The sequence below is a fragment of the Sparus aurata genome, chromosome 10, assembly GCF_900880675.1.
Source record: "Sparus aurata chromosome 10, fSpaAur1.1, whole genome shotgun sequence".
NCBI lineage: Eukaryota > Metazoa > Chordata > Actinopteri > Spariformes > Sparidae > Sparus > Sparus aurata.
In genome coordinates this window covers 4,162,461-4,223,408 of record NC_044196.1, presented here as the reverse complement: position 1 = coordinate 4,223,408, position 60,948 = coordinate 4,162,461, and the positions used below count along the sequence as shown (strand labels likewise).

The 60,948-nt window shown below is 42.2% G+C and overlaps 9 protein-coding genes across 17 annotated transcripts in view; 5 read left to right on the top strand and 4 right to left on the bottom strand.

Annotated features, from left to right (window-relative positions):
• Positions 1-1,171: 1,171 nt before the first annotated feature.
• LOC115590060 (uncharacterized) lies at positions 1,172-2,301 on the bottom strand. Its single transcript, XM_030431320.1, has 2 exons — positions 2,002-2,301; positions 1,172-1,760 (listed from the first exon to the last, which is right to left on the bottom strand). The coding sequence occupies exons 1-2, from the start codon at positions 2,294-2,296 to the stop codon at positions 1,405-1,407; spliced, it is 651 nt and encodes a 216-aa protein (XP_030287180.1). The 5' UTR covers positions 2,297-2,301; the 3' UTR covers positions 1,172-1,404.
• Positions 2,302-7,349: 5,048 nt separating this feature from the next.
• LOC115589971 (complement factor I-like) lies at positions 7,350-15,541 on the top strand. Its single transcript, XM_030431184.1, has 17 exons — positions 7,350-7,556; positions 8,589-8,701; positions 9,367-9,523; positions 9,793-9,856; positions 9,949-10,114; positions 10,664-10,845; positions 11,807-11,914; positions 11,992-12,114; positions 12,341-12,376; positions 12,595-12,615; positions 13,234-13,376; positions 13,526-13,629; positions 13,876-13,980; positions 14,079-14,254; positions 14,912-15,016; positions 15,109-15,257; positions 15,361-15,541. The coding sequence occupies exons 1-17, from the start codon at positions 7,497-7,499 to the stop codon at positions 15,427-15,429; spliced, it is 1,881 nt and encodes a 626-aa protein (XP_030287044.1). The 5' UTR covers positions 7,350-7,496; the 3' UTR covers positions 15,430-15,541.
• A 292-nt stretch (positions 15,542-15,833) lies between these two features.
• LOC115590025 (calcium uniporter protein, mitochondrial-like) lies at positions 15,834-25,758 on the bottom strand. 2 transcript variants are annotated; one of them, XM_030431267.1, is made up of 15 exons: positions 25,662-25,758; positions 24,670-24,842; positions 24,546-24,599; positions 24,075-24,293; positions 23,318-23,485; positions 23,186-23,226; positions 20,909-22,715; positions 19,796-19,856; positions 18,979-19,146; positions 18,730-18,834; positions 18,480-18,637; positions 16,543-16,649; positions 16,364-16,460; positions 16,124-16,240; positions 15,834-16,035 (listed from the first exon to the last, which is right to left on the bottom strand). In XM_030431267.1, exons 7-15 carry the CDS (start codon positions 20,978-20,980, stop codon positions 15,970-15,972), a joined length of 951 nt encoding a protein of 316 aa, XP_030287127.1. In that variant the 5' UTR covers positions 20,981-22,715; positions 23,186-23,226; positions 23,318-23,485; positions 24,075-24,293; positions 24,546-24,599; positions 24,670-24,842; positions 25,662-25,758; the 3' UTR covers positions 15,834-15,969. The 2 variants fall into 2 exon arrangements, with proteins under 2 accessions (XP_030287127.1, XP_030287126.1); XM_030431266.1 differs by having other exon boundaries at positions 24,546-24,842.
• A 2,615-nt stretch (positions 25,759-28,373) lies between these two features.
• LOC115590035 (dickkopf-related protein 2-like) lies at positions 28,374-31,120 on the top strand. Its single transcript, XM_030431285.1, has 5 exons — positions 28,374-28,520; positions 29,000-29,181; positions 29,284-29,440; positions 29,789-29,917; positions 30,025-31,120. The coding sequence occupies exons 2-5, from the start codon at positions 29,011-29,013 to the stop codon at positions 30,432-30,434; spliced, it is 867 nt and encodes a 288-aa protein (XP_030287145.1). The 5' UTR covers positions 28,374-28,520; positions 29,000-29,010; the 3' UTR covers positions 30,435-31,120.
• A 3,072-nt stretch (positions 31,121-34,192) lies between these two features.
• LOC115590058 (GTPase IMAP family member GIMD1) lies at positions 34,193-35,851 on the top strand. Its single transcript, XM_030431318.1, has 4 exons — positions 34,193-34,237; positions 34,576-34,714; positions 34,956-35,218; positions 35,303-35,851. Exons 2-4 carry the CDS (start codon positions 34,594-34,596, stop codon positions 35,573-35,575), a joined length of 657 nt encoding a protein of 218 aa, XP_030287178.1. The 5' UTR covers positions 34,193-34,237; positions 34,576-34,593; the 3' UTR covers positions 35,576-35,851.
• Positions 35,804-41,718, bottom strand: LOC115590382 (aminoacyl tRNA synthase complex-interacting multifunctional protein 1-like). Its single transcript, XM_030431737.1, has 8 exons — positions 41,697-41,718; positions 41,317-41,452; positions 38,048-38,142; positions 37,671-37,784; positions 37,221-37,394; positions 36,940-37,139; positions 36,578-36,749; positions 35,804-36,207 (listed from the first exon to the last, which is right to left on the bottom strand). Exons 1-8 carry the CDS (start codon positions 41,716-41,718, stop codon positions 36,041-36,043), a joined length of 1,080 nt encoding a protein of 359 aa, XP_030287597.1. The 3' UTR covers positions 35,804-36,040.
• A 3,244-nt stretch (positions 41,719-44,962) lies between these two features.
• LOC115590009 (phosphatidylcholine:ceramide cholinephosphotransferase 2-like) lies at positions 44,963-52,524 on the top strand. 3 transcript variants are annotated; one of them, XM_030431245.1, is made up of 7 exons: positions 44,963-45,102; positions 48,358-49,154; positions 49,538-49,655; positions 49,742-49,799; positions 49,889-49,984; positions 50,123-50,289; positions 50,443-52,524. In XM_030431245.1, the coding sequence occupies exons 2-7, from the start codon at positions 48,622-48,624 to the stop codon at positions 50,614-50,616; spliced, it is 1,146 nt and encodes a 381-aa protein (XP_030287105.1). In that variant the 5' UTR covers positions 44,963-45,102; positions 48,358-48,621; the 3' UTR covers positions 50,617-52,524. The 3 variants fall into 3 exon arrangements, with proteins under 3 accessions (XP_030287105.1, XP_030287106.1, XP_030287107.1); XM_030431246.1 differs by having other exon boundaries at positions 45,102-45,193; XM_030431247.1 differs by lacking the exon at positions 44,963-45,102 and adding an exon at positions 45,180-45,295.
• A 366-nt stretch (positions 52,525-52,890) lies between these two features.
• On the bottom strand, positions 52,891-57,304 carry LOC115590068 (transcription factor 7-like). Its single transcript, XM_030431333.1, has 8 exons — positions 57,179-57,304; positions 56,633-56,663; positions 56,465-56,553; positions 55,802-55,956; positions 53,973-54,099; positions 53,414-53,521; positions 53,270-53,319; positions 52,891-53,036 (listed from the first exon to the last, which is right to left on the bottom strand). The coding sequence occupies exons 1-8, from the start codon at positions 57,200-57,202 to the stop codon at positions 53,015-53,017; spliced, it is 606 nt and encodes a 201-aa protein (XP_030287193.1). The 5' UTR covers positions 57,203-57,304; the 3' UTR covers positions 52,891-53,014.
• A 1,736-nt stretch (positions 57,305-59,040) lies between these two features.
• Positions 59,041-60,948, top strand: part of LOC115589958 (zinc finger protein 835-like) — a 5,595-nt gene continuing 3,687 nt past the window's right edge. The window contains exons 1-5 of one of the 6 annotated variants that reach the window (XM_030431151.1): positions 59,041-59,335; positions 59,912-59,977; positions 60,418-60,483; positions 60,627-60,728; positions 60,799-60,916. In XM_030431151.1, the coding sequence (XP_030287011.1) occupies positions 59,110-59,335; positions 59,912-59,977; positions 60,418-60,483; positions 60,627-60,728; positions 60,799-60,916 (578 nt within the window). In that variant the 5' untranslated portion in view covers positions 59,041-59,109. Of the gene's footprint in view, positions 59,336-59,911; positions 59,978-60,405; positions 60,484-60,626; positions 60,729-60,798; positions 60,917-60,948 lie in introns of all 6 variants that reach the window. The other 5 variants (XM_030431153.1, XM_030431152.1, XM_030431150.1 and 2 more) reach the window with 5 other exon arrangements.

Sequence of the window (60,948 nt, the reverse complement as noted above, 5' to 3'; positions counted from 1 at the left end):
ATGTATAACCCATTTGATTAACCAAAATCTTTTAGGTTATTAACTGCCACTTTGAGGTACTTGCTGATCCCGCTATCAATTGAAGTTCAAAGTGCTCAGTAGAAAGTCAGAGAATTTCAGTTAAGCAGTTGAATATCCCGTATTCAGTGCATTGTAGCCAAGCTGTTGATGACAATTTAAGTGTTCCTCGTGTTAATCACAGCGTGCCACCGGCCCTGTGATACAAAGAAGTTTATATCTGGCTGTTACTGCCTCACATTTCAGCCTGAGTAAGAAGTAGAGCAAGAGATAGAGCCACAGTGTGCTGCCAGCCCTGTGAGACAGAAGTTTTGTACTTTAGCTGTTACTACCACGTGTTTCAGACCAAGTCAACTTTAAGAGACAATCCTCTGATTGTTACTACCCTGCATTCCAGTGAGTGCATGTTTAAGGTTTGGTAAACAAAGTTATGCTGTAAACTGTGTTTGTCTTTATTGGCCCCAATCTGTGCCACAGCAACACAATAGCCAACCAAACTGATCGTTGTTTAGACAACTTGCTTAACAATGGAGAGCCCCTGTGTAGAGCGATTTATTTTTTCTCTGCAGTGAAGAGATAGAGATCCTACTTAAGGACAGTTGTGATGCGCAGACAGCATCCACAGGCCAGTTGTTAAGATGTTTGCTTCTGATCTTTCACAGGCAAACCAGCCTTGTTGTTCAGAGCAAAACAACCCTAGAACAGGAGGTAGATCTCCTTAGAGTACATAATTCTAGTCTCCTCCATGACATTCAGATGGCTACTAAGAAAGCCATGCACTATTTAGATGACCTGCACTCAGCAGCAGAGGTGGGTAGAGTAGCCAAATATTGTACTCAAGTAAAAGTACTGGTACTTCAGGATAATATTACTCAAGTAAAAGTAAAAAGTAGTCATCCAAATAATTACTTGAGTAAGAGTAAAAAAGTACTTGGTGAAAAAACTACTCAAGTACTGAGTAACTGTTGAGTAACATCTGATTTATTTGTTAATGACCATTCAATCAGACAAAATTACAGAGAGTAGAGTGTGTTTATCCCATCAATAAAATAAAATAAATAACTTAAATTAATGAATAATAAAATAAAATAAATAACTTAAATTAATAAATAATAAAATAATACCTTAGAAATAAAATAATCTTTAGGTAAATTCATATACCACAATAAAAATAAACTCATTGAAATAATAAAGCACATAAAAAAATTCAATATTTACAACACAAATTTCCAAACCTCTCTACTTTTTCACCTGGCTCAGCAGGCAGAACTAGAATAAGACAGCTCATAAACTCTGTGCATGTGGCTCAGCATAAGGCAGAACAAGGCCATAAACTCTCCTACGTTTGTGACAAAACATGCAGAAACAAACATTTTCGCCTCATAATCACTCAGTGATGTGACTATTGATCTTCAACAGCAGTTGGCTCTCAAGGTTCCTGCAGTGAAGCTGTGATCGTTTCGCAGTGAACAGGAGTCCTGCATGGCTAAAAAGTCTCTCACAGGCTGCAGACGCAGGAAGACCTGTGTTAACTTTGATCGACAGCTTCTTGATGTGAGGAAAGGTGTGGAGTAGATCTATACCTGCAGTGGACAGACTTGAAAGATACCGCTCCAGCTCGCCTACTTGAGATTTTCCTGACTCCATGGATGCAAAAAAGTCATCTTCATCGGAGGGGTTGCTGTTTGTACTTGCGTCAACATCCAAGTCGGTTTCGAGGTGATTTCTTATGTAGTCAAGGCCTGTGGCAAGATAAATAATTTTCAAAATAATTACAGTGGGTCTGCACATTATTCTTACCCTTCTACTGTATAGCCTGTCATGTTGCTGATGCTTGACAACAAAAGCTACCTGAGCATCTCACTATTGCCACACTGTGGTTTGTCACTGACACACTATAGCCCTTAATTACAGTAACATTATACAGATTTATATATTAATGTCTACTGGTTCACATTTGAATTATTACACAAGTATATTAACCAGCATTTAAGATGTTCTCATCTGTGGTCCAGGATGTTCTGAATCTTGGTAGGAGTATTGCCGCTGCAATCAGCTCAGGCTCTTTCATGACGTCTCCAAAACGTTTCTCGATCCCTCTCTGCAGGGCATGAACAAGAGGTGTACACATTTTGCAAGATGACTCTAGCCTCTTCAGCTTGTCCCGCAACTGAAGAGGCAGCAGGAGGCCCATATGTACAGATGATTCCCCTTGGAGGATATTAAGGGCCATGGCAACAGGCTTCATCACAGCAGCATACTCGACCAAAAATCCCATTTCAGCTGGATTGAACCTATAAAAGATGTAATGACAAAAAAATACTTAAAGACATTAATGGTGCAATGTATTTATTGTGCATTGTCGATGTTAAATACACAAATAAATAAAAATTGAATAAAATTTGTCAAATTATTTCATTCACATAGGCCTAATCCACAATCAGCAAGGCTTACTTATTTTTATTGTTTAAAAATAAAATATGAATTTTGTCAACTTACATCTTCATCTTTAATGCTGTGCAGACATTGCGAATTGCTTGTTCTCCTTGCTCTCGGTGGATGCGCACAATCCTTTCGACAGCAAGAAACAGGGAGCTCCAGCGTGTCTGATTGGGTCGGAGGAACTGCAGCTTGCATTCACGTTCTACTGTTTCATGAGCCATGGTTGACCTGCCAGTTTTATTCCAAAGAGCATGACATTTTGCAAAAGCAGACCTAGACAGCTTCTTGTACGTTTCGTTGGCAGCCCCTCCAGCAGCAGTGGCATCAACTGTGGATATAAGATTGAGGAGATGGCATGCACACTTATGGTGCCTTGGAAGTTGGTACTCAAGGCCTGTGTTGTCATCCAGAATAGCAGACACATCTTGATAATCCACCTCTGACTCACTCTCATCTTCTGTTGCATCATCAAGGGTGGAGTCACTCTCCTCTTGTACATTGGTGGCCTCCTCCTCTTTCTCCATGCCATATAATCGAAAGGCCTTCAAAAAGTTTGAGCCACTGTCTGTTGTCGTCCTGGTCAATTTCGTCTAATGCGGCAGCAAGGATGTCAAACGTGTGCGAGCCTTTGAGACGTCTACAAGCCAATGCAGCAGAGTGCCTCTCCAGTGAGTTGTTGTCTATCCAGTGACAGGTGACACCTAAGTAGCTACGTTGTCTGGCAGACCAGCAGTCTGTTGTGGTAGCAACATAGTTCACAGCACTCAGCTTTTTGATGATTATGCTCTTCTTGTGTTTTGCAGCTTCCTGTATTCTTGTGCATAACGTTTTCCTGTCATTACTGTATGAGGTTGCAAGGTTTCTATCATAGTCTTGAAGGATGGTGTCTCAACCACAGAAAATGGTTGGTTGGCCTCACACACAAAATTTAGCACCAGCTTGTCAAGCGTTGCTTGTGTTACCCGCTGTGGGGCAGTGAAGGCTGTTATTTTTGCATTTTTCACAGGAGTATCACTGGAAGAGGAGGACTTGCGTTTTCTGTGGGCCTCTAGTAAGTCTGTGTACTTGGAGAGTTTGTTGGGGTGAATCCTCTGTGGATAAAAACATATCTATGAGGCTACAGGCAGATCAAGCTCAGCACAGAATAGACTCATGTAACCTAACAAGACAAACATTCGCCTGTCCACAGCAAAAAAGCAAAACAAAACTAAACAAAACAAAAAACGAATTAAGGTCATAGGTTACTTACCGCAACATGTTTCCTCAAGTTAGACGTTGAGTTTTTGAATGCTGAAATATCCGTTTGTTTTGGGAGACACAGAAGACACCGCATGATGTAACTGCTGTTTCGCACTGTCTGTAAACTAAACATGCTGTTCATATGAGGCCAGGGGTGTTCCTCCTCTTCCTCGTCTGCATTGCCAACCGTTGATTGTGCCATTTTTCTTGCCAGCAAAAGACGGCGGATATCGACCGCAGTAACCGCAAGGCTAACTCATCCCGCCGCTGAGTATGGTCACGTGACGAGACAGCGCTGCTAGGGCTACGTTTCATTGGTTAAACACAGTCACGCGGTAGATCTTTGAGCGGAAGTCTGCCTCTGACAAAATAATAGTAGAGATACTGGACCGCTTAAAGCTTAATAATCTCTGATAAAAGTAATGAGCTCAGTATATCATTATGTAGCGGAGTAAGAGTACTGTTTCTTCCTCATAAATCTACTCAAGTAAAAGTAAAAAGTATAGTGATTTAAAACTACTCCTAGAAGTATTTTTTTTTCAAAAACTTACTCAAGTAAATGAAACGGAGTAAATGTAACTCGTTACTACCCACCTCTGCTCAGCAGAGTTAGATCTTTGTTCACACCAAGAGGTGTTGTTAAGGCTTAGGTCAGGATGTCTCTCCCCACCACAGTCGTTCAGCCAATGTGATTGTGGTTACTCTGATTCACACTCCTCCCTTGATGGAAGGTTAACTCCCTCTCCAATCATAAAATGTGAACAATTCTCAACTGACCCCAGGTCCTTGGGAATGAATTCAATTCCTAAACCTCCACTGAGAGAATGAGATAACAGTAACATGACTTCCAATCTTCCTGAAACAGACAGTGAGGTCATAGGTAGTTAATTCCCCAGAAGATATTCTACCCACTGTTCCCAGTCTCTGATGCATGACACCTTTACCAGTGCTGATCCCTCTGAAAGGGGGACCAGATCAGTCCAGGAGTGCCCTGCCTCCTCTCTGCACCTCTGTGAGAGTGATAATAGCTGACCTGCCTGTGTCTCTCAGCGAGACAGAACTGCAGCATGTGATGTCAATGTCCATAGAAACGCTAGCTTAAAGCGCCTCCGCCTTGAAGAGCTTGAGCAACAGGAATAGTTGCAGCCATCCAAGTTAAGAACTGTTGTTGCAAGCATCCCAGAGATTCATTTATGTAGGCGTAATCTTATCAGCAGGGGATTGTGATTTTGGTCGGTCCATCGACATTCATGTTTCCCAGAAGATGAACCCTAATCTCTTCTGGGATCTTCTCCACTGACAGTGAGGTTGTCATTTTTTGATCAGAAATTCATAAAGAATGAAAGTAAACCTTTCATACATAGTTTTTATGTCTCTCTCTTCCAGGTTGGTCATTTCTTTGAGTGGAGTGGAGTCGATATCACACTGGCTGGTCTGCTGTGACTAAGTTTAATTCCTGACAAGACTCTCAATCAACCAACCACATCAGGATTAAACTAATATTTAATCTTGTCTACAGCTGAAACTGTAATTCTAAATTTCGTTACTTTCAGTTATATATTTGCATTAGAAAATAAAGTAAAAGTATTGTTTCATAATTCTGGAACTAATGAAATACTGTTGGACTCTTCCTTGTTACTGAGTTGACACTTGTTGTAGCTGTTAGCAGTATTCATAGAAGAGTTACGACAAACTAACAATGTCATCAGACAATGTTGACAAACATAGTTAGCAGCTCAAATCTATTGATCGTATTGATCAAGTGTGTAGCGACTTGGTTTGCATTATGTGTTTGTGGTTGTGTGTAATATACTAAAGCCCTGGCTGAGACGTCTGCTCGGCTCACAGATTAGTACACATTGATTTTGTAATACTCTTTTATTGGAACAGTGTTGGACATTAGCTTATTTGTTCTTCCATCCATCTATTTATTCTGTCCAGGGTCACATGTCCCAGCATGCAAAGCTGATTTCCCGGCAGAAGTGTTGACTTGTTATATTATTCATTGCGTTCATATATTGTAAAAGGACCTGTGTTTTAAAACGATAAATACATTGAAACTTGAAGCTGACTAGATTTCTGCCATGACTGATTTTAAATTCACACCTGATTTTCCTACTGTGACAAAACTCTGAAAAAATGTAACTCACAATCAGGTGTCCAAAAGGCAACAAACTCCCCCGATCGTGTTCAAACCTTCAGACCTTTAGACCTTCAGCACTGCGCCGTCGTCCAGCCCAGATGTTTATGTTTGTGTGGTTACTGGAATCTGGCTTTTCCCACATGTACCTATACAGAATCAGAATCAGAATCAGAAATCCTTTGATGTCCTGCAGACGGGGAAATTTGTTTGTCTCAGCAGCAACAGAATATTGCAAGAACAAAAACCAATAGCAAAAATAAACAACAAAATTAAAAAGGGAAGGAATATAATAGAGATATATACATTCCTACATGATATAGAGCAAAATGAACAGCAATTTTATACATAGATTTTAAATACAAATAATAAATATGGGTGTTAAGGAAATTGACCAGATGGTGCAAAAACAGAAGTGAGTTTTGTACGTACTTATTGCACAGTGCAGAGTGCAGGGTGAGGTCTACATGGAGCAGTGCTGGTTGTACAGTCTGACAGCAGCAGGAAGGAGCTGCGATACCTCTCCTTCATACACTGAGGGTGTATCAGTCTGTTGCTGAAGGAGCTGCCCAGTGCTGAGATAGTAACCTGCAGGGGGTGGGACTGCTGCACCAGCAGAGATGACAGCTTGTCCATCATCCTGCTCTCTCCCACCACCTGCACTGGGTCAAGAGGACATCCCAGGATGGAGCTGGCCTTCTTGATAAGTTTATCCAGTCTCCTCCTGTCTGCTGCTGAGATGCTGCTGCTCCAGCAGACTACTCCATAGAAAATGGCTGATGCCACCACAGAGTCATAGAAAGAGGTCAGGAGGTCCCCCCTGCACTCCAAAGAACCTGAGCTTCCTCAGCAGATACAGTCTGCTCTGACCTTTCTTTTATGTAGCTGCAGTGTGATCAGTCCAGTCCAGTTTATTGTTCAGGTGAATTTCCAGGTACTTGTAAGATGTCACCATCTCAATGTCCGTTCCCAGGATGTTCACCTGTGTGCAGGGTTGTTTGTGTCTGTGGAAATCCACCACCAGCTCTTTGGTCTTCCCGGCGTTGAGCTGGAGGTGGTTCCGCTGGCACCAGTCCACAAAGTCCTTAATAAGTTCTCTGTAGGCTCGGTCGGTTATTGAAGTAATCGAGGATCCAGGATGTGAGGTGTTGGTTCACCCCTGCGAGCTCCAGCTTGTCCCCCAGGAGTGCAGGCTGAATGGTGTTAAAGGCACTGGAGAAATCAAAGAACATGATCCTCACAGTGCTTCCAGACTTCTCCAGGTGAGACAGTGATCTGTCCAGGAGGAAGATGATGGCGTCGTCCACTTCGATTCCAGGTTGGTATGCAAACTGGAGAGGGTCCATAAAAGTACCCACCAGAGGGCGGAGATTGTCGAGGACCAGCCACTTCAGGGTCTTCATCAGGTATATACGTGTGTGTGTGTGTGTGAGCATTCACATTGACAGGACAAGCTAATGATTTATCAATGTCATCATCAGTGGATAGATATCAGACCGCCAGTAACCGTCAGTCAGAGTTACTGTCTCTCTGGCTGCAGCTGTTTCAAAGTTAGTTTATTTTTGAGTCATTTTGTCTTCCGGCAACCTGTAACGGCTTTTTAGCGCACAATAGGAAAAGAGGTGTCGAGGAAACCTAACTGTTTGCATTTGTCAGGATGAGATCAGCGGGAGTTTCTCTTTTTTTGCTGTTTCTTCTCATTGCTTACTCTGAAATGGTGAGTTAAGTCTTTTTATCTTCAGAGTAACAAAAAAATTCTCTTTCTGTGTTTTATCACTTATATTGAGTATGTATATATATGTATATATATATATATATATATATATATATATATATATATATATATATATATATATACAGCCATGTATCTCTGTTCTACAGGAGAAAGGTCATATGTAGAATAGTTTTGTACTGCATTGTTAAATTTTAGCTCTGCTGTTAAATTTGTTAAGCATTTTGTGTTGGTGTGATCAGCGTTCTATACCTGCAACATGCTCCATTTATGTCTCTCTATTTCTGACCCTCGCTATCGGTAATTTCTACCGTTCATCTCCTGTCTCAATATAAGTAGACCAAAATACTAACAATACAATTTTCAAGTGAGTTATTTAGATCCAAATGCTGGGGAATAGAACTGGCCTGTGAGGTGAACTAAGGGAAGTTCAAACTCAATTTAGCGCTGCATGATCAAACTGTTTCCACATTTATTGTGACAGGAGTTCATTTCACCCCAAAACAAAACATTTTCTAATTACTCATTATTAAATCATCCATTTGCATCTTTTAGTTTTTATGAGTAGCAAAAAGGAATCCAGCCATCATTTCATTGCATAGCCCTGTGTTATATAATGATAAATACATTGAATCTTATAAGCTTGAACAGTCAGATATGTAAGAGTGGGTCGACTCAAGCAAACACTGGGGCCAACACAGGAGTGACGTCATTTCTGTTTTGGTCTGCAGTGAAATCTCACACAGCAGTAATGAGTTATAGTAAAACGGACAAATACAAACTTGCAGGAAATAACAGTATAGACATTAAGAAGAGAAAAAATAATGTTTCAATTAATACTTGCATTTTATTTTTCTGTCATGAAGTAATTTATCAAAAGAACTAAGATTACTAAAGTACTAAAGAGATATAAAGTTGTTAATCATCTGTGTGGAACTTTAACAGGAGACAGCCAGAGTTATAGATGATGAGATAAACCATGTTCCTTTCTATCCTCTTCTATTCATTTTTAATCAGGAAACCACGCCAACAACCCAGCCCACCACCATGGTCAACAGCTCTGCTCCAACAATCCCTGGAACAAATGAGACAGACAAGTTTTTTGGTCCACAGGAGTGTTGGGACAAGAAGTAGGTGTACATTAATTGGATGGGCTTTTGGCTGTTTCTATGGTCTGTTATGTTTGTATTTCCCTATTTGTATATTCCCTTCCATTCTTTTTTACTTACAATTGCCACTGGTCTTTTGGTAACCAACAATTTTCCAACCTCGTTTGACATAAACAATGAAATAGGTTTCTGTTCACTACAATCTGACAACTAAGATAGTGAAGATGGTACTGTTCATTCCCTGGGCAGTAAACTGAATATTTCTAACCAACCAGTAGTATCCCTATTACAACTTTCTTTTTCTCAGTTGACATAGAAACTCTGGTTGTGTTTGCAATGAGCAGTTAACTTTTGACATGCCAGTCAAAGGAAGTTTAATTAAGATTAAGAGTAGTTGTATTTAGGGGGTTATGACAAACTACTGACTTTAAACCACTAGATGGTCGATAAAACTATGGCAACCCCTGTGTTTACTTTGTCATTTAAGGAACTCAAAAATCCAAATAAGCATAAAGATCTTGTCAAGAAGAAACTGCTGCAAAAGGTTAAATGCTAAGAAGTTTCCACCTCAATTGATCCAAAGAAGACGTCTAAGTCTTACAGTCTCTACAGTTCATGTATTTTCTTTGCTCATCTTAATGATCTGTGTGAGTTATTAGTGTGATCTGTCTTTTCACATTTATCAGGCTTACTCGAGCATCATGTGATCTGGTGTTTTGTCCTCCATGGGAGCGTTGCATTAGAGGACATTGCTCCTGTAAAACACCCTACCTGTGTCCTGCTGTTGTGAATGGGGTCCCAGTTTGTGGGCGGGACAATAGAAACTACCGCTCCTTCTGCCAGGTAACATGTGAATGAGGTTGGGTATCAAGAGCAGGTCTTGACTTGGAACCAGTTACAGAAACAGGAATTAGGAATATGTTGTAGATTTAAAGTTTTCTGAGCTGCTGCAGAAAGATGTAGGACCTTCTGATCTCCCATCAAGAGACTTCTAGACCTGGCTGATTTCAATAGTAAAACCTTATCATTAGAGTACAATAGTAAATGTCAGTGGTTTGGGATATTAAGAGTGCAACAAGAAGGTATTAAATTTATTCAAATCTATTTTCTAGGTGATGGCTGTCTCGTGTCGGACCAGGAAACCTGTCATGTCCCACTTTGGGTTAAATTGTGGAGGTTCGCTCTCTCGGACACATTTAGTGCCCTGTTTTGTAACTGTCTTATCCCCTCATGTAGTTAATGTTACTTTTATCCCTCTCCCATTACAGATAATCAACCAAAGTTTAATACTTCAATTGACCCAGAAACAAGAGTGGTGAAGGTCTTCGTTCCTGATGCTAGAAGCCCCAATGGTGGGGAGGAGTTACTGGTGTGTGGGAAGACTTGGAACATGGCGGCTGCTAACGTGGCCTGCAAGGAGAAGGGGACCCCACTGTGAGAGAAGATATATTGACCTAATGCATGTTTAAAACATGGTGTACAAGCATGTACAACAAACATACTCAATCAATTCAAAGGAATAGTTTGTTTGTTTTTAAGTGGAGTCATATGAAATATCTATAGGCAAATTTTAACCACCTAAAGCAAGACCCACCTAACGAAATCTATATTAGTTCAAGTGTACGTTATGTAGAGAAAATTCACACCACTTTACATCGCCGTCAGACCACCCTTTCTTTTGGCACTATACCTTTTCTCAACCAGAGAACCTCTGTATCCCTACCCATTATCTGCCAGCGGCAAAATACAGTGCGAGGCCCAGTTGCGCTAATGCGTAGGGATGTGGAAAAAATTCTGTTAAAATTTGCTTTGCTTTGCGTCTGGACTCTGGTAGGGAACAGACCGACTATAGATGTATACTTTATATGACCCCACTTCAAAAAAACTTCCTTAAGCAGAGTGCATTTTTTTTTGTTTTGTACAGTATACCTTCAATTTGATGTGTGTGTGTGTGTGTGTGTGTGTGTGTGTGTGTACCGACAGTGGTGCAATGGCTGCTCATCGCATTGAACACAACAACCCGACAGCCACAAATTTCCCAAGCAGCTGTGTTAACGTCCGTTGCCAAGGCTATGAGACTTCTCTTGCTGAGTGTGTAATCTACGACAAGGTCAGGATTGCCACTAAGAACCTCGCTACAGCAACCTGTTATGAGGCACCAAGTGGTTAGTATTAAGTGATTCTGCTCTATTCTTTTCTAGTAATGACTTTAACTTTGGTCTTTAGATTCACAGAAGGGAACAATGGCTCCCACGAACAACAAGGTGACTCTCAGTACCACTAATATAATGTCCTATACACCTGAACAGAATGTGGACCAGATTGGAAAATCCCTTTTCTTATCTGTACAAGGGTAAAGAGCTATTTCATTGAAAGACATAACAAACCCAGCAAAGTTCAAAATCTTTTGTGATAAATTTTGTTGATCATCGTAGTCCCGCCTGTAACGACTGTCTCGAACAATGAATCATTTGTAACAGTCAAGTTCTCTTATCACTGCCAGCAGTCTCTGAATATAGTCCAGCCCTGCCCCTCCTTCTACCTTCTGTCTAAGGGTCCAGATACCAAACCGTCATCAAAAAACTAATGCAACAAAGGCTGACTGCTGCTGCAACAAATTAAATTGTCCAAAAAGCCACCAATAAGAGTCCACTCGTGCCAGTGTTGTGGGACACACTGAAACAAGGACGCTCACCAATGTCCCCAACATACACTGATGGCCTGCCATCAGCCTCAACTGTCAGAGGCCTTAAGAACACATCCAACAGTCCAGCCATCAAGCCCAATTCCAGTCAAGGGGTTCACTTGGTATCCAAAAATCCTTTCCCAAACAGAGGCCTCAATCCATGTTGCCCGGTTGCCAGACTTCTGAAAGTTAGAAGCAGCCCAGTTTACCCCGGGTCCATCACTGAGCCCAATCTGGCCCAAGAGTTTGTAAGTGAAGCAGATTTTAGCCCACAGTGGCCCAAGCCACAACCACATCTGGCAACCTATCTGTGATTGGCCAAGCTGAGCTGGCTACCTGAGTGCACTAACCCCTCCACTATGAATGGGTACATCTTGAGAACTTCTATATTTTGCTCTACTCTTCTCCAGAATTGTGACTTTATTTTTCTGTATTTGCAGACACAGCGTGTGGCTTCACATGTGTAAATGGCAAGTGTGTGTCTCTGGAGCAGACTTGTGATGGAGTCGATGATTGTGGTGACGGCAGTGATGAGATGTGCTGCAAAGGTAAACCAAACACGCATGCATAAACAGATTTGATACCATTGTGTGTCCTGTGTTTCACAATATAATGTGTTCATCAGCATGCAGGAAAGGAGCTTTCCTCTGCAAGACCGGTGTGTGTGTACCTAAAGATGCACTACATGACAAACAGATCGACTGTCTGGACGGCAAGGATGAATCACCAAAACACACTTTGGACAACAGTAAGTTAGACCGACGCTTTGAAACCAGTTTACCCCAACAGCATTTACTTCCATTCAGTTTAACACCAACTTTTATAAGGATTTCTGTGCTCTGTATGAATTCAGTTTCTTTCCCCAGATGTCATTTGGAAGCAAAATCTGTGCAGTCGTGTCTTCAAAGGCAGACAGAAAGGCTGACAGTAAAAATAACTACATTTTAAGTTTGTTATATTTCCATTTTCAACAGTGCGAGAGCCAGTTCCTCAACAACTCAGAAACTCAGGTATGTTTGTTAGTGGGTTCAACCTCTAAAAGTAAATTCCCAGATGCTGAACCCAATCCAGCCCACCAGAATAGAAATGAACTGTGGCCCAGATTTAGGCCAGTTCTGGTTTATTCGATGTGGTATGTGGACGGGCCATATCTGGGCAACAACATTTTCTTTGGCCATGTTATTTTCGCCACCAATAATGACATTGTTTTTTTTTTTCATTATTTCAGACTACATCTCCTCGAAAGATGGTATGTGGGTTCACTTAAAGCATAGTATAATCAGAAAAAAACACACACACAAAAAAAACTCCATGCAGCCTAAGATTCCAAAATAATTTGAAAAAAACATTAATTATGACCTTTGTTAAGCTGAAATCTTCACTGTCAGCTAAAGATATTTTCCCCTGCAACTTTTTGTGTCACAATTTTTGTTAACTGTTCTTTTGACAGCAATGATTTTGGAATTACACATTCACTTGTCACGTGGGTGAAATGGTTTAGTGTCCACTTTTGGCAATCTAGAATACTAGTTTTTGTAGTGTTCCAGTCAAATTACTTGAAACTGCTGTAAGTAACTTTAACTTTTTCTTGTTGCTGGCACCACTTTGTGGACCGATGTAAAACTTTGTTTTAGTTGTATAACACCTTAAGAAAGTTTTGCATCTTATCCAGTGCAGATCATTTAGAGTCTGAATTATAAGTAAACAGAAATATCAAATCTTCTCACTCACGGCCTTGTTAATGATGTAAATCATATAGAGGCATCAGTAATAAATTCACTATGTCATAACCAGTTTGAAGTTCCATGTCAGGTCTCATCGCCAAATCCCCTAAATCTCATCAACAGTTCTGTGCATGTGTGTGTAGAAACGGCCAAAACCAGAGAGCATCTGGAGTCCAGGTTAGAGTGTGGGATCCCTAATATGGACATCGTGGATGATGAGGTATTTGAAGAGCGAGGACGGAGCAGCCGAACCAAGAGAGTGGTCGGGGGAATCCCATCAAAACCAGTCAGTTAAGTTGTTACGACTATCATCATCATCATCATTTATTATATCACTCAGCAAAGACAGTTCAGGTGTCAAAGGCAGAAGGACAGAACATGTTGGGAGAGCTCTGGTTTCTGTGATTCCCCTGAACACACCATTCCTGTTTCCAGACTCAGATCCAGTGGCAAATCGCTCTAGGGGACAAAGGAAAGATCGACTGTGGAGGAGCTTATATCGGTGGGTGTTGGGTTCTCACTGCGGCTCACTGCGTCAGGTAGGTAATAATCAAACACATTATAGTTTTTTATTTTTTTATTAGTCAAAAAGAAGTGCTGAGGTGGACAAACAACCTACAAAAACTACATAAACTCACATAAATTTCCTCGTTAGACCTTTTAAAACTATTTCAAACTACATGCTATGGTTGGCATAGAACCTCCTAGCTGGTCAGATCAGCTGTCAGTGAAAGCTTGGTGGTGATGGTGAGTAACAATAGTCTGTCACTCGTGTCTCTTTACAGGCCCAACCCATCTGCATTCATGGTGTATTTTTCTATGTGGAAGAAGTCCAGCGCTCAGGGGACGACTGACATCGTTCTTGTTAAAAACATCCAGATCCACCCAAAGTATCTAACCATCCATATATCGGTCTGAGTGATAAAACCTCCATCATGTCACATGAGCGTCAGAAAGAAGTGACTACAGAATGTCAACTGTGCTGCAGGTACAACGCCAGCAGTTATGAGAACGACATCGCTCTGGTGCAGCTGGAGAAGCTTCCCTTCAGTGACAAGTGTTTGGAGGACAACCCGGCCGTCAGAGCCGTCTGTGTTCCCTGGTCCACCGAGCTCTTTAGAACCAACCACACCTGCAGCATCTCTGGATGGGGAAGAACTGCAGGTATGTTCATTCAACACAAAGTTGGTGGCAGTTTGGTGGGCTCTCTGCATCTGCCGCGTGTTTGGCTTGCAAATGATATCTGAGACTCGCTGTACTTCAATGGTAACTTTTGTCCTATCGACCGAACCATCTGGCACTGTTTTGACAGTGAATTTGCAGTTCATTGGTCCTTTCTCCTCACTGTCCTTTTCAGTCCACCGTGTTTTTCCTGAACGCCAACCTTGCTTCTTCTTCTTCTGATTCCCTTTCTTTTTCTTCTGCCACCCTCTGGATCAAGACTACAGGTGCCATCGATGGCCATACATCAAACAATGCGCATTTAAATTTTTTTTTATACAGAGCATTCATCGGGCGTGAAAAAAAATTAACGGCATTAAGAGGATGTTGCGTTATTTACACATTAACGTGTTAACTTTGACAGCCCTAATATTTACACATGTTTAACATATGTCGACCATTTATTGGACCAACTAATCAAAACTTCAAACTTGTTTTTATAATCAGAACATGTTTTGGATAATCTGATTGCCAATAAATAAAATTCATTTTAAAATGTGATGTTGTGTGTAATTTGCAAAGAAGCTAGTTACTAAAGTTAACAAATAAATATAATTAACTAAAAAAAGGATGTAAACATATTGACAACTGTGTCCTCAGAGGGAAAAAGATCTCGGGTGCTGCTGTGGGCCAACGTTTCCCTCATCGACAACTGTGGGAACTTCTACGGACATCGATTCAACAAGGACAGCATGCTGTGTGCAGGTGGGTGTGTGCTGTATGTGGTTCATGAGCAACAAGTACAGTATATACTGATGTGTGTGCGTGTGTGTGTGTGTGTGTGTGTGTGTGTGCAGGTGACCTGGAAGGTAAGGTGGACTCCTGTCAGGGGGACGATGGAGGTCCTCTGGTCTGCGAGGATGAACTTGGTGTTTCTTACCTGTGGGGCATCGTCAGCTGGGGAGAGAAGTGTGGTCAGCCAGGGTTCCCTGGAGTTTATACACAGGTCATATATACTCTACTATCTATTTATATATTAACTTATAGTCACTGAGTCAGTGAAAACGCGACAGTATTATGATTAAACTCTGATGTGTGCTCTCTTTCAGGTAGCTCATTACTTTGAGTGGATCAGACTTCACACCGGTTGGCCCGCTGTCACCAAGTTCAACTCCTGATGAGCCGAACACACACATGGACTTTGAGTTTTTAAGAGCTGAAATGTTTTATTAAAATATCACGTTGTGTCCAATACTAATTCAATAAAACATGTTTTCTTTGACACCTGAAGCCGTCCCATTATCTGGTGTCTCTTCAGCTGAGGGTCAGTTTCAATATTTAATTATCAACATTATGTATATTTGACGAGGGAAGATAAGACACTACAAAATAATTCACAACCACGTGAAGCCCTCACAGAGTTTATAATGATGTCATTGGCTGCTGGTCGTGTAAAAACATTAATGGTATTTGTCTCTTTAAATTGTATGTTCAGTTGTGGACTCTTGTAATGTTTAAAAATACTTTTAGTTTTGACATGTTCCTGACAAACAGAAGATACAGAGATGATACAGAGATGATGCAGAGATGAGAACTTGGAAAGGTTTTTTATTTCTTTAGACAGACGGCCGTTAAAGAGGCCAAAAACATTTTTAAAAAAACAATAAAAAATGTGCAAAAATTACATTTAGTGTCACAAAAAGGAATGAACGTAGATCTCAGGTGGTTCTCTGATCCACCGGCAGCCGAATGACGCTCCTCAACCTCCTGAGCTCGTCGTCCACCTGTGAAAACACAAAACCACCTGATTTAATGAACGTCACGGTGTTGTGACTGTTCTCTAAACTTTAGTTGAGGTGTTTCTGTGTTCACCTGTGCCAGCTCGTCTTTCAGCTCGTTGTATTTCTGAACGTTGAATTTCTGTCGCAACGCTTTCTTGTGGAAGAAATGAAGAAACTGACGATCCCTCACGTCCGGAAAGATTAAATCCTACACACACATAAATCCTTGTTTTAATCACTGTAAAGACTTTACATAACTCACACATCACGAGTGAGGACCACACAAGACTCTCTACAGACCGTTTAATCACAGAAACATCGACACACCCACCTGTTTGGTAAGGATGTAGTAGGCGAAGAAGATCATGCTGGAGGTGCAGGAGATGAAGAAGGTGACCGGCTCCATGACGTCCCAGGCAAACACATACCTGCCAACACATCGACACACTTAGACCACAGGACACCTGAGTGTATTGAACTGTGTGTTTCAGTTTTGTGTGTGTTCATTACCAGGTGAGGTAACCCAGGAAGCCTCCCTGCAGAGACAGGTAAGCGAGCCCCACCCACCCCAGGACTGACGCCCTTTTATCCGCATCCATCGCCATCTTGATTCTCACCTGCACAAAAAGACAAAAATATTCATCTTTGAGTTTGTTGTTGTTGCTAAAAAAAGATAAGGCTACAGTGAACAGCTTCTATCAGCTGTATCTTGACAGCTAATCATGCTAAGATTAGCTTCATGAGCAGGTTAGAAACATCTCTGGAGAACTCGTCATGTTTCCTGCTGACACAGTTTAGGATAAGAAATCTGAAAAAGAGGATTTAAGTGTCCAATTGATGTCTGTATATATCTGTATGAACCCACCAGAGACAAGCAACCAATCAGAGACAAGCAGCCAACCAGAGACAAGCAGCCAACCAGAGACAAACAACCAACCAGAGACAAGCAACCAACCAGAGACAAACAGCCAACCACAGACAAGCAGACAACCAGAGACAAACAGCCAACCAGAGACAAGCAACCAACCAGAGACAAGCAGCCAATCAGAGACAAACAGCCAACCAGAGACAAGCAACCAACCAGAGACAAACAGCCAACCAGAGACAAGCAACCAACCAGAGACAAACAGCCAACCACAGACAAGCAGACAACCACAGATAAACAGCCAACCAGAGACAAGCAGCCAACCAGAGACAAGCAGCCAACCAGAGACAAGCAGCCAACCAGAGACAAGCAACCAACCAGAGACAAGCAGCCAACCAGAGACAAGCAACCAACCAGAGACAAACAGCCAACCACAGACAAGCAGACAACCAGAGACAAGCAGCCAACCAGAGACAAGCAGCCAACCAGAGACAAGCAACCAACCAGAGACAGGCAGCCAACCAGAGACAAGCAGCCAACTACAGATAAACGGCCAACCACAGACAAGCGGCCAACCAGAGACAAGCAGCCAACCAGAGACAAGCAGCCGACCAGAGACAAGCAACCAACCAGAGACAAACAGCCAACCAGAGACAAGCAACCAACCAGAGACAAACAGCCAACCACAGACAAGCAGCCAACCACAGATAAACAGCCAACCAGAGACAAGCAGCCAACCAGAGACAAGCAGCCAACCAGAGACAAGCAACCAACCAGAGACAAGCAACCAACCAGAGACAAACAGCCAACCACAGACAAGCAGACAACCAGAGACAAGCAGCCAACCACAGACAAGCAGCCAACCAGAGACAAGCAGCCAACCAGAGACAAGCAACCAACCAGAGACAAGCAGCCAATCAGAGACAAGCAGCCAACCAGAGACAACCAACCAACCAGAGACAAACAGCCAACCAGAGACAAGCAACCAACCAGAGACAAACAGCCAACCACAGACAAGCAGACAACCAGAGACAAGCAGCCAACCAGAGACAAGCAGCCAACCAGAGACAAGCAACCAACCAGAGACAAGCAGCCAACCAGAGACAAGCAGCCAACTACAGATAAACGGCCAACCACAGACAAGCGGCCAACCAGAGACAAGCAGCCAACCAGAGACAAGCAGCCAACTAGAGACAAGCAACCAACCAGAGACAAACAGCCAACCAGAGACAAGCAACCAACCAGAGACAAGCAGCCAACCAGAGACAAGCAACCAACCAGAGACAGGCAGCCAACCACAGACAAGCGGCCAACCAGAGACAGGCAGCCAACCAGAGACAAGCAGCCAACCAGATACAAGCAGCCAACCAGAGACAAGCAGCCAACCAGATACAAGCAGGCAACCAGAGACAAGCAGCCAACCAGAGACAAGCAGCCAACCAGATACAAGCAGCCAACCAGAGACAAGCAGCCAACATTTTACTCTAGTAAGAGAAGTCTACAAATACTCCATTACAGTTAAAGGTAGTGTATTTAACACACTGTTCATGTGTATAGCCAGAGGTGTGTGGACGCCTCGTACCGTCTCCAGCGGCTCCAGCTGCTGTCTCAGCTGCTCCTGTCTCATCATCAGCTCGGTGTGTTTGAGGTGCTGCTGCTGAGGAAGACTCAGCGCCGAGTGCAGAAGGTGGACCATGTACTTCATGTCATCCAGACCCAACACGTGTTCGTGAGACGAGCCTGACGGACGCAGAAATACATGTCAGTGACGGAATGTTCCTTTCGATCTATCAATGATAGATGTACTGAATATAAATATAAAGTTGTTGTACCTTGTCCCAGAGACACAACGTTGTGTGTGACGTCATTGATGACCAGCTGGAAGTCTTTACTTAAAACAGTTTCCATGAAGGTGCATGAAGAGATTCTCTGTCCGTCTGAGAACAAAGACAAAGTTTAAAACAAGTTTAATATTTTCACACATTGTCCTTCTCTAAAAGACAGACTAGACCGGGTTTCAGGGTTAAGGTCAGACAGAATATGGTTCCAGTTCTGGTTTGGGTTGTATTCTTGTGTGGTACCTTCATTGAGCAGGGTGGCGGTGTGCACCCCGGGGTCTTTGGCTGTGATGTCACTCAGGAGGTCGCCCACTGTGGTCAACATGGGCGTCAGAGTGAAGCGACACTGCTGACCTGAAGGGAGGCGCACCGAGAGGACCGGGCGACCGAGGCTGTAACGAATAGACACATCTGAGAGAGAGAGAGAGAGAGAGAAGAAGAACAGGTAAGATATCTCTGTAAACCATTTGTCCTGTAAAATGTAATGGTTTGTCTCGTACTTTGTTTGAAGACAGAAAGAAGTTCATGTAGAACATTTGCTGAATTTAGAAGAAGGTCCAAATAATGCAGAATGAGTCAGAGACAGAGTTTCACAGAGTTTATAAAGTGTCTCCAACTCAACAACTCACTAAACTGACACATTTGTTAAGGGAGTCTGGGGACTTTCTCCACGGGGACAAAGAAGTAGCCTATATTGTTCCTGTTTAGTGTCTTTGTAACATGTGACATGTTTAGATCAATAACATGTTTCTTCTTTCATAAATGGAGTGTAAATAGTGAAATCAGTGTAAACAGTGTGTTCAAACAGCTGATCAATGTTGGCAGGTAAGACTTTAGCACTTTAGACACAGAAGCAGACAGGCTGGTACAGACATGCTGCCACAAACTGACACTTTTTACAAGGAGACAAACAACTTCAGCTGAAAGATTTAATGCTGAATTTACAACAAGGACACAATGAGTTACAATCTGTCAGAAACACAGTTTCACTACGTTATAAAGATAGTTTTAATTGTTTGTTTTGTAAAGGGAGTCTGGTGATGTTGATCAAACGGTTCACCTTTAGATGGAGGTCGACTGCTGTAACTGGACACGACACAGGTGGACCAGACTGAACCTGACTGAGAGAGAAAAATACATTATTATTGTGTCAGTGAAAGCACAGTTGTTTAGTTTTAATGCCTGAAGCTCATCAACCGAACCTGAAACCACAGAGCTGACAGACGCTCACATGAATCATCTGTGGTGAAGAGGTGTGGTCGAGAGATAGAGACACACAGACAAAGAGAGTGTTGTGCAGATACATGTCATAACAGATCACACACACACACACACACCCACACACACACACACACACACACACACACACACACACACACACACACACACACACACTCTTACTGGCAGTAGTACTGGTTGTAACAGAACTAGAACTATGGAAGAATAAAACTGCCCAAATAAACCCAACTTACATAAATAAATGTTTAGATGCATCAATTATTAGCTGTAACAAACAATGATAATATAAATAAAAATGCAGACAAATGTATATTTCTGTGATAATTTCTCTTCTGTATTTACTTTTTCCCTTTGTAAAACTAAATAAATGACATTAACAATAAGATGAATTAACAACTTTGTAACAATCTAATTTCTATTATTGTATTTATGTATTATCTTGCAAAATGGAAAATAATCTGTCAATATATATGTAAAGAATCACATTTTAAATGAATAATATTTCAGCGTGGATAAACAGCTAAATATATACAGAAGAAAAAAATAAAATGTCATTTGTTTATTGATCCTCTGAGTTAGTTCTTTCGTTTTTTTTATTCTGGCAGTTTCAGTCCTCCATATAAACTGACATGTTGTCAGTGGCTGTTGTGTAAAGTACTAAGAAGAAGTTGCATCACGTAGTATTAGTACATAGTCAGCAGTAGTTGTGTAAAAATGTTAGTAATTGATGGATTATTATGGATGTTGTGGTTTAAAGTTCTGAAACAATTCAAGCAAACATGTTGAAGAATCTGTTTTCAAACAGACGTGGATGTAAACTGTGATGGAAGCAGCTCCTGTGTTGTCTCTCATAGCTCTTCTCACCTCTACTTTATACATTTAATGAGCTCCAGAGGTCTAAAACTTGATAAACTCTCAAACATGTTAAACTCACCGTGTAGATTCGGAGTCTGGCAGGTGGAGAGCAGCAAAAACTGAACCTGCAGAGAAATCTGGAGGCAAACATGACGAGGCGGTTGGACTGACGGAGAGACGAGCTGAAGCTTCTTTTAGGGAGGAATGTGTGAAATGTTTGTGAGGCGAGTAGAAACGGGTTTGATGGCAGGAAGAGGGGCTGAGGCGTTAACCCTCTGCTGACTGACTGAGAGCTCAGGTTTCAGCCGAAAACAGTTTGTTCTCAGGCAGGAAGTCCTTCACCACACAGGAAGCGAGTGATTCACACGAGCCGTGGAGTGTCTCAGAACAAGTTGCAGAATATCAAAGACAAAATGCTGAAGGAAAATAAAAACAAGTTTTATTCTTTCATCTGCACATCACACATGATAGATTATATGTCTGTAGTTCTTCTGTGTTTGTTTTTGGACTAAATCCTGCAACATTTTGTTCAAAGATGTAAAAACAAAGGTGCATTTCCTGTTTCCTGTTCGTTTCCTGCTGATGTAATTCATCACACTGAACTAAATACAGAAGTAGAACCGTAACATTCAGGTTCTCTGGAAAAAACAAAACCTGATTTAAAATACCATCCACATTTTAAACAATAACTAAAAATGCAGCTCTTCTCAATGCTTGTCTTTTGTATTAATAAGCCACATCCACTTTAATCAATCATTGCCAAATTCATGTACTAACTGAGTCATGAGTCAACTTAATGATGTCTATGTACTGTGTTGCAGACATAGCTACTGAAGTTAGCATGCTAACCAGCTAGCCCCAGCCGGTCCTGGTCCAAAACGCCTGTGCTTACGGCTCAAACACAAAGACTTCTCTTGTACTCTGAGCTCCGAGTTCGGAACACTAGATGCACTGCTAACTGAGCTAACTAGCTAGATGCAGATATATCTTTGATTTTAAGACTATGGGCAACTCAGATGCACACAGCAGTGCTAAATGCTAATGTCAGCATGCTAAAATGCTGATGTGAAGCAAAGTTAATGTTTACCATGTTTGGATACTAACCGTTATTGAATAGCATCCATTTAATACTCGTTGAAACATTTCACTCAAAACCTCAAAAAATGTTGACCTCATGGTGGCACTAGAGGAAAGGCTACAGGTAAAGTCATTAAATTCTGGGGGATCCATCCTGAGGGGAGCATGAATGTCTGAACCAGATTTCATGACAATCCATTGATTGGTTGTGGAGATATTACAGTCTGAAGTTCAACAGATCTATCATCACTACTATCACCTCATATTCAACATTTTTTTAAATGTTCAAAGATATGAAAATGTTTCAGTTTTGTTTCGTCATGGTATAAAAACCCACACAGATACATTCATTATGACAGATATTACTATAAACATATACCATATCACACACAGAGTACAATAGAAGTCTAATGCAGTGAAATCTAATAATCATCTTGTCTTAATCAAAGTATGTTGACAAGTCCAAAGTCCAAACCAGACATATTGATTGATTTTATTCACAATCCACATTTTAAAATGAACCAGGCAGACTGAAAGCTCCAAAATGTGGCTTTCTTTTGCCCGAGGTTCAAGAAGTATCTGATGTGTACTTTTCCACATAAACACTGCTTTTCATAGATTTGTTACTATTGAAGAGGGTACAAACTGATCTTGGACTCATGCTGTGATTCTTTAGAATCATTCATTGTCTTTCTTTTTAAATCTCTTACAGAAGCTGAAACAGAAAAGGGACTCTCAGGGGATTGTCAGAGTCAGCAGTGTGGACTCTTACGATCAGCAGACAGCAGCTTCACTCCTGATCCCTGCAGCTGCAGAAAATACAGAAAATCATTAGCGTGGACAGCATAGAGCTGTAAATAATATGCTGCAATAATATAGATAGATCAAGAGCATATTAGAAAAGTTGGCAGTTTTGAATAATGATAGTGTCTCAAATTTAGGCTTCAACCCATGTCTACAAAGCAACAAATCAGAATGTGACATGAAATGATGCAAACACTGGTATGTGCCATCTTTGATTATTGTTTATGGAATATGTACTTATGTTGTTTTTTTTCTAAAATCAATATTTGTTTCTGTATTGTCAAATGTCTCCAGCAGCATTTACTGTGTACAAAGTACAGAGCGGTCTCCAGACAGCTATTACTGGATTACTTTAATACTGAAGATAACTTAGAAATATGATGATTTTATAGTCCTAAGTGTCTTTTTTTTAAGAATCTCTAAGTGGATTTATGGACAAGTGGACAGGGTAAAGGACTGAGAGCTTCATACTCACATCTTGGAAAGCTGTTAACCGCATTCGAGGTTTATTCCACCCTGTAACAATGAGCACAACAAGAAATTATCACAAGAAACATCTACATGATCTGTCACCTTTGACCATGGTGATAAAAACTTGACCACTGACCTGAGAGTCTCCAGTCTAACGTATGGACTCTCCAGTGCAGCAGACAGCAGCTTCCCTCCTGAGTCCAGTGGCTCGTTGTGACGGAGGTCCAGCTCTCTCAGATGGGACGGGTTGGATTTCAGAGTCAAGTCATGACAGTGAGTCTTGTGAAGTCAACCACAGGAAAGCCTGCAGATTTAATGGATAATTTGGGATTGAGTGTTAGTGCAGCAATGTATTTTGTTAAGACCTCAAATAATCAGGTTAATTCCTAAAGTAGCAGAAAGAAAGCAAGACTTTACCTAAAGTCTGGATTGCACAGTTACAGAGCTATTTTTCTCATACCTATATCTTTACTTGACGTCTACACTAAAGGTCTCAGTATGCTTCAAACACAGAGCTCGTCGATAGTCCAACAGTATCTGAATCAACCTTTCCAACTGCATAACCAAAGGGAAATGTTGGTCAGTTGTTCAGGTTCCCCTCAGGATGAACCAATGACTGTGACAATCCACCTAGCGCCACCATCAGGTCAAAATGTAAAATGCACAAATACCTTAAAAACTACTCACATTCTCATCAGCCTCTGCTCTACTTTGTATTCTACTAATTAGCTGATGTTAGCAACACTTATTCATGGTTTGAATCTTTTTCTGATTTGAGACAGTTTTACAATAACTTCCAGTGAAACGTGAGAGGAGAGGACGTGGTTCATGGTTCATCTGAAGCATACTGAGACCTTAAAGTTCTGTTTTGTAATAATCATACAGCATCTTACTTTGTACTCGAGGGTTCAGCTTCACCGCAGCCGTCACTCGTCATAGTGACCACAGACTCTTCTTTGGCTTTGGAAGAAATCTCTGTGTGCCAGAGGTTTAGTCATGAACAGTAGAGCATATCCAGTGGAGCGATAACTCTTCAAAGACAGACTGCTGAATCCTGGTGGTCTGGATCTGTTGCCATGATGCAGCAGGGTGAACAGACTGTGGTTGGTGATCTGGATGTGAGTGTTGGATGTTAGTTGGAAAAAACTAAAAAAACATCTTTAGAATCAAAAGTTACTTAGAACTTTAACAGCAATATTTCACAATGAATTTAACAGATGTGATCATGTGCAGCAGCAAAGTTCATTTGAAGTCTGACTTGCACATATTCATTGTCATACACCATCAGAGCTGCTCGGGCACAACCAAATACTTCCTCAACCTGAACCGGATAAATACTAACCCACCATTGTTACTGAACTAACCTGTCGCTTGTTCCTCTTGTGGATGACTTCTGACAGACGACTGCAGCTTCACTCCTGGTTACATTAAATTAAAGTCAAAGATCTCACCCTGATGTTTAACTCTAAAGCAAACTGACATTTCTACCTCACAGCTGCTTCTCTTCTCTTCTCCTCTCACTGTTGCTCTCTTGCTAAAACGGAAACTTTATGTGGCTTCCGTTTTGAAACAGTCTCACCTCCGTTCTGTCTGAACCCCCACAGAGGACGAGCTTTAACCTATAACAGCTTCAGGTGGAGGCGACCAAACCATCAAACCTCCTGAGACAGAGAGAGTTTAATATACAGTAGTTATCTCAGTTGATTCAACAAATATCAGAGAGAAATACCTTACTCTTCACTCTTTAAGAGTAACTAGTTACTTTTTGGTTTAAGGCATTTGATCAATTTTTACAGATCTATCTACAATCTACCAAAAGTAAAGTAATTCAACCAACAGCTACATTAAAGTTTTGCTCACACATTAAAACATCAAATATCAGAATCATCCTTGAGTAAAAGTAACACACACTGTACATTTACTCAGGTACTGTACTTGTAATTGTGAGGTATCTGTACTTAATAATTTTCTTTTCCCAGTGTTACACAAGCAGAATATCTAATATATTTATTTACATGGATGTAGACTTATTATCCAAATCTGTGTTTGTTTCCAAATACTCTACTTTGGCTCTGATGCAACATGTAATCTGTAAAGTAACTTGTAACTAAAGTGGAGTGGAAGTATGGAGTAACAGGAAATGGAAATATTTAAGTGTAAAGAGCTGGAAGATGTATTTGAGTAAATGTACTTAGTTGCATTCCATCAGTGATAAGCAGTAGTAGCAGGAGTGTTAAATAAGCGTAAAATTACAGTGTTTGAATTAAAGTACTTAGTTACTTGTCAGTAATATGGATTAAGACATGAATCAATACATCAGTGAGACCGTCTGTATCATGAGGACTACTTTAACAACATGTAATCTGTGATACTTCTGTACATTTACTTTACTTTCACTTGTAACTGAGTATTCTTTACAGGCTACTGTGGTAATCTGATTACTTTAAACGGCATATTGATCTCTCTGCAGGTGTGTTTACCTGTGTTGTTACTCCTCCGCGCCTCGTTATTCCAGCTGTCGCCTCTTTAACACAATAAAAGCATGATGTCTGATGGAGACAGATGAGACCAGCAGCTGCTTCCTGTTTCTCAGAACTCCGCCCCCCGTTTCTAGGAAACCACCGCTATGTGACGTCACGGCAGCGGTCTGAAGTGGGCGGGGCTTGAACAGCTCCATCTACTGTACCTAAAGTCAAATTAAATGTACTTACTGTGAGTCGTAACTCTTTACTCCTCCTACACTGTGGCTCAAAGAGAGTTTCACACTTCATACTCCACTAGAGTTACCTGGTAACTTTAGTTACTTTACAGGTTAAGATTTAAACCCACAGAAGATGAACAAACATCTGGAATGACTGAGTAAAAGTACTAAGTTAGACTGATGAGGAGTAATCACAGGAGTATCAGTGGGTGTAAACATAATATATGGTGTTAAAACATTACTCTGATAAAAGTTAAAGTCTCCCTTATGAAGAGTACTCGAGTAAAAGTATTCAAGTATCTGATTTAAAAATGAACATAGTAGATAAAACATATATTTACATTGATTTGTCTTGTTTTTCAATTATTATTGCTGATAAAGTTAATTAATTTGAAATATGTTCTACTTCGGCTCTGATGCAGCATGTAATCTGTAAAGTAACTAGTAACTAAAGTAATCTAATAAACGTAGTGGAGTATAAAGTACAATATCTGCCTCAATAATGTGGTGGAGGGGAAGTATTTTGTAGTTGTAATGGATTACTTTTATACTGTAGTATGTGTAGGGCGCCTCACACGTCATCAGCTGTGTAGTCTGAAGCAGGAAGTTAAAGGACACCAGCTCCCAGCATGCATCTGTTCCTCTGTGACTGTCAGCAGGGACATAAAGATCAGCTGCAGCTCCACCTGTGGCCTCAGGGTGGAGCTGCAGTTCTGTCACACACACACACACACACACACACACAGACACAGTGGGTGTGTGTGTGTGTGTGTGTGTGTGTGTGTGTGTGTGTTATCTGTCAGATTGTATCGGCACAATTAAAACACACAAACACACGCAGGTGTGTCATGTCGTGAGTGTAAAAGGTTAAAGTGTGCGACTGAAAGGTCGTCATTCTAATTGTCATCAAGATAGAAGAGTATGTAAAGAAGTGTGTGTGTGCAGGCAGGAGGCTGCTGAAGCTAAACTGGGACAGATCGAAGCCTCTCAGTGCCGAGCTGGATGGAGGGTCCTCAAACACAACAACACAACACATTGTTATTTTTCCTCTCAGCTGGACAGACTGTCAGGTGTGTGTGTGTGTGTGTGTGTGTGTGTGTGTGATGAACTGATCTGTCTGCAGACCGTTGAACAGATTCTCATAAACTGTCTTCATAATTATCATCATTAGACCCGTTCCAGGCTCAAAGTTCTGAGTAGACAGGTCCAGAACAGCATCCATCTTACAGGTCCATGTGTGGTTCTGTTGTTGATGTGGGTCGACCAGCACCGGCTGTCTCTCACAGGACGTCAGATCGTCTCCATCTGTGAGCTTGGAGAACAAAACAGGTATTTAAAACCAAAACTACGATGATGTCTAAACCGGACCAGGGTGAAGACTGTGGCTGCTGGTCTGGATCTCCTGAACCTGGGCTGGTTTCAGAATTCTGGATGAACCCAGCTGAAGTGTTCCAGCAGAGATCAGAGGCTGTGACGGACGAACGTGTCGCTACAAGAGACCAACGACAACACTTTGAAATGCAAAAGAAGAAGAACATGTCTGAAACCAGGAGGATGGTTGGTGAGCTGAGTCCAGACCCAAACTGAACCGGGTCTCAGGCTCTGGAGTCTGTGGTGGAGGAAAGAGAGTAAACACGTGAAACAACAGCAGAGGAAGAATAAAGCTGGAGGTTAAGTTAATCTGTAAACTGACCACTGTGAGCTGTAACTGAGTACAAATACTCAACTACTGCACTCTGTAATACTTTATACTTCTACTTTACTACGTTTCAGAGACACATTTCACTTTTTATGAAGAAACATTTTACACACAAAATAATAAGCTTGACTCCTAATTTATTTACATGTTTTCAGATTGAATCATATAAAGAAGTTATACAACATCAGGACTTGTTTCTTCTTCATGTTTTAAATTATCTGCAGAATAAATAAAAGACACTTCAGGGACATTTTGCTGCTCAAACTGAAATATTTGTACTTTTATTCAACATGTTTATAGTCACAGATCTGAGTCCTTCTTCCATAACTGATGATTTCAGATGAAACATGTTTACATGCAGAACTCCATAGAGAAAAGGAGGATTTCTGCCCGCAGCCCTCGAGCTCCTTCCAGATGCTCACTGAAATGTTTTGAATAGCCAACTACGTGTTTGTGCTTCCTCAGTGTGTTTTCAACATGTGTTCCTGTTTGGACCGAACCAGAACATCCACTGCAGGGTCATTCCAGTACAACAACAACTGATAACAATATAAATAAAAGTTGCCTGTTTTTCAAAGGGAGTTTTGTATTGAGATCATTTGAAGCAGCAGACATCCTTCTCCCCCCTCCCCTTTGTATCGATGGCTGATGGGGGGCGCGCGGGTATCGATGTGTGCGCGGGAGAGGAGGGGGGCGCGTGTCCGGCTCTGTGGGCGGGCCCGCGGACCGCGCGTGGGACTGGAAGCAGCCTATAAAGTGGATCAGGGTCCGAGTCCAGCTCACCTGTGTGGACTCCTGCAGTGAAGCATCAGCTCACCTGAGAGGAGGCTGTGGACCCGGACCCGGACCAGGACCCAACGCAACGAACCGGATTAATCTGAGACCGACAGGAATATTTAAATTGTGACACAGAACAGAACTTCATTGTGACGGAACCAGGTGAGACACGTTTCTAACACTATACTGAATATTTGAGTGATGTGTTTGCATGAGCTGTAAACATGTCGGACATTTAAAGTTTAAAACATTTAAAGTGTCGGATGATCTTACAGCTTCACAATCAGATTTTCAGACATTTACAAGAAGCTGTTTTTATTAATCTACTGAAATCTGACCTGAGAACGGATGTTTTATTTTATTAACTGATGTTTACAAAGTTAGAAAATAGTTTCAAAGTGTTTGTTCTTGTAGAAACATGAAAAAAGTAAAAATGAAAAGTCCAGCCGAGTGAAACTAAAGCGTGTTTTTCAGAGTAATAGAGTATTTACAGAGTATTTATAGAGTAATAAAGTACTTATGGAGTATTTATAGAGTAATAGAGTATTTACAGAGTATTTATAGAGTAAAAGAATACTTAGAGAGTATCTACAGAGTATTTATAGAGTAATTGAATACTTAAAAGTTACTTTGTCCCTCAGGTTTTGTCGTCATGACGCGTCAGTTGGTGCTGATGGTGAGTCTCGCGCTCGTGCTGCTGCTGGCGCGCTCCCGCGGCGGGGAGGCGCGCGTCCGCCTGAACTCCATCAGGACGGTGATCCTGAGGGAGGGGCACGCGCTGCCGCTGAACAGGAGCACGTGGGAGCCCAGCCTGGACCTGACGGTGAGTGTGTGTGTATGTGACGTCATGATCGTTATCGATACGTGTGTGTCAGAGTGGCGTTCTAACCCTGCGCATGCTCCGTGTGTCCCCCCCCCCTCACAGCTGTATCAGTGCATGAGCGACCTGGAGTGCAGCGAGGGCAGCTACTGTCACGCCCCCACCAAAGGCCCCGCCCACTCACGCTGCCAGACCTGCCGCAGGAGGAAGAGGCGTTGCCATAGAGACGGCATGTGTTGCCCGGGCAACCGCTGCAGCCACAGTAAGATTAGCCGTTAGCTTTGAATGTAGCATGTTGGTTTAAACTGACCAGATGTTTTTATTTACTGGATCTAAATGAATGTTTCTAAGTCAGAGATCATTTAATTAATGTCTTTAGAACTTTATTGATTATATGACTTGAAAATGTATCGGGTATAAAGTCACTCAGCGCCTCAACGTTTGTATTATTTAATTTATTCATTTGATTTATTATTTAATCTTTGAACATCTTTATTATATTTTCCTGTCAGCCATCTTTACCTTCATGTGTTTTAGCTGTAAACCTGAAACATTATTAATCAGTTGTAGAGTTTTATAGCTGATCGGTGTCTCTGGTTCGTCTCTTCAGACGTCTGTGTTCCGGACCAGGACAGCTTCCTGTCTCAGAGGATCCCGGACTCAGACGGAGACATGAGTCTTCTGTCCAAGAAGAAAGGCTGGAGGAAGAGAGGGAGGATGGAGGTGAAGGCGGCCTCAGGTAAAGATGAAGCGTCACGTTGTGTTTTAAAGGCTCGGTACATTAAATGTGGTCACAGTGTTTGTGTCCGTCTGCTGTCCACTGATCCCTCTGGTCTCGTGTCTCAGGTCAGGTCGGAGATCCCTGCCTTCGCTCCTCAGACTGTTCTGACAGTTTGTGCTGCGCCCGTCACTTCTGGACTCGCATCTGCAAGCCGGTGTTGCGGGAGGGACAGGTTTGCACGCGACACCGCCGGAAGGGGAACCACGGCCTGGAGCTGTTCCAGCGCTGCCCCTGTGGAGAAGGACTCAGCTGCCGGACGCTGCGAGAGCCCGGCGCCCATCAGCCACCATCGACGGCGGCGTCTTCGTCATCACTGCTGGCGGCGGTGGCAAAGTCCAAGTTTGCGGGGTCCTCTTCCTCGTCCCGCCACTCCTCCCCTCACACTTCACTGCTGTCCTCGTCCTCGAAGCCTTCGCCACCGTCACTGTCGCCTGTGGCGGCAAAGACGAGACTTCACGTGTGCCAGAAAAACTAAAAATGGACGGACGGACTGAAGGGAAGGACAGAACTTCCTGTCTGCCAATGATCGCCCTCAGAGGGAGCGAGAGGCAGCGGAGGGCGAGACAAACGGAGGGAGCAGCGAATAACCAACCCGTTCACACCACCAACCGTCCCAGTGTCTTGATGCTAATCAGCTTCCTGTCAGGCTGCATTCACACACACTGGATGTGAAACTCTTTGTGCTTCAGATCCAGTTTCCTCTCGGGCGTCTAGACGAGCAGAAACCACTTTGAAATCCGGTTTGACCCCCAATTTACACCAGCGACCGCCGAGGACTCACACATCCAGTCACAGGCTTTTATTTTGAAAACCAAACAAAAGAAAAGGACTTTGTAGAAGTTCTGCAGAAACTCCCAGAACTGAGAAGCTGACACACATTTGTTAACTCGTTCCCTGAATGTTTGCTCGTCTCATCAGAACCGTCCCAGAACTCTGAGTTTCGTCCAGACGTCCTGTTCCATTGCACTGTCGTTATTGTGATAGAGTTATTTTTCTATAAGTTGTTTCCTGTATATTTCGGACGAGTGTCTGTATAATTATTTGACTGTTTGTCGCGTTTATTTTGGAGGGTTTTATTTCCAGAACTTCTGTGCTGACCTGCGGGCTGTTAATGGATCACTGATGTGTGTTTTAATGATTAAAAGCTGGTTTCAAACGTGCCTCTGTGATGTTGTGTTCTCTCTAAATGACATATTAAGCCCAGTGGAGGTTTTCTGTGTCATTCTCACTTCAGCTCCTCTTCTACACAAACCGGGTCGGACCACACGTGTGTGACGACAGCCGGTGGATGTTTTTCCCGGCGCTGGTGGGCGGCAGGGAGATTAACGGAGAGGAAAAGACGAGCCCACGGGCCGTAAAGACACGAGGAAGTGATTCCATCTGTGGAGATAAAAGTTATTTATGACATCACGGCTGAAGCTCAAAGTAAAGTGTGCTCGCTTTAAACGTCTGTCGGAAGGAAAACAGCTGATTCTGACTTTATTCTGTAACTAAAAACAACCAGTGACCCTGAAGACTGATAAAAAGTCAATTATATATAAATTATGCCGTAAAAAACATCCAATCATCTCACAGTTCAGAGTTTTTACATCTCAGTTTCAATATTAAACCTTATCTGAATCAACATCAGAAACTTTTAAAAGCTCTTAAAACCATAAAACACAGATTTTCCTCCTCTACAAAGTCTTCTGAACTGGTTTTCAGTGAATTTTCTGGGACCTGCAGAAACAAAGTCTCCAAACTAAATAAGAAACGTCTCTATTATCATCGACTTTAAATCCTTTGTGAGCATTTTTCTGACTTAAAATGTTAGCATGTGGGCTAACTAGCATACTACAGTCAGTGCTAAGGTAAAGCCAAGAAAACTATAATTATCTAAAAGTTATATTATTTTGTGAAGTTGCAGGTTATGATAGAAGAACTGTGTTGGAGTTTAGTTAGGATGTTTGCATCTCCGTCCTGTTCTGTTTTTGATTTAGGGAAGTTTAAACTCCATCGAACATTTTATCTTAACTTTAATATTTTGCTGCGCTGCAACTCAAGAAAATGGCTGTAAATCAACTGCTGAGGATGCTAACATTATTTAGCAGGGACCTAGCTTCAGCATTAATCTGTTAGCGTGATATGATATTCGTTGCCATCAAGCGACATGCTTCATGTTTTTGTCACGTCATCTTTATAGCCTACAGAGTTACGAACCAATTCATGAAGCTAACATTAATCATAGCTGAAAAAGTTAGCTAGCAACAGTCTTTATTGCCGATTAAAAATGAGAAGCTGCTTCTGTTTTCCTCTGTCTGTTGTGCCTTAACCTCACCGACAGGATAGAGATGTGACGTTTTCATAACGTTATGTGTTTGAACAAAAGCAGGAGATTTAGCAAAAGTAGCTAGCAGCAGTTAGCAGCAAATGCAAAGAAGAATGTCAACCAAAAACCTCATCAACACAAGCGCTTTAAAAAGCTGTCACACTATTCAGACTCACACACTGAGGCACATTATGAAGCTGTTGTTATACCAACGTAAATAAAGACGGGACTTAACTGTTGTAAACATCATATGTAGCATCTTCAGCTAGCCACCAGGCTAAACACGTGTCTCTCCATGTGTTGGAATCCTTGTGGGGATGATCTATAACCAAATATGGTGTTTGGTTGTTTCCCAAAACTTTCCCAGAATTGATTTGGATCTGCTGTGGTCGGTAGCTGTTGGGCATCACTGTCCTTTAGTTTGGGTACGCTTGTTATAAAGATAACACACACACACACACACACACACACACCTTCCATCCGTGTTCCCCAGCTCACCTGTCGCTGTCTGCTCAGGTCCGTCACACAGAAATCTGCATTAACGTCACTGTTTCCTCGTTTCCTTGATGTCACAGCTTTCACACACACACACAGTTTCCCTGATGTTCTGCTGATAACGTGGTTACAATGTTAAAGTAAAACAGCTCTTCTGCTCTGGGCCGTGGTTCTGGTTCCAGCTGGTTGTGGATCAGAACTAAACGAATTAATGCTGCTGTGCTTTCTGGTTGATGCCGAGCCTTCAGACGAGAAGCACAGATGTGTGTTTAGAGTGAAGTATTGAGGAGGTCATCACACACTGAGATGACAGAGAGGACTGTGTGTGTGTGTGTGTGTGTGTGTGTGTTGTGTGTGTGTGTGTGTGTGTGTTGTGTGTGTGTGTGTGTGTGTGTGTTGTGTGTGTGTGTCTGGTCATAATAATAACTGCAGGTTTTATCTTATCTCTGTGGTTTCAGGCTGTCAGGATAAACTGTGAGCAGATGAGGATGTCTCTCTGCAGCGGCCCGGGGCACGCACTGTTTGGACCAGAACCTTATTTTACACAGAGAGAGAGCGCTGACGGAGGGTCGGCCGCCGGGTCGGACGGTCCAGGACTCACAGTCAGCACCAGGTGAAGGATGAACCACACACAGTCGTGGAAGTTTCCAACAGTTGAAAGGAAAAAAAAGAAACAAATCTTAATTTATTCATGATTTTATTATGTTATTTACTTATTTAATTATGTTCATGAGATAATAAGTTACCCTAAAGGTCCAGATGGGCTGAGCCTGGAAAAAATTTAGAAATAATGTCTTGATTCAGGTTCTGTCATTTTTTATTGCTTTTAAAATGCTTTCCAGTTCTTTTAGTGGAAAAAATATATTAAAAAAATTACTCTTAATGAATTTGTGTCAGTCATAACTGTCTTGTCCTCGCTGGGTTTGGACAGAAAACACGAACTGTAGTCTCAGGAGCTGCGATCTCATGTTTATTATGTCAGAATTGTGAGAATACATTTTAAAATGTTGAGTTTTTCTACTCAAAACTCTATTATCACTGAGCATTAGGTCTGAATTATCAGATCATTGTATCGTTTGTATATTCAATTATGTTCATGATTAATGTTTAAAGACAACAACTCCCATGATCCTTTGCTTCTTCTATCTTCTGTTTTGATTGATCGACCCCTTGTGACAGAAATCACACACTGCACTTTAAACTGTTACGAGACACTTTCTCATAATAACAATACAAAATATTCTGACATCATAATTACATGATCAAAAAAGCTTGTCGATATTTAAACAAACACACAAACACACACACACACACACACTACACTTCCCTTTAAATTCAGTCTCCAGCGTGTTTATCAGTTTTACAACCTAATAAAGCTGCAGAGCGAGAGACAGCTGGTTAATCTTTAACCACAAACACAACCTCTCTATTGATCAGTCCAGGAAGTGTGTCTATGAACAGGTGAGGTGAGCCAGGTAAGACCCGCTCTTCTTCTTCTTTTGATCATTTTGAACTGGAATACAGCACTTTGCTTTTTGTCTAAATGGTACGATAGAAATAAACATGTCTTACATTTGTATATGTAGCAATTTTTTGCCATCGCTATCAGTGGATCACGTTATCTATACGAGTCAAAGTCTGAATATTTCATTAATGTTTCAAATTAAAAGAAAACATACACAGTAATATTATGTTTTCTGAAGAATTTTGATAATTCTTGGAGTAACACAGTGTCTTAATGTTTATTACAACCTGACAGTTGCAGTGATAAATAGAATAGATTTATGTAAAATGATGTGTTGTTTGTTCTCAGGTTCCATCTCATCCTGTCATGGCTGACGACAGCCGGAGACGTCGTCTCGGCGACAGCGAGCAGAATGTGCTGGCCCTGAATGTGCTGTTGCTAGGTGACAGGCAGAGTGGGAGGAGCTCCGTGGGGAATGCTCTGATTGGTCAGTGGTTCTCCAGATTCAAACTTTTTTACAGTTTTATTTTTGCAGTCTTTACATTGTATTAACATTAGTTTTGTGTGAGAAACAAGGTGAACATATGTAACCTGAGCTGTAGTTGCCCCAGTAAATGTGCTAGCTAATAGCATGCTAGCTAGCCAATGTTTACATCCTGCGGGGAGGAAATGAGCTCAATTAGCTTTCAGACTGGAATTAAAACCATTTATTTATAAATGTTCAACAGGTGGAGAGGAATTCCAAACAGGTAGCTGCATTTCTGGACGCTGCGTGACGACGGACTGTCAGGTGCTCAGAAGGAATTTTGAGGGTTATTTCAGGAGACAGGGGGCGGAGTCTGACCTGATGCTGAGGGTGGTCGACACGCCCCCTGTGACGCCCCGCCCACAAAGGCTGCATGAGCTCTGCCCCGATGGCGTGCACGTACTGGTGCTTGTTTTGAGGGCGGACCTGACACACGGCAACACACACCTGGAGGAGGATGTGGAGGTACACACACACACACACACACACACACACACACACACACACACATACACACAATGTGATTTTTTGTGTATTTTGTGTGTTCAGAAGCTCTTCGGTCCAGAGTGGCGTCGTCACGCTTTGCTCGTTTTCACCCACACTGACCACCTGAAGGAGGCGGGGCTTAGCCAGTCAGTCTACCTGGCACAGACCACCGATTGGCTGAGAGCTCTGGCTGAAAAGGTGGGAGGAGGGGTCTCATTCTTGGACAACAGCTGTGATTGGCCGACGATCAGAGGACGTCCGCTGAGAGAGCAACTGCTCCGCCTCTCAGCCAGGAACCATCACAGAGCTCTGACCGTCAGGACAGAGGAGCCATAATCTGTGAAGTAACTAGTAACTGAAGTTATCGAATACATGTAGTGGAGTAAAAAGTACAGTACTTGTGGAATTGTGGCATGGCACCATAAAGTAGCAGGAAATGGAAATACTGAAGTGTACTACCTCAAATTGTGCCAGCAGGTGAGTAAATGTACTCAGTTACATGAGATTACTTCTCTACTCGGGTCATGTATAATCAATAACACTGAAGGAAACAGACGACTGTTGTTAAATTAGTTTTTAATCAATAAACAAGAATGATGCAACTGAAATTAACTACATTTTGATTATTTTTTTCTTCTTGTGTAAGCTAACAGCACTAGCCACTAATGAGCTAGGTCTTTGTTAGCAGCTGTTCTTTGTGGTTGCCTAGCTACAGAGGAGCAGGCTTTTCACATTAAAAGCATCCTGGTGAACATCATCTCTTGAGGATGTCTCGTCCTGTACGCAGCGGCCCCTCGCCGTCTATCTGATGATGCAGTTGGTGAGGGACGGCGCCCTGCACAGTCCCTTCCCCTTCACCTCAAATCTGCAGCCTTTGTAGTTCGCCACGCCGCGGCAGTCGACCTGCAGGTCGGGCTGAAGAAGCTCCCAGATCCTCTGCTTGGACTGCAGCTCTCTGTCTGGGTCACCTGAACACACAGAGAGCGAAGGTGTCAAGATTACCTGGAGAGTTCGCGTGGACATTAGCAGGCCAGCTAGCTTCACTAGTTGTGACGGTTAGCGCCATGTCAAGCTAGCTAGCATGTTACAACTGTAGCTTAAAATGTAGCCTCGCAAATGGTTGTCACTTTACCCTGTTAGCTTCCAGCTACTTAATTATATATATGTGTCATCTGACTCACTTGGTGGCCATTTTGAATTCCAAAACACAAGTAAAATCTGACTCAGCGCTAGCAATGATGGCGACCATTTTGAATTTCAAAACCCAGTCAAATGAGCTCCTCGCTGTGACAAATCTAATGAGAAAGTTTTAATTTTATCAATTATTTTTATGGTTACCGGGGAAGTTGTTGAAGGTAACCCTGTCTCCAGGGGCGGAGCCTGTGGGCGGGACCAGCATCTCGCTGACATCATCTGAGGTGGAACAACAGAGGAGGCGGGCCATAGAGACCACGCCCCTCACTTTACAGGCCTTGACGTTGCATAGCAACACAGCCAGAGCGCCCTGGAGCTGCAATGAGAGAGAGAGGACATTGTATTTGTATTAAAACATTATATTTCAAGAATATTGCCGTAGAATGAGGAAGAGACATAAAGTCATAAAACCAGTTGTAGTATTTCAATCATTGAAATGTAAGTAACATTTTGAGAATAAGGTCAAAATGTGTCACAAACAAAGTATTATGATAAAGTGGCGTCACCTCCTCCAGGTCTGTTTCTGCTCCCATCTTGCTGACGACCACGCGGTTGGCGTTCTCTCCCACGTCCACTTCCTGGACGGACAGCGTCTCGGCCAGCGGGTGGCGGCGGACGCTAATGATCCGTCCGACCCGCAGGTCCAGTCGTGACACGTCAACCCGAGGCTCCACCCCCAAGGAGAGAGAGTCAGGGGTGGGACGAGCTAACAGAGAGAGAGAGAGAGGTGATGTCAGATGTTTCCTCTCCTGCTTCCTTCCTTCCTTTCCTCAGTGCTTCCTCTCACCTTTCCTCTCTCCTCTCCTCCTCCGGCTGTGTCTCTCTCTCTGGTCGTGCGAGGAGGAGGCGGTGGGAGGAGGGTTCGTTGGAATGGCAGCTGTCGCTCCTGCAGGAGGTTGATTGACAGGTGTTGTAGGGGCGGGGCTTATGTTGGGAGGAGGCGTGGAGAACAAAGCCTTGGCTGAAGGAGACAAACACACACGTTTGATTTAAAGTATCTGGAAGTTTGTTTTTATCTTTCAGACAAAATCTGCAAAAGGTTTTCGACTTCATTAAGATCTTATAGCTCAGTCTGGTTCTGTGTTATTTAAATCGGACCGCAGTCGACACTGAACCAGCTGCAGTGTGTGTGTGTGTGTGCGTGAGTGTGTGTGTGTGCGTGAGTGTGTGTGTGTGTGTGTGTGTGTGTGTGTTAGTGTGTGTGTGTGTGTGTGTGTGCGTGTGTGTGTGTGTGTACCGGTGCGTCTCCTCTGTTTGTCTTGCAGTTGAACTCTCAGCTGCTCGATGTCTTTCTTCAGTTTGCCGTTTTCCACCAGCAGCTTCTTCTGATCTCTGACCGACGCCTGCAGCACTGACACACACACACACACACACACACACACACACACACACATATATAAATATCAAATGTTATAAATATGAATTGAGGAATTAATATCTGAACAGTTGTTTATTGTTATTTCAGTGTTTCCTGCAGTTTTCTGGTTGACTAAGATTAAAGAAAGCAAACAAACGTCTGAATCAGTCCGTCATTTACAGCCAATGAGTTTCCATCATAATTATCTCTTTATTGATTATTTATTTTATCGTTGTGTAATATGTATTCGCTCTTACGTGCTTTCTCTCGCGTCAGCAGGGCGTGGGTTTTGAAATACTCCACGATTTGCTCGCCATCCTCTGGATCGAGCTTCTTCAGAGCAGCTTCCAGGCTGAGAGACACAAAGACGAGATTTTATTACACTCACATCGTTGTAATAAAGACGTTCAGTATCAGATTCTCACCACACGATTATCACAGCTGAAATTATTCACCATAAAGATATTATCCTAACATCTGGAGACACTGTTTACACCATCGACACAGATGTAAAATGTAACACAAGACTCTGACGCTGCTCTGTGTTTGTTTGTAAAACGGTGGCATGTTATCCAAACTCAAACACATTATAAACACATATAATAAATATAATATAATCTGCATCTTCGTATTATAAATTAAACATCAGGTAAAGACTGTGTGCAGCGAGCATCAGTGATGTAAACACTGAGTCCACCTCGTCTGTGATTACAGGACTTTTAGATTCAATCAGCTGAGAGAAGATGTCACAAATGTTTCTGGTATCTTTTTTATAAACATGTCTGATGCAAATGTGACGAGTTTAAATGTAAATCAAAGAGCGAGGATGACTTCACGGTGCGACTGACGGTCAGTGATGTCACCAGCACGCCGATCAAACGTTTACACAGATGATATCTCCGAGAGGAAGGATGTCGACGTTTGTGCCACGAAATGTCAGAATTAATTGAGGAGGGGAAGTTTGTTTGGGGATTGATTTATGTGTCAGAACAGAGATTAAATGAATCCTGTTGTTTCAAGGCGCTTCAAAGCACTTCCTGTTTGACTCCAGATGGACAGGTGGATTACAACAACACACCTGTCGGCCCGATCACCTGCAGTCCTTAACAATTAACAGCCGTCTGTTTCAGGGTTATTGAACACCGTCTCAAGATCTCTTTCAGGCTTCACATATCAATACAATCACAACTAAAAGTGTTCTGATGTCTGTTTTTGTTGCCACAATCAACCGGAAATGTTTAAATACAGCAAGTACAGCAAGAGTCCAATTCTGTAGGACCTTACTGGACCTTAAGGTAACTATTTGGACCCTCAAACAGCCACATAGGTTCATATATGTACTGTGTTCTCTTCTGAAAAGGTCAATTTCTGTCCTCTGCCTGTGAGAGTACAAATACAGAAAGAACCAAATGTCAAGGGTACAAAAGGTGAACATACAAATATAAACCTTCTTTCACTTCCTGAGAGTGAATCTCTGGTTCTGCTGCCGCAAACACATCTAGAAAGTTGATTTAAATTAAATGAAATTACAATTAAAAACAGGTTTTTATTGAATAACGACTGCGATGAGAACAAAGTAGAGAGTTTGACGTTTGAACTGAGACATGAAAGCATAGAAAGAGCCGGCGCTGAAGTTTTGATGGACGTTATCTGTGATGAAGGAACGTAAAGATTATGACCATCAGAGCACACACACACACACACACACACACACACACACACACACTGAAACCAGCCTATTTGCATAATGATAAACAGAAATCTGCTGTCTCACCGTCAGCTGGTTAACATTTACCTACACAAACACACGGCGCTGACACTGACACACGTATCTGCACGAGCGCATTATTAAAGGGAAAATCCACCAAAAACACTCAGATTAAATGTTTAGATTGTTAAAAAATGGATGTTGTTGGTGAACTTAACTGCACGAGAAGCTAAAAGGCAGAACAACAGGCCAGTAAGAAAGATTTAATGTGGGATTATTTGTTTGAAAATTGAATATATAGAATATAAAATAACATACAGGTCTATAAAACGGTGAAGTAATGGTAGATAATATGGTAGATTAATTGAAATAATTAAATGAATGTAATGCAATCATCTGTTTGAGATCAAATGGCTGGAAGGAAATACACACCTGATTTTGTTCGAGGGGTTTTAGATGCAATAAAATAATAAACAGTCATAAATGTACCTGTGTGACTTTCTGGTGTGACGAGTCATTTTGAAAACACTGTTCACACTCACTGCCCTGGAAACTAAAGCTCAGATGATGGGTGGCATGTTAATATTAGAAGGTCGCTGGTTCGATTCCCCTGGTCGCATGTTGAAGTGTCGTTGGGCAAGATACTGAACCCCAGACTGCTCCTGATGTCTGATAAATGAAAGTGTAATGATGCTTTCCTGTACTTGTGTAAACAAACTGCACTCTTTAGTTAACCTGAGCAGTTGTCATGACGATGAGGTGTTGTAAATGTATTTATTTGCAGGTCCACATGCTGCCCTACAGTTACGAAACAGTGCGTAATAAATATAGTACAGATTAACAGATTAACAAGAACTAAAAGTCTTAACCTTTAATTATAACAGCTCGGCCTTGTGGGGACCTTTTGTCTCCACATCGTATTCGAGTCCTCACAACATGAGTGTGTGACTGACGTCCTCACAATGTCATTAATACAAACACACTCACACACGTGCAGCAGCTGTTACACCAGTGAAATGTGCAGAGAGACACAACAGCTGCAGTCGTCCTGCTGCTATAAATAACATCAGCTGCAACCAGACAAGCCAACGACCGAGTAGTAATATCACGTAAACATAGTGACACAATGAAACTGTCAGAGGTAAATGTACTATTTATGCAAAATAGCTCCATTCAAAGTTATTTATTAGATATTTGTTGTTGGATTGTTACTCAGAGTTCTGCAGTAGAGCAGATTTTAACCACAGTTGTGTTTACTTGTGGGTAGTTTTATATATAACTGCATATTTAATGTTTAAAATCTTCATCAGGAGAGTCTATACAGCCTTAGAGAGCAATACAAGTACCTTAAATTACAGAACTTGTACACAAAGTCGCACAAAATGAAATAATCCACCAAAGAAAATAAAACAACAACAATAAAATACAAAAAAAATAAAAAATTAAAGAGAAACGAACATCTTAAATCAACCAAATCTTATTAAAGAAACTCCTGAAAACATAAAATAAAATGTTCTCTTTATAAGAAAGATTAAAGATTAAAGCGACTTCATTAAGTGTAAATAAAACAGGAAACATTTGTTAAGAAAATACACCAAAAATTTGAAATTCAAACAAACAAGAGACATTTTAATTCTTAATTTAACTCTTAAAAACCAGACTCCACCTGTGATTGAACCTCTGCACGTCCTCTTTAACTTCTGCAGCTCTTCATATAATCTTTATGTAACACTTTAACACACACAGGTCACTCAGAGGACGTTTATCAAACTGTATAAAACACACAAACACACTCAGACGAAGGTTTTTGGGTCGTACCTCGGGTTAAACAGAGCGTCTGTCTTGTCCATGTCGTTGGTCGGCGCCGGTCGGAGACAGAAAGCTCCGAGTGATTCTTCAGCTGAGACTGTCGGTCCGCTCGGTCTGTCAGCTGTCCGGGTCCATCTCCAGCTGCCTGGAGGTCAAAGGTCAAACACCTCCCCTCCAGAATCCAGCAACACGACTCCATGGTCCGGTTCTAATCAAAGACCTTAGAACCTCTGAAGTCTTTAATCTGTTCCCACTGCTGTTTTATTTAATTCTATTTACTTTGTTATATCTGCACTTTATATCTTTAACGTCTGATTATTCTGGTCTCACAAAATTTAACGCAAAGGACCTAAAAAGTTCAGGATCAAAATGTATCAAACCGACTGAACCTTTGTTGTCGAGTTCTGACATCATCACAAATGTTTCCAACGACGACGTTCAAACACGAGAAATCTACAAGTTTCATCAAAGAGTTTCATTTGTCGCTGTAACTTCTCTGCTGGACTCTGTTGGGTTTATGTTAAGAATCAATTAATCAACTGATTGATAGATTATCATACTCACTAATTTAGGTTAAAATCAGTAATAACTCACTGCTTTGACTACTTGTGGAGTTTAATACTTAAATAATAAACATAAACATGTTTCTGTCTATCTACCTGTGTTCAGCGTCCTGTAGGTGTTCAGTATGTGTAGAATGTGTATGTGTGATGGATGTTGTTGTGTCACCTCAGCAGTCAGTTTGTGTTTGAGCTCCCTCTGGTGGACACAAACACGACTACACCTCTGACACCACAGATCTTCACCTGGGGCCGTATTTATCAAGCGTCTTAGAGTGCCATTTTACACTTAAGTCCTGAGAATTTGTGAAATTTAATCAACTTTCTTAAGTCTGAGAATCACTCCTACTCTCCCAGATATTTAAGAGACCTCCAGAGGTGTCCTAAGTGGTGAGGAGCTGCCAGCAGGGATGGCACTGAGGCGAGATTGATGCCCGTTGCCTCACACGAAGTGGTTGGGCCTGGCTGCACCGTGTCAAAGCACAGGGAGAGTACGCGTCAGAGATGCCCGGGGACACAGGAGACTCTCTTAATGCATCTCGATCCAAACTGAAACATAAAGAATATGGCTGAAATATCAGAAATGGTTCTATTGTTGTTATGGTTAAAACTTGAACAAACACACTACTGTTCATCTACTGAACAGCAGCCTGGCAAATATCCAACAACAATTACGCACGTATCTCTCTCATCAAACCGCACGTAGGAGCAGCACAATATCCCTATAGAGTTGTGACAGGAATAATTTGTGAACTCACCCTTTTGAAAGCAACTCAAGCTTCATCGCAGCTGGATCCTGGCCGCCGTCCAACCCAGAGATGCTGGGGTTATCCTCTCCAAGAATGCTCTGCACAACTTCTGCAACTGCGCTCAAGTCTTTGCCAGGTGGTCCTCCACCTGCATAAGAATATAAAAATTAATTAATTAGATATGAGCGAATAGGGTGGCATGCAAGCAAATGAAAAAGAAGCACTACATACCAGTGTGCATGGAGCAGGCCTTGAAAGCTGCGATTTCACTTCTGCTTTTCGAGAGAACGTTATACCACTTCTTCTCGCAGTCAGCTGGTGACCGATGGCAGAAGGCTTGAGAAGCGTTTAGTTGATTCCCTATGTCTTCTCATGCCTGTTTTCTATCAAGGCTTGTAAGCGTTGGGCTGAACTTGCCTTTAATGATGAGCTTCCTTTCCTCGACTAGCTCCACTAATAACACTATCTCCTCCTCTCGCCAACCGCGTTTTCTTTTTGATTCCATGTTGATTTCTGCATGTGGTTGCAGTGGGCTAGTTTATATAGAGCCACCCACACCAGTTTCAAGTTAGTTGCCTAATTAATGAATTGGAAAGATAAGGAAACATTTATTTTTGATTAATTGCCGATATGTTTTATATTATTTTGTAGATTATTGTCAAAATCTGCACTCGCTGAAAGTGTGAGTAAGACGCTTGACAACTAACTTTTAAGTGCAGCTTTCAGCGAAGAATTTTTTTACTCATAAGTCAACTCTTAGCAGGGTTCTTAGGAGTAATTCTAAGAAGCTTGATAAATACGGCCCCTGGTTCTACCTGCAGTCTATTTCACACAGGTGTGTCTTTGTCCTTTCTTCTCTATAGTGTCTCTTATAAACATATTATCTATGTTTTTCCATAATATTCAATGTATGTAATTTAATGTTCCTTCTGTGAATGATGTTTTAAATCAATCTCCACAAGGCAAAGATTTCATTCTGGTGGAGAAATTACTATTTTGATGATCACATTTATGAATATTAACTAACTAAATAAGAAAGAATCAGCCAAAAATGTACATTCAGTCATTATCTCGTCATTGTCCCAACAAATAAACAAACAAACAAACACACCAACACTTTAAAATAGAAGCTACAGTGAAGATTTCTGCTTCAAACAGGGTGTTAATACTGTGAATTTACATGTTTCTGGGTGAACTGCTCCTTTAAAAACACTCCCTTTGTTACAGTCACAGTCGGTCGTTAAATATTAACTCCTCTTCCGCTCGTTAAAATCATCAATGATTTCTACGCATATCAAATAAACAAGGACACAGTCAGTTTGTGGAGCTGCAGACAGGAAGTGGGCCAACACATTGATCAGTATCGGTGACATCACAGTGACTCGGTCCACAGACACCAATTCATTTTCAGCGAACAGAACCAACATGAGTAAACCTTTGAGATGGGAAATGATTCATTCTGGTAACATGAAGATAAAGATGTGACTGTAATTAGTCACCATGTTGTAACTGAGCATATTTTACTTTTGACTTGTACTGAAGTGAACTCACAGATCTGAATCAGAACCAGAACTGCAGTTGTCAATATTATTGTGATGTTTATCTTGTTGAGAACCTTTTCTGACCCAGTTGGCTCCATGTTGGTTCTGGTGCCGTGTTGATGAGATGATGTAGTTCACTGAGCTTTAACACTAAACTACATGAGGTTTGATGTTAATGACAACAAACTGACAAACATCATGTGAGAGATTCTGACCCAGTTCTATATAAACATCAACACCAGCTGTACTAGTGACGCCATCTTGATTAACCCTTAACTTAAACACTATAGAGCTGCTCCTGTATGTTAGCTAACTGACCAACTGACCAGCTAGCTGATGATAGCTAACTAACTGACGAGCTAGCTAAACATCCAGTTGGCGGCCATGTTGGTGTTTAACTTTACTTTGATAACAACAAACAGAAAAATCATCTTCTTAATTCACAAACATCATGTGTGAGTCCAACTACAAAGAAAATGTGTCTGTCTTTGTTCACTACCATACAAAGTTTTTTCTGAAATAAAGATAAAGATTTCAATTTAATCACAAAAATGTAAGAAAACCATTGCTCTGAATTGATAAAATCTACTTTAATCTGTCGTCTGACTCAACAGAAATCTCACATTTTCAACTCTTTCTGCCTTTAGTAAGGCATTAATTCTCGCCATCTTGTTCACGAACAACGCTGAACTCAGGTGAGTCATCGTCATCAGTTTCGGAGGGGGGGTGAGGGAGGGGGGGCAGCCGCCGGAAGCTGCTGAACCATATTTGGACTCTAAACATCGGAGGGGAGGGCGGGGCTCGTCCTGCACACACGGAGCTGCCGGGCGCGCGCTCTCAGTTGATGAGGAGGGCGCGAGGCTGAGCAGAAGAAGAAGTTTAGAAAGCGCAGACGTGAAGAAGAAGAAGAAAGAGAAAGAAGACGTGAAGAAGAAGAAGTCTGAGGTGAGTCGTTGCTCTCTGACAGAAACATGGCGGCGTGTCGAGCTGCTGCGGACAGTTAGAGGCTGTAATGGAGGCGGAGGCCACCACACAGGTGTGTTCAGTTCCTGTTGACGTCGCGTCTACATGAAGGACGTGGAGCAGCTGTCTGCTCCGATCCTGATCGATCCTGATCGATCTGTGTCGGTCAGCTCAGGTTAACTTCCTGCTAGCTAACTTCTGTTTAATGCTAAAACGGTTAACTGATCAATTAATCGACTGTTTGATGGAGTCAAACTTACTTACACTCACTGTTTTTAACTTCTGAAGGAGTTTTGTACTTTATTAATACACATAAACACGTTTCCAATACTCTCATTAAGTGCTGGAACAACTTTCTCTGTTTTATATGTTTTTAAACTTCATATATTTTTGTTTCTGACTGTTATCAACAATATAAAGACATCAACATGAGCTGTGACAGACAGGTTTACATACATCATGACACTAAATACACTTACAGGTGCACTGTGTAGTTTAGTTCAAGTAATTCAAACCCATAAATGTTTTATTTATAATATCAGTGAGGTAATAATACAAACATTTTGTCTATAAATGGATAAACGAGCTGTTCTCTGAGGGCAATAAGGTCCCAGAACACTGCTTGGAGGTAGAAAGGTGGCAGGGTCCGCCACATGTAAACAAAGTAAAACAACAAACAAAGTATTAGTTGTTGTGAAAACAGAGTTTGTTTATTTAGTTTGTGAGGATGTTTATCTGCTCACATCAACATTTCTTCACCAAAACTACAGACTGCCCCTTTAAACAATCAACAAATCAATAGAAATAGTCTGTTTGTAGTCAGATGTTGTGGACCTGGTCTCCTCCCGGTCCTGGTCTCCTCCCGGTCCTGGTCTCCACCCGGTCCTGGTCCATCTGTCTTGTGTTCATGAGTCGGTTCTAATTAGGAGGAAATTGAATTCTCGTGATCTTAACTTGGTTAGAGTGAGTGTCATCCTGCGGGCCGTCAACAGGAAGTGTGAATGCTGCATGTTGAAGAGTTCAGGCTACAAAATATAAATACATCTATGTTTTATAAATGTATTTTTGACTTTAATATGTTTTTATTACCAACCAAAGTACAAAGGAGAAAATGGGTGATATAGCAAGCTACAAAACTGTTTAAGATGTTATAAAGTTCCTGATATGTGAAGTTTCATGGGATAAAGACGAACATTTCAAATAGCAAATCCAACACATTAAATCAAATTTATTACGTCACATTTATTTAGATATTTAATCACAAACTGATGCATATTCTACCTGATAGACATTGACAAGTCTGAGTTTTAAAATATAATCGCTGCTTTTGTTTGAAACTTGAAGTTGTTTTCTTAGTTTCAGTGAATTTCTTATACTTAAACATATTTACATTCTTCAGATACTAGTGATGGAAATTAACTGCAGTCGATAAATTGATCTTTCAGTTAAAAGAAAATGATTAGAAGCCATTTTGTGAAGTGATTAATCTTAAATTATCAACCGCTCGTCAAACTAAAACACTAAACATCCTGTTTCATTGTCTCATGTCACTGAAAAATGATCGATAAGTTTTGGACTGTTGGTTGAACAAACATCACAGCCGGTGTTCAGTTCAAAACTGCATAAAGAATTCATTCGATTTAGTGATTTTAATTTGAATCTCCTGTTGAGTTTGATGAGAAAAATTTGAATTTGTGCATCACAATAATCCTGCAGGACGGGTTTGAAGCAGCAGGTTGTTTCCATGATGAACCGAAAGTGTCTCTAAATATATTTGTGTGTGTGTGTGTGTGTGTGTGTGTGTGTGTGTGTGTGTGTGTGTTATAGCACACATTCACGTGTGTGTGAAGTGTTGTTGCAGAGGCAGCAGGCAGTGAAGGCATTTAGCAGGAGAGAGAGACACGACCGCAGAAACATCACGTTTGACCTGAGAGTAGAAACATAATACAGTGTTCTCCAGAGTTTACTTACACTGCCTGGATTTAACTAAACAAACGGGTCAGAACCTTCCATCGGATCATTAGTGTCAGATTATTGAGGAGGAGATACTGAAACTATTAGGATTGTCCCACATATTGTTAAACCTGGTGGTGAACCTTCAACCAGGAGGAAATGTGGGAGACAAACAGCCAACAGTGGAGCAGTGTTCTGATCCGGGGTGGATTCAGTTGGTCAGCTGACGACCTGAATAAACTGAATAACCAGGTTTTTCCCACAATGGATGTTTTCTTCCCTGATGGACATAATTCCAAGATGACAATGTGACGATGCATCAGACTGAGAGAGAGAGAGGCGTCATTATCAGAACCACAGAGTCCAGACCTGAGGTCCAGTCAGGATCCATGTTTATTGTCTACCGAGTCCGATATCATCAGTCTGACAGTGACGAGGGTTCAGGTCGATGCTGTCTGAGTCATTATCTACCAGAAATCTTGTGTGTGTGGGTGTGTCGGCTCTACAGGGAGTGCCTCCCTCAGGTTACTCAATGTCAAGCAGAGTGTGTGTGTGTGTGTGTGTGTGTGTGTGTGTGACAAAGGAATGAACTGCACACATAAGAAACATTCCTCCTTTCAACCACAGTACAGTTCAGTGGTCGGGTCACAGCAGGTGTGCAGTTCAGAACTGCATAAGGAGTTTATTCGATATAGTGTTTTTCATTTGAATCTCCTATTGAGGCTCTGAATGTAAAGTCAGGTGAAGAGTTGTAGTCCACAGAACAGTTCTGGAGCTTCACAGTGAAACAGAGTAGCAGCATTCTGCTAAACAACTGAAGCAGCTGGAGACTTTATTTAAAACCGAGAAACAACCAAAGAAAAAAAGAAAAATACTTGTTTAAAACTTTGCAGAATTAGCTGTTAGCACTTCCTGTTTGCAGAGCACTCATGGATGTACAGACAACTATCACTGGATTACTTTCATTTTGAATAAACCTTAAAACATGATTCTGCACATAAACTGTTCCTTTTAAGAAACAACCTTTTTGTTGAACCTTATATTGTAAAAGCGACTCAAAGGCTCAATGGAAGATTAAAAGAGAGAAGATTAAAAAATAGCTGATTAAGAGTCTTTTTCCCAACTTGTCAAATTCTCTCTCTCTTTGTGTTGATCGGCGGCCATCTTAAATCGGTTTTGACAAATAGGAAACGAGACTCAAGAATCATCTTTCTTGCGTATTGAACCTTTAAATCCTCGGATAGTTTGAAAAGTAAAAATACATTTGTCTTGTTTTGTTTCCAGGTTTGTGCTGAGTCATCAGGATTGGACCTGATCGATCAATCACCCGTCCTCTCTGCGACCTCACTAGTTCAGACCAATCAATGACCCTGGACTTGTGACCAGACAAAGAACTTTGCTGACTGGATTATTGATAACGCTTGAACCAGAGAAGCTGTATATAAAGGAAACCTCCAGAGACGACTCAAGCTTTTTCATTTAGCTGTTATTGGACAGAACCAGAGAAACTCTTCCTTATTGGTCAGACAGTCAACAACAGGCCGATCAATGGCGGCGTCAGAACTGATCCAGGACTCTGACGATGTGCGTCCTCATGTGGAAGCTAACGTCACCACGATGACTCCCCCGTCACCTGCTCGCCCTCCGAGGGTCGCCAACGGTAAAGTCCCCCAGCTCACCTCCACGTCGTCGCCCCCCACGGACACACACGATGGCAGGACGGGCAGCAAACTGAGCAGCCTGCTGAAACAGAACCAGCTGATCCAGACTCTGAGCAGCGGTCTGAGGAAACACTGCGAGTACGTCAAGATCCCGATGCCGGAGGAACGGGCCAACCGCCTCCCCAAGGAGTGGTGGAAGACGGCCGTGGCCTTCCTCTACGCCACGTTCAACCTCGTCTTCACCACTGTGGTCATCACCATCGTCCACGAGAGGGTGCCGGACAAGTCGGTGAGCCCGCCACTGCCCGACAAGTTCTTCGACTACGTGGACCGAGTGCCCTGGGCCTTCACCGTCACCGAGGTCAACGGGCTGATCCTGTGTGGACTCTGGCTCGTCCAGTGGCTCCTCCTCAAACACAAGTACGTCAAGTTTGTTGCAGTCGGACTCATTTAAAGTCCTAATTTTTAATTTGTTTTGTTTGAGAATGGATGGATAAACCAGAACTTTTAGAAATACCCAGTCAACATTTGATGTGTTTAACTTTGGCAAGTGACAGACGTATTATAATATTATCCTCAGCAGCCTAATCCAGGTACTTTGAGCTTGTGTCATGCCCCGCCCCCTTTTGGGTGAAACCAAATTTAACTGGTGGTAGATGTAAATCTTGGTTCTGTGTCAGTTTAATATCTTAGAATGAGAATACAGATTGTTTTTAGCCATTAGAAGCCAGAATCTGATGTCCAGACAAACTATCATGTTGTTGTTCTACGTTCAGCGTTGTTATAACCGTCTTTCTCTTCAGAGCTATTATCGGTCGTCGCTGTTTCTTCCTGATCGGGACGCTCTACATGTATCGCAGCGTCACCATGTACATCACCACGCTGCCTGTGCCTGGAAAACACATGGTGTGCGCCCCAAAGGTACAAATACACACTAAACTGTATACTCAGTGTACTGCAGGTGTACCTGTTCCCTCATCAGTAGATGTTTTCTTGTCTCTGTGCAGCTCTACAACGACTCCACGGGGAAAATATGGAGGATTTTGAGGCTGATCTCAGGAGGAGGTACATCTAACGTTTAACGCCAGTGTCTCCTTCATAAGTATGGAGTTATCAGAGACTCACAGCTGTGTTTGTTTGTTTGTTGTGTTCAGGTTTGTCTCTGACCGGCACTCACCTGATGTGTGGCGACTTCCTGTACAGTGGACACACCGTCATGCTGACGCTGTCCTACCTTTTCATCAAAGAGTGTGAGTTCACTCACTCACTGCTGCTGGATCAGTTTTAATAACTGATCATCAGTTATGATGCAGGTTGACTGATTCACATCCAAACTGTAATTAATTACAATCATATAGTAAATAATATATGTATTGTGTGTTGTTCAGACTCTCCTCGGTGGATGTGGTGGTATCACTGGTCCTGCTGGCTGCTCAGCGCCTCGGGAGTCCTCTGCATCCTGATTGGCCACGAGCACTACAGCATCGACGTGGTGATTGGATACTTTGCCACCACCAGGATCTTCTGGTGGTACCACACCATGGCCAACACACACGTAAGAGCACAAAAACACATATCACCCAATTAAAACTAATCGTGGAAGTGTTATTGATCAATCTGCAGGGTGAACTTGGGGTGGTTGGTTGTTGCCTTTACATTTCATCTCCAGTAATTTCCTGTTATTAACTTTCTGTCTGTTTCTGCTCAGGCGCTGCGTCAAGCTCCCAACAACTACCTGTCGAGGACGTGGTGGAACCCGGTCTTCAATTTCCTGGAGAAGAACGTTCAATCGCCGGTTCCTCTTGTGTTCTCGTGGCCGATCACGCTGCCGTCGTCCTGCAGGCAGCGGTACAGGATCGTGGAGGGAGGGAGGGATGAGTGAGGACGGAGAAGAAGGAAACAGAAAACTTTAACACCAGTTTATTTAGAAGAACCAACATTTTGAGCCTCCTCCTGCGTACTGAGGGAGAGGTTATCATGTTTACGTTAATGTGGTCGCCTGGTATTCATTCATCAGCAAGTATATTCGCCAAAACAGTAATAATGCAGCTCGTCTTCCTTCTGAATCTGAGGCGACGAGTTTCCTGTGATGAGAAGCTCGACTCGACTCAGATCAAGACAGAAATGTTTGTTAAAAAAAAATTATGTTCTGATATTTGAGGTTTAAATTGAATCAAGTTTCTGATGACGTAATGTTCCTAAAAGTCCAACTTCTGGTCTTGTAAACTATGAACAGTTTGGGTTCTGTCACCTGCTCGGAAGGTTTTATAGTCTCCAGCTAACAGGATGAAACTGCTGCTCCACCTTCAAACCAACTAGTAATCAGCGACACTCGTCACTAACAGCTCGCTAACACTCGTGATGTACGTGGAAGCAAACAGCTGCGTCACCAGTCTTTTTGTTTGCAGACTTGTCAGTGTGACTTATGTGGATCTGGAGTACTGAAAGAATAGAATATAAATCAAGACGAACAGAAACTGAACTATACCTGCTGTCGTTACTCAGTTTTTGCAGCGTGAACTGCAGAATACTACTGAAAAATACAAAACATGAAGAAGTTCTGAGGATATGTTTGAAAGACAAACAGCAGAAAACTAGTAGAAATATTTTCATACTGATGCTGAAAACAACCTGAGCAAATATATAAATATTACTTTAGACACGAGCAGCCTGACAAGAACGCGATAGAGACAATCTGAAATCAGCAGAACTCAGATTTGAATCACGAAAGAAACAAAACTCTGACATTCAGCCACAGTTTTTGTGACTGTGTCATAAACGTGGTACCAAAGTCCTTCCAGGAGGAGCCACAAATATTTATTTATACGATACAGTCATGAGAGGAACAACATCTTTTGTCAACAGAAACGTTACCGTTAACATACGAGCTGGCTAACTTCCTGTTTAGCAGCCCGGCTAACTTGAATGGAATAAAATAACTTCATCTTGTAGCTCTTCTAGACTTTCCCAATGCAGTCGGGTCGAGTGGATCCAATTATGAAGGATTTACTTCATGCAGGTTGTCAACAGCTGCTTCTTTCCCAGTGGAAGCTCATGGGAAAAGTCTTTTTGGGTTGCAGTCCATCGCGTGATGATGTAATCACACGGTTCTGCCTTCCTCAGGGAGCTTGGTGCTGCCCACAGTTGAGTCTTCATCATATCATATGAGGGCGGTTGCTCATGGAACTGAATTGGTTTCAGTTAGCCACATGCTAGCTAATCATAAACAGTCGTTTTTGATCCATGTGCCACCTGTCAACAAACAGAAATCACAGTTTACACGTGGAGATCTTTTTTATTTCTGACTGTTTGGTTTGTAAGCTAGCCAGCTACTAGCTAATAAGTGGTATCAGTATCTGTATGTGCCCTGAAAAAACAACAAGCTGTATGAGTCGACCTCTAGTCTGGATCTGTTGCTAGTCGGGATCTGTTGCCACATCCATCCAGATCCAGACGAGGTGTCGACCGATGTGTCTTTTTCAGGGCAGCTAACCATGTGACCAACATTCCAGGTGCTAACTTCAGTTTTCATCAGTGTGACAGTTGACGAGTGTATTTAATGAGTATTGTTGTTTCTGTATTTGATTGTTTAAGTTATATTTTCAAGTCAGACTGTGTAAAGTATCTTCTTAATGTATGTTGTTCTTTTCCATAATGTAAAATCAATGAGTGAACCAATCAGACGATCGTTGTTCCACAAAGCTCCAGTTACTTGTATCAATATGTTACTGTATGTTGTTAAACAGATTACATGTTTGCTTTGATAATAAAAGCTTTATTTTTCAGTCAAGTGCTGGTGATGATTGATGTGCTGCAAGCTAAGCTAAGCTAAGCTAAGCTAATGGCAAAAATAGATTGTCATCATATTGTGCACAGAAATGTTCCACTTTGTTGCTGCTCCATCATCAGTTCAATCATATACTGCTAATTAAGCATGCTAACACGCTAAACTAACAAAGTACATAGACATTTTGAGCATGATTGCATGCTAACATTAGCATTTTTGCTCTAAGCAGAGCCACACAGAGCTGCTAGCAAGATGTTGCGTTCAATGTTCTTTTATTCACATTTAACACACAGAAATATACATTTTTCTTTACTGAGCAACAAACATGTTTTCCACAATGTCTCCTAACGAGTTGGACACTCATAAATATTAGTTTAAAATAAAACTTATTTATTTCACAAACACAAACAAGAAAGAAAGATTTACACCAAACTACAGTTTCGTCACTGTTTGTGTCTGTGTTTGTTTGTGTCACATTGTCTCTTTAGGGCTCTCATGCAGCACTCAGAGTCCAGCTGCAGGAAAGAAAAGAAAAACACACCAGATCATTTCAGGGACACGTCGAGTCAGAGGTCAGAGTGGTGCATGATGGGAAAGTGTCGCGGCACATCAGCACAGTGGAACTAGAGGAACCTTAAAAAAACATACTCAAGTAAAAGTAAATAAACAGTGCTGGAATATTAACTTGATTACAACTCGGAAAGTTTCTGATTTAAAGGTACTTTTATTTTGAATTCTGTTAGCTGACCTGGGGCTACTTCCTGTGTGCTGCTGGCTCCTCTTCCTCTTCCTCTTCCCCTGAAAGCAAGAGAAGAAGAAATTGAGGCCGTCTCAATCACACAGTACAAAGTACACACAGTATGTACACACAGTACACCTGTGCAGTACGTACGTAGTTGTCCCTGGCGGACCAGCCGGGGTAGAGCTGCATGTGAAGCAGCCTCTCCTTCTGGGCCAGCTCGTAGTATTTGGACTGTTCTGAGTGCGACAGAGCGTGCCACTGAAACACACACACACACACACACACACAAATCAAGAGTCCGGATGTGTTGGCAGAACTTCAAACTCCAACAAGAACCGTCCTCTGGATCCACTTCAGTCACAAGTTCAGTCCAAAACACAGAACTCCTCATTAAATGGAGACGAGATGGAGCTTCTACGCCCGCACTAGAGCCTACAACAGCCAACGAGTGATCATGTAGAAGAGTGACCTCCTCTCTCTCCTGATCCAATCACACACCAGCGTCTAGACGATTGACACGTCATGCAGCCAATGAGATTTCAGATCCAGTAATATATAGTTTATATCAGTTTTTAAAGCCCTTAACATGGAAACGATGTAGTTCTATGTTTGTTTTCCACCTCAACACTTATTTTTGACATATCTGTAGCTGCCATGCCACAGTGACATCACTATGACATCACTGTGACATCACAGCTCGCTCCCTCACCCTGCGTCCCAGGATGCGGTTGATGGCGGCGCTCTCCCTCTCTCGTCCCTCCTGCAGCACTTTGTGTCTCGTCTCCTTCATGTAGAACATGAAGGCGTTCAGAGGCTTCTTCACCTGCTGCCGGCCGCTGAGGAGGAGAGAGAGGAGGAGAGAGGGGGAGGAGAAGGAGGAGGAGGAGGAGGGAGAGGAGAGGAGGAGAGAGAGAGAGAGAGAGAGAGAGAGGAGGAAGAGGAGGAGAGAGAGAGAGAGGAGGAGGAGGAGGAGAGAGAGAGGAGGAGGAGGAGGAGGAGAGAGAGAGAGAGGAGGAGGAGAGAGAGAGAGGAGATAGAGGAGCAGGAGGAGGGAGAGAGGGGGAGGAGGAAGGAGGAGGAGGAGGAGGGAGAGAGAGGAGGAGGCAGGAGAGACGGAGGAGGAGGCAGGAGAAGGAAGGAGGAAGAAGGCGGAGGAGGAGGGAGAGGAGGGGAGGAGGAGGAGGAGGAGGGAGAGAGAGAGGAGATAGAGGAGCAGGAGGAGGAGGAGGAGAGAGAGAGAGAGCAGGAGGAGGAGGAGAGAGAGAGGAGATAGAGAGGAGGAGGAGGAGAGAGAGGAGATAGAGAGGAGGAGGAGGAGAGAGAGAGAGAGGAGAGAGGAGAGAGAGAGAGAGAGAGAGAGGAGATAGAGGAGCAGGAGGAGGAGAGAGGGGGAGGAGAAGGAGGAGGAGGAGGAGGGAGAGAGAGGAGGAGGCAGGAGAAGGAAGGAGGAGGCAGGAGAAGGAAGGAGGAGAAGGAGGAGGAGAGAGAGGAGGAGGAGGAGGAGGAGAGAGAGAGGAGATAGAGGAGCAGGAGGAGGAGGAGGAGAGAGAGAGAGAGCAGGAGGAGGAGGAGAGAGAGAGGAGATAGAGAGGAGGAGGAGGAGAGAGAGGAGATAGAGAGGAGGAGGAGGAGGAGAGAGAGAGAGAGGAGGAGAGAGGAGAGAGAGAGGAGGAGAGAGAGAGGAGGAGGAGAAGGAGGAGGAGGAGGAGGGAGAGAGAGAGGAGATAGAGAGGAGGAGAGAGAGGAGGAGGAGGAGGAGGAGAGAGAGAGGAGGAGAGAGAGAGAGAGGAGAGAGGGAGAGGAGAGAGAGGAGGAGGAGGAGGAGAGAGAGAGAGGAGCAGGAGAGGAGGAGAGAGAGAGGAGAGGGAGACAGAGGGAGCAGGAGGAGGAGAGAGAGAGGAGAGAGAGGAGAGGAAGAGAGAGCAGGAGGAGGAGGGAGAGAGAGAGGAGAGAGAGGAGGAGGAGGGAGGAGAGGAGAGAGAGAGAGGAGAGAAGAGGAGAGAGAGAGGAGGAGGGAGGAGGAGGAAGAGAGAGAGAGGAGGAGGAGGAGGAGGAGAGAGAGAGAGAGAGAGGAGGAGAGAGGGAGGAGAGAGAAGAGAGGAGGAGAGAGAGAGAGGAGAGAGAGAGAGAGGAGGAGGAGGAGGAGGAGAGAGAGAGGAGGAGGAGGAGAGAGAGAGAGAGGAGAGGAGAGAGAGAGAGAGAGGAGGAGGAGAGAGAGAAGAGAGAGAGAGAGGAGGAAGGAGGAGGGAGAGAGAGAGAGAGAGGAGAGAGGAGGAGAGAGAAGAGAGAGAGAGGAGAGAGAGGGAGGAAGAGGAGGAGAGAGAGAGAGAGGAGGAGGAGGAGGAGAGAGAGAGAGAGAGAGAGGAGGAGAGGAGAGGGAGGAGAGAGGAGGAGGAGGAGGAGAGAGAGAGAGGAGGAAGAGAGGAGAGAGAGGGAGAGGAGAGAGAGAGGAGGAGAGGAGAGGGAGAGAGAGTACTGCACCTACAGGAGGCAGAGAGAACTTCACTGCTGGTTCTACTAAGATGTACTACGACTCACCTGGTGACACCGTTGCCGTGGTAACATGGGTGTGTCTCAGAGGGGGCGTGGTCCCGTCCTGCAGCGGGCGCCCTGATTGGCTGGCTGTAGGGGGAGGACAGGGGGAAGTGTGTGTCGCTGTAGAGGAGCAGAGGGACGAGAGGATGGACGGACGACTGCAGAGAGACAGAGACGTGAACACCTGACGTCACCTGGTACTTTAACATTAATCATCCATGACACATTTAAAAAAACACATATACGTATGATTTACTGTTGATACTTCAGTATGATTAATATCACATAAGTCATATTTTAACACCACATGTTTACTGTTACTCGACTTAACGGTACTTTTTTATAATAATAATAACAACAATAAAAGTAGTATCACTAGTATCAATATAACAGATATAACAGGAGGAGACAGCAGCATCTGTTTCCTCGCAGGGTTGGATGAAAACACACACACACACACACACACACACACAGACACACACACACACACACACACACACACACACACGGCTGGCGGGTATGGACCCCACACACTCTCTGGGTCCAGTTAACACTGATTGTGTCAGAAGGGGAACATGTTGTCTTCAGGGCAGACTACACACACACACACACACACACACACACACACACACAGACACACACACACTCACACACACACAGACTCACAGCAGCAGCAGTCGGAGTGTGTCGCCCCCTGCTGGTCACATCCAGGTGCTGCAGCTGAGCTGGACACCAGTCGAACACCTGAGGTTTACCTGAAACGTGACGCAGACAAACACCGTGAGCGTCTGACCTGCAGGACGTTCACACGTCATCGTGTGTGATGTCACTCACCACAGGAAGCTCCGGAGCTCTGACTCATCTCCTGAAACAAGATCAATACTTCAGACACAGACACAGAACTGATCAGCAATCAATGACTGAAATACAGAGATAGAAGTCGTATTGTAACATTAATGTAATAAATCTATATCATGTACTAAATTTAGCTTAAAGGGCTTTAACAATTAAAGAACAGCAGACAAATGAAACAGGAGGAATTCAAATGAACCATTACTATATAAAGTATAATATATGTTGATTTATTGGTAATAATGTGTTTCAGATTAAATGTAGGTGGAACAATAGTTTGAATATAATGTAAAGTATATATAAATTAACATCACGACTATAAATCTATTAAAAGTTATTTATTTGATAATAAACATTTACGTACGTTACAAATACAAACAAATACAAAGAATATATATAAAACACTTTTCTTGACATTGTTTCAAAGATTGTTTGATTAATTGCAATTAAATAATAAGATAATATCAGTGATCAGACATTCATACACACAAAGACTTCCCTTTAATAATAACAATAATAAATTCTTACCTCTCTGATGTTCATCTGCTCCATCTGCTCACTACAGTCAGTAAAAACTAGATTTAGTTATTAAAAGTATTAAATTATATTAAATTATATTGTATTATAACATGAAGTTAAAGAGGAGACGAGTGAAGATGCAGCTGACTGTCAGATCAGACTCAGACTGATGTTTATAACACCCCCAACACACACACACACACACACACACACACAGTGACCCTCAGGTTCTTTCGCTGCTTTGCTTTTATTCTTGTTATAAGTTTTAAGTTTAAATTAAAGACACGCGTTTCTGTTTCATCCAAAGAAAAAAATAACAGAAACACAAAGTGAACAAAATGTCACACAGTTGAGGAAGAATTCAGACTGTTAACTGAAGTAAAAGTATTTATTATGTTGTATTATTGTCAGTTTCAAGCAGTAAAATGTCTCAGATCGCACAGCGACATGATGAGTTTTAAACACTTCTTATCTATGTATTTAATTTTAACTAAACAGTTATTAAAGTACAAAAATACTTTACTTACTCACTTTAAGTGAACTTTAGTTGCTTTGCACATGTTGGTTAATAGAACAAAATGTAATCAAAAAATATACTAATATTTTTATTTATTCATTTAAAGGAGTAGTCTGTAGTTTTCTAGAAAAAATTCAACCTCAAAATTGTTATCTTTACAGTATGAATGATGTAATGATACAAACTTTGTTTCATCAGTGAATAAACAAGATGTTCTCAGGAAACAAAGTCCCAGATTAAACACAAAGTAAAGTGAAAGATAAAGTAACTAACACAGAATTCATTTCAGTTAAATTGCTCCCATCTGTCATGAAGACGACACACATGGAAGCTACTAAATGCCTAAAAGTCAGTTTGAATAGAAAATACTTTTCTTTTCGTATATGGCTAATATAATTAATATTTTATCTCATACCAATATTTTGTATTTATTCTGATATGTTTGAAAGCAACTATTTATATGCAAAGATCTACAAGCACAAAAAGCCAGTTTCAGTTATTTTACTTTTAAATTGCAAAACATGGAGAATAAACCAAAAGTCACAGCTTAATATTCTCCCTGCTGTGATTCAAATATTTCTGACAGCTGTGCTTGAACATCCACAGGGACACGAAACCTCTGACATGAAGCCTGAGGAGGAGAAAGGGAGGAGCAGAGGAGGTCAAAGGTCAGAGTGCTTAAAGGAGGGAAGACCGGGGAAACATGGGGAGACGGGGAAGTCATGTCCAGTGTAAACAGTGAATGAGAAGCTGTGACATGGCTGAAAATTAAAGAAAAATTGCTAAATGTAAATTTTGGGGTGTCTTCCATGATTTACATTAGCGATGTGAGAGGCTCCTGAATCAAATGTTCAGCTTCTGATGAAATGTGTTTTGCGGTGGCTCTGATGGAGCTCGGGCTTCCTGCTCCTCTGACTCTGAACACGGAACACTGACTCGTGTTAGATCTGGATCGATCCTGTCAGTGTGTTGTGAGATTTAAACGATCAAAGTGAAGCTGCTGTGAGTAAAAATTCAGCAGTTCAAACATGATTTGTAATCAGCCAATCAGAGAGCCAGGAGGACAATGAGCTTTTAAAACGCCTCTAGATCTGTTTTTTAATGTTTATGTTTCTATCCCTCTTCCTGTTTATTATTTTCTTCTGTGTCTTTTATATTAATTCTTATTCTGAAACAAGATTCTATTTTATTGATATTTTATTATTGATTTTTGATTTATTGATCACAGACGGGCTGAAGTCTGAAGGGGACAACAGGTGATTTTTAGCGGGTCCAGCGCTCAGTGAGACGTCCGTGTGGAAGAAACACTGAAGCGGAACCTTCATCTCAACGTTTTCCAGTCGGACATCATTAGAGCGCGGACTCGGGACCACCAGGGAGAATCGCGAAGTAACTAGTTGAGACTTCTTTCTCTCCTGAGAAAATGGCGACAGTTGAAGTGATGTTTGTGTCCTCGGCGGAGCGCGCGGAGCTCCTCAGAGGGCTCGTGGCGGACAAACTGAGCACCGCCGCGCGGGAGATCTTCGCGGTGGTGGACAGAACCGTGGCGGGGTTCGAGGAGGAGGCGTCGGGTCTGAGGAAGGTGATCGACCTGCAGAGGAGGCAGCTGGAGCTGCTGCTGCAGCCGCAGGTCACGCTGTTCAGGATAGGTGCGACCAGACTCCATTCAAAAATCTGCTGATTTAACACCACGAACCTCTGAACCAGCTGTCTGCAGAATCGAGTTAAACCACGATGACTAATCTGAGATTTTTATACAGAGTCATTAAAACGAGCTCCATGTTAAACAACAAAAAAGTGATGAACACATTAATACATAGATGCTTAAATTTGTTGGAGACTCAAAAAATGTTCCACCAATAGTCGTTGGGTAACTGACGCTGATCACCAAAGTCCATTCAAAAATTTGCTGTTTTAACACCATGAACACCTCAAACAGCTGTCTACTGAGTTTAAACTTGTTGAATCTGATTTAGTCACTTTTAAACTTCACAGCGACGAGGACAGATACTCTGAGCCTCGGACAGAGGTGAAAAGTAACATAAGTAACAAAAGTAACAAGTTGTATTCCTTGAGTTACTTCGAGATAACTTCAGTTGTTTTGCATAGTCATGTTAATAGAACAAATATCATCAACTCATAAAGTCATATTCATATCAACAGAATGCTGGTGTGATTATCTAGTTTTAATTAAACCCACTGTCTTGTTTCTGGTTCTGATCCAGATGAGGAGGTTCCTGTTTGTGAGTCGACAGCTGGAGGAAGAACTGAGGAGCACAAATCTGAGCCCAGTACGTCTTTAAATCCACTTATACATTTTCTGCTTCATGTTATACAAAATATAATGAAGAAGTAAATCATGATGACTTATTTAATTCAGATTATTTTGCTACCAATAACGTTTTTGGTAGTCATTGGGTAACTGTCACTGTGCACCAAACTCCATTCATAAATCTGCTGATTTAATGTCATGAACATGTAATCCAGCTGGCTGCACTTTGCTGAGTTCTGTGGTATTTTTACTGCGTTGCTTTGCTGACGAGTAACTTTGGATGTTCAGACCAAAAGGACAAATTAAACCAACATAAAAATTATTAATATTCATGTAATCAGTTTTATGATACATTTTTAGCTTCAGCAAGTTTTGACTGAGTTAAAACAGAATTCTGGTGTGATTATCTAGTTTTAATGGGACTTCCTGTGTTGTTTCTGTTTCTTGGTTCTGATCCAGATGAGGAGATTCCTGTGTGTGAGCCGACAGCTGGAGGAGGAAGTGAGGAGCACAAATCTGAGCCCAGTACGTCTTTAAATCCACTTTTACATTTTCTGCTTCATGATGCTTTAAACGTTTTTAAAACTTAATCAAACATCTTCCAATAACAACACGATAACGCAAAAACTGCTGACTGTGAACGATTGAAACCTTGATCTCTGATCCAGAGGAACCTGTGTGTGATGAAGAGGAGGCTGGAGGACAGGAACTCCCCGAGGATGAAGAGCAACCAGCACGTATATCCAGTACAAGAACTTCTGACGATGATGGTGATTTTTGCAGTGAGGTCTTTGTCGCTGCAAAATCAAGATGTAATCTTTTTGTTTTTGTTTCGCTCAGATGTGGAAGACTTCTCAGGCCATGCTGAGGAAGAGGAGGGTGGAGATGAAGCAGCACAGAGCTCCAGTCTCCATCAGGACGACCCGAAAAACCGGGATCATCAGACACCAAAAGCAAGGTTCAGATACGATGTGATGCACCACTCAGAGA

What these genes read in the sequence shown, in the direction of transcription:
- LOC115590009 (XM_030431245.1), top strand. Translation starts at nt 48,622, where the DNA reads ATGGCGGCGTCAGAACTGATCCAGGACTCTGACGATGTGCGTCCTCAT. An exon ending in CTACCTTTTCATCAAAGAGT is followed by an intron (nt 49,985 to 50,122) that starts GTGAGTTCACTC and finishes TGTGTTGTTCAG; the next exon opens with ACTCTCCTCGGTGGATGTGG. An exon ending in ACACCATGGCCAACACACAC is followed by an intron (nt 50,290 to 50,442) that starts GTAAGAGCACAA and finishes GTTTCTGCTCAG; the next exon opens with GCGCTGCGTCAAGCTCCCAA.
- LOC115589971 (XM_030431184.1), top strand. Translation starts at nt 7,497, where the DNA reads ATGAGATCAGCGGGAGTTTCTCTTTTTTTGCTGTTTCTTCTCATTGCT. An exon ending in CTTTGGGTTAAATTGTGGAG is followed by an intron (nt 9,857 to 9,948) that starts GTTCGCTCTCTC and finishes CTCCCATTACAG; the next exon opens with ATAATCAACCAAAGTTTAAT. An exon ending in TCCCTGGAGTTTATACACAG is followed by an intron (nt 15,258 to 15,360) that starts GTCATATATACT and finishes GCTCTCTTTCAG; the next exon opens with GTAGCTCATTACTTTGAGTG.
- LOC115590382 (XM_030431737.1), bottom strand. Translation starts at nt 41,718, where the DNA reads ATGTCAGAACTCGACAACAAAG. An exon ending in GCTGACGCGAGAGAAAGCAC is followed by an intron (nt 37,785 to 38,047) that starts GTAAGAGCGAAT and finishes TGTGTGTGTCAG; the next exon opens with TGCTGCAGGCGTCGGTCAGA. An exon ending in CAGAAACAGACCTGGAGGAG is followed by an intron (nt 36,750 to 36,939) that starts GTGACGCCACTT and finishes CTCTCATTGCAG; the next exon opens with CTCCAGGGCGCTCTGGCTGT.
- LOC115590068 (XM_030431333.1), bottom strand. Translation starts at nt 57,202, where the DNA reads ATGGAGCAGATGAACATCAGAGAG. An exon ending in AGCAGATGAACATCAGAGAG is followed by an intron (nt 56,664 to 57,178) that starts GTAAGAATTTAT and finishes ATCTTGTTTCAG; the next exon opens with GAGATGAGTCAGAGCTCCGG. An exon ending in GAGCTCCGGAGCTTCCTGTG is followed by an intron (nt 56,554 to 56,632) that starts GTGAGTGACATC and finishes GTCACGTTTCAG; the next exon opens with GTAAACCTCAGGTGTTCGAC.
- LOC115590058 (XM_030431318.1), top strand. Translation starts at nt 34,594, where the DNA reads ATGGCTGACGACAGCCGGAGACGTCGTCTCGGCGACAGCGAGCAGAAT. An exon ending in CGTGGGGAATGCTCTGATTG is followed by an intron (nt 34,715 to 34,955) that starts GTCAGTGGTTCT and finishes AATGTTCAACAG; the next exon opens with GTGGAGAGGAATTCCAAACA. An exon ending in ACCTGGAGGAGGATGTGGAG is followed by an intron (nt 35,219 to 35,302) that starts GTACACACACAC and finishes TTGTGTGTTCAG; the next exon opens with AAGCTCTTCGGTCCAGAGTG.
- LOC115590035 (XM_030431285.1), top strand. Translation starts at nt 29,011, where the DNA reads ATGACGCGTCAGTTGGTGCTGATGGTGAGTCTCGCGCTCGTGCTGCTG. An exon ending in AGCCCAGCCTGGACCTGACG is followed by an intron (nt 29,182 to 29,283) that starts GTGAGTGTGTGT and finishes CCCCCCTCACAG; the next exon opens with CTGTATCAGTGCATGAGCGA. An exon ending in GGAGGTGAAGGCGGCCTCAG is followed by an intron (nt 29,918 to 30,024) that starts GTAAAGATGAAG and finishes CTCGTGTCTCAG; the next exon opens with GTCAGGTCGGAGATCCCTGC.
- LOC115590060 (XM_030431320.1), bottom strand. Translation starts at nt 2,296, where the DNA reads ATGGGATTTTTGGTCGAGTATGCTGCTGTGATGAAGCCTGTTGCCATG. An exon ending in TGAGAACATCTTAAATGCTG is followed by an intron (nt 1,761 to 2,001) that starts GTTAATATACTT and finishes ATCTTGCCACAG; the next exon opens with GCCTTGACTACATAAGAAAT.
- LOC115590025 (XM_030431266.1), bottom strand. Translation starts at nt 20,980, where the DNA reads ATGTTTGCCTCCAGATTTCTCTGCAGGTTCAGTTTTTGCTGCTCTCCA. An exon ending in CCAGACTCCGAATCTACACG is followed by an intron (nt 19,857 to 20,908) that starts GTGAGTTTAACA and finishes TTTCTCTCTCAG; the next exon opens with TCAGGTTCAGTCTGGTCCAC. An exon ending in TTCCTGGGTTACCTCACCTG is followed by an intron (nt 16,461 to 16,542) that starts GTAATGAACACA and finishes ATGTGTTGGCAG; the next exon opens with GTATGTGTTTGCCTGGGACG.